Below are 72,089 nucleotides of genomic sequence, written 5' to 3' on the forward strand. Positions count from 1 at the left end.
CCCCACCACCCCCACCCCCCAGCACTGTGGGGCACCTGCCAGCAGGCCCCCACCCATGTCCAACTCATGTTCCCCACCACCCCCACCCCCCAGCAGTGCAGGGGCAGCCTCCACCAGGCCCCCACCCATGTCTCCCACCACCCCCACCCCCCCCAGCAGTGCAGGGGCAGCCTCCACCAGGCCCCCACCCATGTCCAACTCATGTTCCCCACCACCCCCACCCCCCAGCACGATGGGGCACCTGCCAGCAGGCCCCCACCCATGTCCAACTCATGACCCCCACCACCCCCACCCCCCAGCACTGTAGGGCACCTGCCAGTAGGCCCCCACCCATGTCCAACTCATGTTCCCCACCACCCCCACCCCCCAGCAGTGCAGGGGCAGCCTCCACCAGGCCCCCACCCATGTCTCCCACCACCCCCACCCCCCAGCAGTGCAGGGGCAGCCTCCACCAGGCCCCCACCCATGTCTCCTACCACCCCCACCCCCCAGCAGTGCAGGGGCAGCCTCCACCAGGCCCCCACCCATGCCTCCCACCACCCCCACCCCCCAGCAGTGCAGGGGCAGCCTCCACCAGGCCCCCACCCATGTCCAACTCATGTTCCCCACCACCCCCACCCCCCAGCAGTGCAGGGGCAGCCTCCACCAGGCCCCACCCATGTCCAACTCATTTTCCCCACCACCCCCACCCCCAGCACTGTGGGGCACCTGCCAGCAGGCCCCAACTCATGTTCCCCAGCCAACATGTCATCACAATCTAGATCCCTGGTCCCTATGGTCAGCCTCCAAATGCAAAACACCCACCCGAGTATTGCATCCACCCACTCAGAAATGGCAATTACATGACATAACACCAATTGCAAGTTTCGAAACAAACACATGTCCCTCACATACACCCAATGGGTGTCAGTGAATCTCAAAACCCATATCATGATATGCATGAAACCAATGAGATGATACTACACATTGAAGTTCGATCAAAAAATATGTATTAAAGGAAACATAAATAGATTCAAAAATAAAGAAACAGAAATGGGAATGTACAAAAATGAAAAGAAGCATGTCCGTGAAAAAAAGCAAAACCAAAAATCATAATCCAAAGGAATGGTGTCCAAAGTCACAGTCCACAAAAGAAAATCCAATGGGAAATAATAATTGAAAGCCATTGCTCCATGGGTAAATTGTGAAAGAAAAAGAAAATCCAACAGTGAACTATGTACAGACGAACAAGCCAGGGTCCATTATCCCAACAAAAGAAATGAAACCTATCTAACAAAACTAACTAATAAAATAAACTATATACAAAAATGTGGCCAATGTCCAAAAGGTCCAAAATAAATCAAAAAACAAAGGAAACCTAACACTAACTACATAACTATGTACAAGGGCAGCGGGCTTGTCTGACGGCTCACTTTTGGATGTCCCGGGCCAGGGCATCATCGAACTCCTGCTCAATGTCCCGGAGGCGGTCCTCCTCCATGGCCCCGAGGGTCCCCAGGGCTGTCGACGTGTCCACCTCCAACCCCCTGCAGATTGCCTCGAGGCACTCGGCCCGCCTCAGGGCCCTCCGCATGGAGTTCTCCGCCCTGACCATTGTGAGCCGTGCCTCTTCCGCCCGCTGCCGCTCCGCATCTACGGCGTGGCCCAACCACTGCCACACGGAAGACACTCTCTGTCCTGGGTCCTCCTGCCCTCCGGCCGATGCCTGCCCCTCCGATGTTGAAGGCCCCAAGCCTTCATGGCTCCAACCACGTTGCTGCTGCTGCTGTGCCTCTGCCTGTGCACTGCCTCCTGCTGCCTGCACATCCTCAGCCGGCTGGGGTGCAGTCGTTGATGTGGCCACCCCTGCTGGACGTCCGACTGCCGACTGTGGCAGGGATGCCTCCTCCACCAGCCTGGCCGCACCGTCAGAGGCAGCTCCACAGGGCACCCAGGTGACTGATGGGTGGGAAGATGGCACGGAGGACGACTGGCACGTAGGGGGTTCAGTTGAGGAGGGGGTCGTAGCAAGCCCCATCAAACGGAGGAATCCGGCCTGGGTGACCTGTCCCAGTAGGCTGACGTGGTGAACAAGCCATTCGAGATGACGTGCAGTCTCCTCATGAAAAGACTGCAGGTCACCTCGCATGGCCCATTGACGCAACGCCACACCAGTCAGGACAGGCTCAACCCGGACCCGGATAGCCACGTCCGCAGGCACAGGAAGGCCAGTTGTCGTTCGCTCATCCCCTGCCTGAAAACGGGTCTGGACGTAGGCATCCCTGCTGGTGCAAGATGATGCAGGGACAGGATCAGGGACAGGATTGCACACAGGCACCTCCGCGGCAGCCTGTGCTGCCTCCTGTCCCTGGTCCTGCACTGCACCACTAGCACCAGTGGGATCCCCACCTCCAGACCCTGTCTCTGTTGCTTGCACGGCCTCCTCCTCCACCAAACCCCCCACCAACCTGGATGACTCTGTGCCATCTTCCCCCGTTGGGCCCTGTGGGGTCCCAGCTGCCCCTTCTGTTGCCGAGGAGTCCAACTCCAACCTCCGCCTCTTGGACTTCCCCCCGGCAGCTGCGGCCTGGGATGCGGCACCGGACACCTCACTCCCAGACGAGATGACAACATGGGAGGGGAACCGGGCCTTGCGTCTCCGGCTAGGGGTGGGATCCCCGCCGCTGTGCTCCACAGCACCTTCTCCGCCCTCTTCATCAGTTGACGCTGCAGACAGGGAGAAATAAAACACAGGCATCAGGGCACTGTACAATGGACACATACACACATGACAGTTGTACATGAGTGGCATTGGCAAACCTCAGACATGCCATCACAATCCCCAACACACATGTCATTTCAACTCGCACACATGAGCCATACCACAGCCATATCGCAACTGCCAGCACCATCCATACACATACAACAGCATGAGCAGGCAAAGCTGAGCCAGACATCACATGCAACACAGGAAGTGCACCACACATGTACACACACCACCACACTTGCATGCATGTGTACACCTCTGCCAAATGTCGCAGTGTTCAGATGGGCATCCATGTCACATCTGCCAATCAGGCTTCCACATCCCGCTGTCACATGCATCCATGTTGCATCACTGTTGCACCCTTGTCAAATACACACAAATGCACATGTACACAGTGCTGATACATGCAGCTGAAAACAACATACATGCGTGACATCACGAACATGTCTACTTACATACACATTCATCCAAACATGTGTGCCCACACAACTGCATTTGGCATGCAAGCCTACACACACAAGCACCATCCATGTCTCACACATTACAGCCCTCGCATGTGTTAGCCTCACGGCCCTGTACACCCCCACCCATACTTGACCCCATACAAACAGATGTGCAACCTGCACACTACTGAAACATCACCACACGCACAGCTCACAATCAGGATGCATGTACACTTACCGCTCGACTCCAGACGGGTCTGCCTCACAAGGACCTGGACGTGGAACGCTGGGGATATGCGTTCCAGGACCCTCATCTGATCTTCCGACAAGTGGCTCCGGCGCCCCTTGGCATCCGCTGCCTTCAAGAGGCGCCGGGCCTTGTTCAGGGTCCTGGACCTGAAGTCCTCCCAGCGCTTCTTGACATGTTGGAAGTCGCGGACTGCCACCCCCTCCGCGTTGATGGCAGTCACAATGTCAGTCCAGATCTGAGTCCGTCCTTCCTTGTCGGCGCGGGAACTTCCAAAGAGGGCCCCAGGACTTGCTCCACCGGGACACCAACTTCCCTGGCACTGAAGCTGGTGCCCCTCTGCCTCTCCGGCCGGGGGTTGTCAGTGGTGCCAGATGTTGCAGTGCCCGACATGACAACCCCAGAGGCAGGAGTGGGTGGGCAACTGGGTCCTGGGGCTGGGCTGTGGAGTGATGGAATCCCAGTCGGGAGTTTTCGGTTCCAGCAGGGGTGGTCACAGCAACAGCACCCCTGGCTGATGTGCAGGCAGCAAATGGCAGGGCACGTGGGCAGCAGGCAGTCAGGCAGCAGCAGATGGCAGGTGGGAGCGTGCTCGGGGCTCTGGGGGGCAGTAGTTCGGCCTTCTGGGCAGGAGCGTGGTCTTCCTTGTGCTTATGCGTGGCCAGCTTGATACGGAGTGATTTGGCACGTGAAAATTCGGCACGTCAGCGTGTAATTCGTGGAAAGGCCCTTAGCGCGTAAGCGCGTCTGCACGCATACGCAATTTCATTGGACAGAAGGCCCCTCAAGCGCAAGCGCCCCTGTGACGTGACGCGCACAGGCGTGCATGGGCATTTCAGCGCGCGTGAAAAACTGCACGTCCGCGTGTAATACGAGGAAAGGGCCCATGCGCGTAAGTGATGTGACGCGCGCGTGCATTTCCCTCAGCACGGGTTAAAGGTGAGCAGGCCCAGCAGTTCGCTGTACGTGCCTTTCGTGGAGACCGACGTGTGTTGCTGATTCCTGTTGTTTCGCGTGCCATCACAACTTCACAGCTATCAAGGACGTATCTCTTCTTTTGGCGGGGGTATTGGCTACGCGTGTTTTTCTGCATCGCGCTAGTAAGACGGTGAGTCGCACACGCTCTTTTTCCCACTGCGGGTGCAACTGTGTATAGCACCCATTTGTGATGTCATAGTAGCCTGCGTGTCCCAAGCGTACGTGTTATTCGTGTTACTGGGTGCCACCGCGTACTGCGGGAGGTTGAATCCATGCACATAGGCTGCAGGGTTGCGTGCACGGTTTTACTGCAGTTTTGAGGTGCCTAAGCATTGCGGGACCCGTCACTACATCACCGGGGTCACATACAGCCTTGCAGGTGCAGGGGGGCTGTTGACATCTTGCTTCCCACCCCCTTCACCCCAATTGCCCAGGTCAATTGTGGTGTACACCTCCCATTGGCACCACTCCATCTGTGCCGGCACTACTACATCTGTGAGATGGTTGGGAGGCCACCAAAGGTGAGGGGCGCCTCAGCTGGGCGTACTCCTCGTGGCGGGCGTGGTCGGGGACGTGGCCGTGGTGACCAGGGAGTAGGGGGACTCCAGGGTGTCCAGGGCGGCCACAGAGGGGGAAGAGGCAGGGGTGCGCCACTTGAGCACAATGCTGTGCCATGTGTCGGTGCAGTCATGCCACCACCCCCTGTGGTTCCGGGGGATGCAGCTTCTGCATCTGGCACTGTCGCCCGTGTGACCCGGCAGTCCGTTCCATTGACTGCCACGGGCCCAAGCGTAGTGGTAGCTGCAGGTGCAGCTGTGGACACCGCCACCCAGGCTCGGGGTCTGCCAGCGCAGGCTGCGTTGGCACTTGAAGAGCCCTTGGTAGATCTTCAACAGGCCAGGGGGGAAACCATAGGGGCAGGCCGGGCTGCTCAGACCAAGACACGTGTCCCTGGGGCAGTCATGTCATCTGCTGCCCCAAACAGCCGGGTGTTGGCAAGTGCAGGGGCAGATGCACCCAACAGCACCCCGGTTGTGAATCTGCCAACCAGGACCGTTGCGGTCAATGACCCTGCCACAGCTGATGTTGCTGCGCAGGGTCCATTAGTGGGCACCCAGCTGCCACTGACACTAGTCAGGCCTTTGGTCATCCCTCCACCTGCCACTCCCTTGGCTCAATCCACTGAACCCACTGGCCATACTGGTCAGGGCGGCATTAGCCATCCAGGGTCTGCGCCACAGTCCAAGAGGAGGAAGGTTGCACCTGCAGCACAGGCTGGGACCCCACACACAGCCACGACCTCCTGCACGTCGAGGAAGAAGCCTTTCTGTAAGCAGGAACTGGACTTCCTCGTGGACTACGTGCGGGGCCACAGCCGTGACATGCGTGGGTGCCAATAGTCAGACTACGGCTGCCCAACGTGACACCCACTGGAAGCATGTTGCGGAACATGTCAGTTCATTCGGCCATGAGGTGCGCACGGCGCAAGAGTGCAAAAAGCATTGGAATGACATCAAACGCAGCACTAAGGCTAAGCGTGCCTCTAATTACAACTTGACTCTGGTGACTGGCGGTGGGCCAGCACCAGAGGAGGAAGAGCTCACTCTGCATGAGGCACTCGTTGCGGAGTTCATACCACCTGAATTGGTCGAAGGAGTGGGAGAGATGCTGGACTTTGATGCCCAGTCCAGTGAGTGTTGATGCGTGTTTGTTGAGGACATGTGTGTTTCACTTGTGGGATGTGTTGTGCATGATTGCCGCTACATGTGACGTGTACATGGTTCTGATGTGTAAGTAATGCAATGCTTCCGTCATGCATGTCTCCTCTGCTTGCATGCGGGGACTCCATGTAGGCATGCTCCCTTGCCCCTCCTCCGCCTCTCTGCACCCCAGTTCCACCTTTGCACTGGTGTTCTTCAATCTTGCCAATGTGTACTTTCTTGTTCATGCGTCCTGTGTAGATGCTAACTTCCAGCGTACAATCTGCCAAACATATGCCGTGTGGTACAGCCTTAGTACTTGATGCAGGGTATCTCACTTGTACTGTGCATAGGTCAGATGTCTCGCAGGGACATGAGTGCCCATTCATGCTCCATGTGCATTGCACGCGTGCCCCTTTGTGTCCTTGACTGGATGATCACTGTAATACAAGTCCTTGGTTACATACATTGCCTGCCATCTCATCAGCCTTCCCATGTCAACTGTGGCTCAGTTCTGCGTTGCACACATGTTTAGGGTCTGACAATCTGTGTGGCTCACAGGCCTCAGCCTGTTCAATGGCCAATGACTCTGTCCAACTGTTGTTGTGTCTTCTTCACACATGGGCGGAATCCAGAGTTTTCATCATGTGTCCTGCTTACTGTCCCAGCATCATTTGCAGTGTTGTCACTTGAATCACATTAAGCTGTTGATGCCAGTCAACACTGCCTGTCAATACACAGGTGTATGGTCAGCCTTTTGATACCATGCTAGGCATCTCTGCTTTGGTACTGGGGTGGAGGGGTGCTTGGCTTCTAGATATGGTACACATTGAATGCACAATGCACGTCATGTCTGAATTTGACATTGCACTGCCTTCACATTTCCTGGCACACACCATGGAGTCCTTGTACATGTAGGTAGTGAGTGGCGTACACATTTTCTGCACTGCATAGAGCCACTTCCATGGAAACTGCCACCTTTCAACAGGTCTGATCACAGAAGCAATTCAAAGTTGACCCAGCATGCATGCCAGGTTATATGTTGTGTGTCACATGTCTGCCTGATGCGTTTGCTGTCGGTGTGTGTGTGTGTGTTGTGTGCTTCTGACATGTGCAGTGACCTTTTTTCTCTCTATTTTTCAGATGATGACGCAATGGAGCCGGAGGATGGTGTTGTCATGCCAGACACAGGGTTTTTACCACTAGATCAACCCGGCACAAGTGGGGGTCGTGGGGTCGTAGGCCACGAAAACCCCCAAGTGCTACAGTCCATCTTGTCTCTGGCTGCCTATGAGTCCAGCCTTGATGACGACTCTGACGTCCATGTCGAGTTGGATGAGCATCAAGTTCATGTGTCAGGGGTGAGTGATTCTGGTGTGGACACTCCTCTGTCTGCGACACCTGCACTGAGGGACCAGACAGTCTTGGTTCCTCCGCTCGTGGTGGATCGGGACGCAGGGTCACCCTCCACACCAGTCACTGATGTGCCTGGGACATCACGTCGACGGGGGCATGTAGTCGTGCAGCCGCAGGCGGTGCCAACACAGCAAGGACCCCCGGTCCTTGGGTCCCGCAGGGGTCAAGCCCGGCAACGCGGTCGCCGCGCGCAACCGCTGTATACTGAGTGGGAGCAAGACATGACTGCCAATTCCGAATGGCAGGGTGCAGCAATGGAGAACATCGCTGAGAGCATGGAGCGTGTGGCCCGATCTGTGCTCCCCACTGCTAGGCAGGTGCTTCTCCAGCAGCAGGCGGCACGGTCCACGGCCCGCTCGCTCAGGGTGGGCATGGCGGCCTCAGACAGGGCACGCCAGGCTGAAATGTCGTCTCTGCGTCGAGCAATTGCTGCTCACGCAGAGGCGCACATGGATGCCCTGAGGGAGGAGTATGCTTCCCTCAGATCCACTCTGGGTGTCCTTATGATGTCCCAGAGGCAGCAGGCAGAAGAGAGGTTTGCACAGCTTGAGCGTACCATCTCGGCTGAGCTACAGGCTTGCCGGGAGCTGCAGCAGTTGTCCAGCCAGGCCTTGCAGGAGGAACTCTGTGTTACACGTGCTACCTTGCAAGAGGAAGCACGTGTATCACGTGAGGTTCTGCATGCAGCCCTACGTCACATCGCCACACAGAACCAGGCTCACCCGTCCGGCAGACTTGCTGCCGAAGAGGGGCAAGCTGCGGCTAGGCGTGGCCAGGCTACTGTGCCACGTCCTCCTTTACAGGATGAGCCAGACTCGGACGACCATCTATCTCCCACATAGGTCGGGCTGTGCAGGCGGTGAGCCCATGGAGGGTTTTTTTTTTGGCTCAGCATCATCGCATGTGGATGTTGAGCAGCACCCTGTACCTCCCCCCCTCCTGGGTGCCTCCCCTCCCCGCCGGGTCGTATGTGGCCATTTTTGATTTTTCTTTTAGTTTAGTTAGTTAAGTTTCTGTTTGATAGTTAGTTTAATTAGGTAATGTAGGTTTTCCATAGTTAGTGTAATTAGTTAATAGTTAATATAGTTTAAAATTGCTTGTCTATTGTGCTTTCATGTGACGGTGCGGTGCTTTGAGGCTTTTGAAGGCATCCACTGTCTGTTCCAGCTGGGCCCTTCAGGCTTGTCTTGTGTATGTGTTTGCTGCTTGGGGTCCTTGACTCACATATGCCACTCCTCCCTCCCTTATCCATGGGCTCGCAAGGATGGTTCGGTGTCACAAACTTTTACACAAGGGCTTTGGACTGTCATATCTGTGGCATGTCTGGTGCTGTGTGACTTGTGTTTACACCCCTAGTGGGGATGATTTTGGTGTTATTGTCCACTGTTCAGCTTTTGCTAGATGGGGTGTTTCATGATTCATGTGTACATTAATTGCTATGCATTGTGTAGTATGTTTCTTATCTTTACTGTACACGTGCTTGTTGCAATTCATGCTGTAGATAGTGTTGCACACTTTGGATGTGAAAGACGGACTGATGGTGTGATTTATGATGTGACTCTCTGACATGGTCAAGTAATGAGATGCCTGAAGAGACACACACAGATGACTTTGAAGCATTAATCATGTTTCATGCCCTTTCTGCAGGGGGATGAGCCTCCAGAGCACCTTTGCCAGCAGACATGGCCCATTGGACGACGGAATTCTGGAAACGTTTGTTGGTGCCCACATGCACATGTGTGCACAAGCAGAGGCACAGGGATTGCAGACCTACATCCTAAAACTGCTGACGTGTTCCCAGGAACTCCAGGCAAGGTGAGCAGCACAGGGGGGCCAAAACACAGCAAAGCTTGTACCAGGCGAGTTGCACATGCAGGCTTAGTCACAGCACTGAGGGTGTGCTTGGACGAATATTGTTGTTGAAGCACACAATGCAGCTCAGATGTGTTGGTGGACTGATGGCTGTTGATTGTAAGGTTGTCTGGGACACCTGCAGGGGCAGTGGCACATACCCTCCGGTACACCAAGGTCCATTGAGGCACTTGTATCAACCATGTAGCCTTCTGAGACATGGAAAGGGTCAGCTCACAGGGACATACAGCAAGGGACATCGGGTGCAGTGCATTTCATTTCCATGTACTTTATGATAAATGCACTGCCAACTTTGTTTCGGTCATTGTGGTACGCAACTTGCTCTGAAGTCATGGCTTGCTATATGGGTCTGTCTGCTTACCCAGGGAACATTGCATGTTGTGTGAATTGTGACACATTGGTGTTCCATTTGCCACGCACCCACCGGAGGCTGACTTACTGCATTGACTGTGTATGACCCGTCACAGGGGTAATGTTATATATGGGTACTAAGCATCTACACGAGATTGTCTGTTTGTAGAGTAGTTTGTTGCTATGGGGCATGTTTCGTGGTGTGTTTTTGTTTAATTGGCACGTACAGGTTGTTGACTGTGGCTCTCTTTGCAGCATTGCAGTGCTCCTGTAACCGGACCTGAGAGTGCACAGGCAGGAGGCCAGCACTCAAAACCAGAGCTAAGTGTCTTGTTGTTTTTCTTTCAAACTGCTCTGCATAGGCTTGCTGGGGGGTGCACTAATGCATGGATGTATGTGTGATTCAATTTGGTATGTTTTTTCCCCCTAATCACCCGGAATCCTATGCAATTTTGAACCCTGTACCCTCTACCCGGTGTTCCTGCTTCCCGTACCTATCCAAGCAACGTTCCCTAACCCTCTTTCCCCGCTGGGGTTGCGGATGCCTGTATAAGCCCCGAACTTGCAGGCGCCGAAACCCTAGAGGGGGTGGTTGGTTCGTACCACTCCTAAGCCTGGACTACAGAAGGCCATGACAATGATGTCCAAGTTTGTTTGGATTGTGTATGTGTTCATGCAGGTAGTACATTTTCGTGCATTCCCTACTTTCATGTGTCATTCCTCCTCCCCTCTCCTGCCACTCATTCCAGTTATCCAGTGTGCCAACACCTGTCCCGACTGTATATCCCTGAACCTCGTTCCCCACCAGGGTCTCAGGGGCCTGTGTGAGTTTGACCTTGCAGGCACCCGGGACACGGTGGGGGTGGTTGTTTCCTGACACTCCCGCGCCTGTACACGGGACCTGTGACAGTACACATCCGTTCATGGTGCATCATCCTATGTTATGTACCACACATGGTTCACATTCTGTTGTGACATTGTTTTACTGTGCTACCTTGGTTGTTGCATCATTGTGGTAGTACTTGGCCTTTGTGAGGTACTGCTACGTCAAGTCATCTACTGGAGGGTGTTCTGGTTCGTTTTTATGCCTTGGATTTGTGATTTTGGAAATGAGTGTGGATTCTGAGGGTGCAGGCACCTTTTTACACACAAGGTGAGAGATGGTGACGAAGGGTAAAGGTGATCCTGTGGCCAGGTGGAATTGAGGGTTGAAGGCTCCATGACCCAGGTGCAGTTGTTCAGTGGGTCATGGTCATTTGTGAGGGAGGGGGGGGGTTGTTGTTGATAGTTTCCTTGCCCTGCAGTGTGATGGGAACTCTGACATTGTAATGGTGGTATCCTATGTACATGTTGTGTTCTGCTGATCAATGCCTGTTTATGTGTTGTGTTTACCTTTCAGGTGCGAGGGGATAGTTGTGGTTTGACATGCTGGGGTGTACACATGGTGAATGTTCACATGTGATGTGTAGAGAACACTGATGGTCACTTGAGTGCACATGCATATGTGGAGTGCATGTCCTTGCAGACCCACACACTTGCACTTTGATGCACTACATGTACTCCCACCCTTGCATATCCACGTGTACACTGTTTGCCTTCTGGTGGCCACTTTGTCCCTGCAGCACATGTTCTGTGACCAATTATGGATCCTGTACATGCCTAATTTGCTTTTTGATGTGGTCTGTCACTTAGATGTGATGCTCAGGGTGTGCATCACACACAATGGCTGTTCACTGTGCTGTGCGCTGAGCAGTGTGTTGCAGGAGTAGGACACAGCACACAGAAGCTGCAGTGTTGATTTTGCAATGCACAATGTGCATGTAGACAGGCATTCATTGTTATGTTACGTCTACAACTCTTGTAATGCATTTGGAAATGACTTATTTTGGGTGGGAGGCTGTTGGTCTGTCATGTCATCTGATTCCAGGTCAGGCATCATTGTCTGATGCCACTGTACATTTTGGACATGGCAATGTGTACCTTATTGTTGCTGTGTTGGTGTATGGGTATTGCTTGCCATGTCATGTTGTGGTTTGGGAGGGTTTGAGTGCCATAACAGTGATGGCCATGGCCTGTTTTACAGGTGTGTGTGATGCACACCTTGCATGTCAGGGTCATCCGCTTCTCAGAGCAACTAGCTGGGGGTAGATCTCTCTCCACGGCAGGGCCCTCCCTCTGGAACAGCCTTCCTGCCTCACTTGAACTTGAGGGGAACCATCTCCGGTTTGGGAAGCACCTCAAGACCTTCCTCTTTGCTTCTGGTTTCTCTCTGCCTCTCCCTTGCGGAATTCTTTATTGGAACTGCACTGGATCTGCAACTGGGCCACTCTCACCGACCTCGGTCCCTGGCCCAGCCACTCTCCACTTGCACTGCCTCCATGGCAACCCCTGCACTGCGGTACTGTCTCTCTATCCCTACAGCCCCCCCTTCCCAGCACTTGTCTGCACTTACCTTTGCAGTTGCCACCAGCTGACCTATGTATTTGTTTTTTGGTCTACTTCCCCTGTACTGCACTCCCCGCCCCCTCCCCTTCCCCTTGCACTTTTCCCTTCCCCCTACCCCTGCACTTGCACAATCTAAATGACACCTGGCCTAGTAGTACCGTTGTCTGTCTTCCCTTGTTCCCCTCTCCCTGCCTCATCGCACCTTGAAATACTTGTGTATAGGCCATATCATGTCATATGTCATATGTGTGCCTTTTGGTCACACAGGATAGCTTGTGTTTAAGTAGCTAGGGATGCAGACGATGTGGCACTTCCATGGCAACTATCTCAGGATGGTAGGGTTGTGACAGTTGACTGTCTCTTTGTCATCATCGATTGTCACCTGGTATGTGCCAGGCCTGTGTGCACTCCGCAGGGGTGGGAGTTTAGGTGAAAAATGTGGCCACAAGCTGGGTCCGGGCTTCCTCGCCACATGCCCTGTCCCCTCCCATGGGCAGCACCTGTGCCTGTGGTTGGGGATGTGGGGGCACCACCATGTCCACCGGGACGCCCTGCCGTGTTGCAACAATGTGCAGGACACATGCTGCCACAATGATCCTGCACACTACTGGTGGTGCATAGAGTAGTTGCCCGCCAGAGCTGTCAAGGGAGCGGAAACGTGACTTGAGCACTCCGAATGTGTGCTCCACTATGGCCCTGGTTGCAATATGGGCGGCGTTGTATTTTACCTGGGGTGGTGTGGTGGGGTTCCGGATTGGCGTCATCATGTGGTTGCTCAGAGGGTAGGCACTGTCCCCTGGGGAGGTGATAATAGTTGAGATTATTAGGGTTTGGGTATTTGTCTGTGTGTGACTTGCATGCATGTGCAAGGGCATTTGTACTCACCTAGGAGCCATGTGTCGCCATGCTGCCCAGCTTCCAGGGCCCGGCTCAGGGCGGACATTCTGTATATGAAACTGTCATGGGTGGAGCCAGGGTAGTTTGCATAGACAGAGGTGATGACTCCCTTTCCATCGCATACCACATGTACATTGATGGAATGCCAGTGTTTGCGGTTTCGGTAGATGTGCTCAGTGGCCCTAGGTGGACGTAGGGCCACATGGGTGCAATCTATGGCACCGAGCACTTTGGGGAAGTGTGCCATCCTGAAAAAATCCCGGACAACGGCCTGCCTTTCTGCGGGTGTTCTGGGCATGTATATGTGCCTGCGGACTGAGGGGCACGCTGTCATGATTGCCAGTACCTGGTGTAGGCAGCGTGACTGCGTGGCCTGTGAGACCCCCCCCACTATGGCAGTAGTCCGCTGAAATGACCCAGTGGCCAAAAAATGCAGGACATTGAGCAGCTTCTCCAGGGGCTCAATGCTTGGGAGCAAAGGGTGGGGGATGTAAGGACATCTTCCCACTCCCTGACCAGGTCTAGGATGATGTGGGGTGGAATCCTATACCTGCCATAGACCTGGTCGTCAGGCATCCCAAAAAGGCTTGTCCGTGGTGCGAAAATGCGTGCCCTGGCTATTCTCCTACTCCTGCGGTGTCCCACGATCAGTGCTGCGACAAATGGGGCATTCATCGTAGCTGTATATACTTGTTTGTTGTTTGCGCGCCCTTTTGTACTGTGCGCGGGGACGCTTCCGTCTGCCTTCGTGTGGCGGACGCGTTGATGCCTGTGTGCGTCTTTTGCCGTGCGCGGGTTTCCCGTATTCGGATCCATGAATACGGGTTGTTCGCGTGCGTGTGGGCGTTCCGTGTAGTTCCCTGCAGTACTTCCCCAGTTACGCCTTCTTTTTCACGCGTTGTTCCCCATTCCGCGTGTTACGCCCACTGTTCCGCCCACTTTGGTTGTGTGCGCCGCGCTATGCGCGCTTTTGCTGTGCGGGTAGCGCACGCCGTGTATGCCTGCATGCGCCATGGCTGGATTGGGCGCACGGACAGCGGGAAACACGTGCAGCGTCTTCCTTGAATGGTACGCGTGCGTGTGCGCTGCGTTTCTCACGCTTGCGCTCCCTTGCGCCTGCTTGCGCATGGATTTTCGGCGCACGTTTGTTCCATGAATCGGCCCCTGTATGTTTCCTACTTCCTAAACTTATCTGAACGTTTCCATGGTTTTTGGTTGTGCAAACTGTACATTAGTCATGTTACGCACTTTTCTTAGACCACTTGATTTTGCTGAATGTTCCAAATTGTGTCAAAAAATAGATAATTTTCCCAGAAACTCTGCACATTATTTATGCTTAGGTAGTAGGAATAACTGGAAAGGTCCTTGGTTTTTGGTGGGCCAGCATGCTAATTATTCACAATAAGCCCTTTTCTTACTGCACTTACTGTCGCTTAATGTTCCAAATTGTTCCACACATAAATCATTAACCAAGAAGCTATGCACATTACATGTTGTCTACTTCCTAAACCTAACTCGATACTTCCATGATGTTTTGTTGTTGAAGCTCCAAATGCATTTTACATAGAACACTGAATGCTGCTTAAGGTGCCTTCCTAATTGTGCCAAAACATAAATCATTTACTAAGAAACTCTGCAAATTGCTTGTTTTCTTCTTCCTTTACATAATTGGAAAGTTCCACTGTTTTTGGTCTTCCAACCTGCACATTATTCATGCTACGCACTTTTATAAGAGCAGCTGCTGATGCTTAATGTGCCCCATTGAGCCAAAACATAAATCATTTTGTACTACCCAAACATACATGGATGTTTAAAGGTTTTTGTGGCCCAAACGGCAAATGATTCACTTTAAGCACTTTTCTTAGATCAAATAATGTTGCTGAATGTGACCAATTGTTCCAAAACATAAATCACTTACCAGGAAACACTGTACATTACATTTGTCTTGCTCTCTAAACTTAATTGGAAAGTTCCATGGCTTTTGGAGGCAAAACCTGCAAATGATTCACGTTAAGCACTTTTCTTAAAGCATTTTTTGTTGCTTAAAGGAGTAGTGCACTCAAAAATATGAATGTCCCAAGCGTTCGGTCATGTGTGTTTAAGCATACTTTGATCAATCGTAAAAACATTTCCTATGCACCTTACTATGGTTTTACTCACTTTTACACATGCAAAATCAGGCAGCAGGGCATGGCCATTTTGTGCTAATCTTATCCGTTGCTGCATTGCCCGAAGCTCAAGTGCCCTATTTGCACTAAATCATAGTCCCCGCCCCTGAAGCTGACATCACCATTCCTACCGATATTCTCTGCCTATCTCTGTGACGCTACTGTGCAGCGTAGCCAAACGTGCCCAATCATCACCTGCGTCCCGGCGTCAGTTGATGCAGAACCCGGAATATCAACACACATCCTCTCACAGCACCGCGCGTCTCAATTCTGAATACAAAACATTATCTTTAAAGAAAACTGCAATACTCTGCAATTTATAATGTGCTTTTATTTCACAATAAGCGCTCCGAGAACATCCGGCGATTTCCATATTTAACCAACGTTTTTGTTTATTTCTTTGTTCTTGATACACACATGTTTATCGTGAGTCACACAGTGTTCCTTTGGGTATAAGTGCATTGGATGGAGGCACCGTGATTCGTAAGGCTTCGGCATCAGCTTGTTGCTACACCACCATAAATGATGTCAAGGTACTCCTTATTGCCGGTACCGCGAAAAAAGTCATATGGGCCCGGGGCGATCGTCTCAAAACAGCACGATGGTCATCCAACCATTGAGGTGTATCATCAACTGCCGGCTGAAGAAGCCATCAATTGGTATCTGGAAACTATGACATTCGCAGTAAGGCAGGATGTCGCTTTGTATAAAACATAACAGAAAAATGTCTCAGTAGACATTCTTTATTCTATTCTAATCAATCCATTAATTATGCACCGTGTGATGTTGTATCCCGATACAATGATTAGCAGCTATTTATATGTTCAACAATTTTGATACATTGTACATGACCAATGGAAAACATATGTAACTTGAATTTCAAAGCTATCAAAAGTATACATTGTCCAAATAAAGCGTACAAATATGTCTTTCCAGATGTACCCTGTTTGTCAATTTGTTTTGCAAGAAGTGCCTGCTGAGCACTCCATATTAGGTATATGGGAGGTGAATTTGAGGTGGTACGGGGGTAGGGTCTGAAGGCGCAGAGTCCCCAAAATACAAAATATAATAATAATTATACACATCCATAAGGGAATGAGACCAGGAGAGTGGCATTGAGAAGAATAAAGTCTTTATAGAGATTCAGCACACTGCAAATTTTTCATGTTAAACATGTTTCACAACACTTAATAATGCCTATTGTTTCCAAATGTGCCCCAATATAATACATTTTTCCAGGTATGAAGCTATCCAGAAAGTGTCAGGGCTTTTGGAGAACAGTACATACAATTATTCAGTGAAAGCTTTTTGTTAAAATGTTCTTAGCATTTTAAATTGTTTAATGCAATTAAAGCGTAATGTTCAAAAGGCTTACTGTATCTACATTGAATGAAGTGTAAATTATTTGTCTTCAAATTTTAAAGAGTGCATATTTCTACATACCCTAATGTATTTGAAAATATCATCGCCTTTGCCGACTCTCAATGAAAATTATTTACATTATGCCATTTCTTAAAGTAACAAAACATTTAGGACGTGATTCATAGAAAAGTGTGCATTGATCCTACAAAGTCCAAGCGCCGAAAATGACTTTGTGCGCCCTTACGTGCAAAATTTCCTATGCGTGCTCTGTGTATTCATGGAATCCAAAGCGAAAAATAACCCGACCCACAAAGAAAACCAAGCTGCGCGAGGAATGCTACAACCTGCCCCCATGCAAACCAAAACCATTGCCAAAGACAAACCTTTGCATCCACCTCTGATACACCATCCAGCATCCCTGCGAAATTGCATGCGGTCCCCTGCAAGTCAAAGCCGCACCCCAGCAAAACTGCGTGATGTCCCCCACAATTAACCGCTGCACACCAGCAAAACTGTGCAAGATCACCCATAAGTAACGGCTGCACAGCAGCAAAACTGTGGAACATCCCCATACTCCCAAGGCATCCTAACTGCTGTCAGATCCCCCTAAGTCATAGCTGCCCCCTCTAGCACAAACACCACTCACCAGCCCCCCTCACCTCCGACACTACCCCTAACAAGCCTCCTCAAGTCTGACACCAGCCTCCAACCCCCTTCACCTCTGGCACTATCCCCAGGCAACCCCCTCAGGTCCTGAGACCACCGACCAGCCCCCCTCACCTCCAACACTACCCCCAAACAACCCCTGCAAGTCCTGACACCACCCTCTAGCCACCTTCAACTCCGACACTACCACCAGACAGCCCCTCAGGTCCTGACACCACCCGCCAGCCCCCCTCACATCCACCACTACTCTCGGGCAGCCCCCTCAAGTCCTGACACCACCCACCAGCCCAAGTCACTTCCGTCCACTACCCCAGCCTGCCCCTGCCACATTACATCCCTACCAGTCCAATGTTGACCAACAACTTATCTCAACTCCATTGCCCTGCCCCCAACATGAAGTACATCTGCCACATATCCTCCCCTAGCCTGAACAACTGGGGGCACTGCCACAGAATCCATGTCTGTAACTCAGCACGGGACTGCCTGGTACATCATACTCAGATGCACATCAACAGGACACACGCATTTAAAACAAGCTACACTGTGAATGCACCATGTACATGTGACATAGTAAAACAATGTAATGCAACGTGATGTTTCATTGTGCCCATGTGCCATTGCATTGAAGTCAAAGCACTGTGGGTGAATTACCTTGGAGGACACAAGTCCAAGACATCACTAATAGATCGGACAGAGTCACATGTAATGTAAAAATCAGTGAATGAAGGGAGTCAGGTAGGAAAGCATAGCTGTCAAAATCCCTGCAAGTAACACAAGTACAACAGACCTATGGTTGTCTTATGTGAAGGCTGTCCGAGAGTGTGTGAGCCAAGGAGATGAATGATGTGTACAGCCAGACTCAAAAAATCATTCATGTGAAAATGTAGCATTTGAGTGGTAGATGTACAGCATGACATGCAAGCATCTTCTGGGTGATAGCTGATGTGTGCAGGTGGGTGGCTATGCATTGTGAGGGATACTCCTACCGAATAATGACTGCGCAAGGGATGATTGTATCCCACATCCCCACATTGATCCCCAACCCATGTGACAGTCAAACACATTCCTAAATCATAGTAAACCAAATTCAACACATGAACATAGAGACAGCAACAAGTGTGTGATCAACAATCAGTAATCTGTTTTCGAAATATTTACTCTACAATAAACAGCTATGTGGAATGTGGATATGCCCAAGATGAAAAATAACCAAAAATCAAAAATGAAAATTCACACAAAGATCTATTTACACTGGCGTCTGTCTCATACGTCTCTCAATGCGTCCTCCGGGGCAGTCACATTCTTCTTCCTTGGCATGGAGGCGGGCCTCTCTTCTTGGCTGAATGGCTTGCAGGCCCCCTACCATCCTCCTCATCTTCATCCCTGCAAGCATCCTCCAGGATGGCAACCCACCTCAAAGTACGCCTCTCTACTGCCTCTGCACTGGCCCTTCCAATCCTCGCCTGCCTATCCCGCTGCCTCTCTGTCATCAGCTGTCTCAGAAATTCCATCCTGATGCACACCATATCCCAGATTCGGCTCTGTTCTTGCAGCTTGTCCCTGTCTCAGTGCCTGGGCAGGCACAGTGACCACCTCTTCTGTTGCACGTGGGACTTCCACCAGAGGCAGAGCCATGCTCACCACCAGACCGGGCATTGAGGGTGGGATTGGCGTAGGGGGGGCCTTGATGGTAAGTGGCAAGGAAGGCTCCCCAGAGGACAACTGGGGCACAGAGGAGGTAGTGAAGGAGGGGGCAAGTGAATGTGCCAAGGCACAGAGACCACTGAGAGTAGTGCACGTGCCTGCTGGCCCAAGTAGCGGCACATCGAATCGTGATGCTGTGCCAGCTCTTCACGAAGAGCTGTCACAGCATCACAAATCATGCCTATTCGCCTCACCAGACCAGCCCAGCCAGCAGGGCACGCACCAACTCAGGGCTGTTCTCCTCGGACAGAGGGGAGCTTTTTCTGGGTTGGGGCATCCAAGACGGTAGTCACTTTCACAGAAGATGGACCAGGGACAGGAGGTGATGCAGCTCCCTCCAAGGTGCACTACACATCCAACTGCTTGTTGTGCCATCCTTTAATCGTACCAGGAAAGGTGGCCGTTCGTTCTCTGTAGCTGCGGCCACTGCTTTGAACAAGCTACCATCTTCTATAAAGAAGTTGGCCAGCCATCTGGCTTTTAGGAAAGCTGTGAAAATTTTACTTTTTTAGATTGGTTCTCCTCTTGCTGGCCTCTCTTTATCCTTGGACATCTATCTCTCCTCTAGCGCCAAGATGCCTTTGGGCGACCGTTGCGCTTAACAAATTCCAAATAATAATAATAATAATAATAATGTCCCAGGCCCAGGGGTATGGCATGAACACCCTCCTGGATGCCCCCACCAAGCTTGGTGCGCTGGCCTTCACTTGCCTCCTCCTCTACCACTACCTCCATGGTGGTGGAGGACGAGGCACTTAGGCCAGAAGGTTAGCTCAGCTGAGAAACAGGGTTTTCTTGGAAGCAAGACAACACATAGCAAAACAGGTTTGAATCCGGGCTTGCGCTTAGAAACTGATCCCTGGTTTTAACCGTGTTATAATAGAATAATTATAGTTATAATCTTGTTGGATAACTCCCAAGAGTCTTCCTCTTTGGATGGCCTCTCTGTCCCTGCAGCCTGGCCCACAGCCACTGAAGAGTCCCCCACCACAAACACTCCTGGGACGTAACCCCAGCAGCTCTGCCTGATGTTACTTGTGCTACCCCAGCCAACTCTCCTTCAGATGAGGTGGTCTCAATGGTGGCTGGCCGGGGTGTGCGCTTGGGTCTGGTGGCCCAGCCCCTGCCCTTCTGCTCCACAGCGAGGCCTCTGCCCACTTTTCATAAACTGCAGCAACTGTGGAAAATGGGACAAAAGACATTGGGCCTCATTACGACCCTGGCGGAGGACCATGGTGCAATTTGCACCATGGTCCATGGCGCAAAGCTGCCAACTCCGCCATGGTGGTTGGCGGACTTACCGCCCCATTCCGACCTTGGCGGGGCGGTAAGTCCCCAATCCCCATTTACCCTTCCCCATTCCCATTTTTGCCCCATAGGGTATAATGGGAGTGGGGAAGGCGTTAATTACGCCACCGTAAATTACGGTGGCGTAATTAACAACAAGTCCCGTAGCGCCATGGATTTTTCCGCCTGCAAAAAGCAGGCGTAAAAATCACCATGGCGCTACGGGAACTCGTAGTCAGGCGGAAAGGGGCGCCATGGTTTACGCCGGCGTAAACCCCTTTCCGCCAGGGTCGTAATGAGGGCCATTGTCATCAGTTATCGTTGTTAGTGCATGTGTGCCATACACAACATTAACGTCAATCATTCAGCATGTTGCAACCAGAAACTGACACACACACAACACACACACATACACAGACATGCACATGCAAACTGCATGTCTACTGCCACATGAGTGTTTTGTGAACGATGAATCACAGTCATGACACATGCACATGTCAACACAGCACATTGTTGTGTGGCCACAAACACATCACCAAAAACATGCTACACCACCATACCAATGACAAGCCAAGACTAGTATGACATGCAGCTAGGGGCATGGGAACTGCACCAGGGCACCTTCCCACACAATCACAGTCACCAACATGCAATTGTGAACTGCTAGCAGGCAACATGTACCGGCACATCCCTGTCCCTGAGATGTCAATTCAACAACTTGACATTCACAGACATCCATGCACATGTGTCACCCCCAGCAAATGTGTCTGCATGGATGCACTTGCAGGTGGGCCACACATGGAGGTGTCCCTCATGCTTGTCCCTCACATGGCCACAACATAATTGCCCACATCTGAACTGTCCTTTCACTTGGTCCATGATCTCACAGAGTATGTGCCAGAGTCAATCAAGTCAGTGAGGAAAAATTCATCTCTATCTGGGGGAACCACTGGCAGCCCGCACAGTACACCTCCACTGTGGGCTCCTTGGCAAGGGCTGCCACCACCTTCAAATGGCTATTGGCCCTGAGGTTGTCCCATCATTTCCGGACTGTCTTCATCGGACAGTCTGCCACCCCATCCGCATTGATGGCAGTCCTTATGTCATCCCAGATCTGTTTGCGTGTGTTGTTACCCATCTGAGTTGCTGGGTTGAAGAGAGCATCATAGGCTCCCAGGACTCGATCCACCAGGAAACCAACTTCAGTAGTCATGGAATAAGCAGTCCTCTGCCTCGCTGATGTGGGGTGATGCACTTTTCCGAGGAGGTTGATGATGCAGGTATGGCACCCCCGAGGCAGGTATGGCTTCTCTGGGACCAGGATAGGTGCTGTGGAGCTGTGGTGGTGGTGGCAGGGCCGGAGGAGGCAAACAGTTGGCATGCAGGAGGAACTCTGGTGTGTTTCTCTCATCTGTAGCAGTCAAAAACAGAGTAAAGGCCTTTAACGCGTAAATTACGCCCTATGTGCTGTACGCAGCACACCTATGTGGCATGCCCACGTGGCTCATGGCAATGACAGTGTCATTTAAGGCATGTGATGCCCATCACTGGTGGTGCGCACGAAGGTACAAGACAGACGAGTTTCACATATACGTATTTGGGGGTGGTACGCAAGCCGTTTCCTTCAGGTAACGCGTACCGCATTTTGTGCACCTCTGCGTATCTTGTGCACATACATTTGCTTTTGGGTTACATTAGAGCCTTGCTAGAACACACATCTACTTCGAACATCACATAGAATGTTCCTTCCTCATATTACAAAGAACAATATATTGGTGTGCCTTACATCTGCAACATGAGTGGAAAGGTATGTAATGAGGACACATCTGCACCAGGCACATCTGCCCCAGCCCTAGGAGGATGTGGTTGACCCGGCACCTGGACGTCAACGTGGTCGCAGCCAGACAATTGATGCACTACGACCTAGGGCCATAGGGCCAAGAAGGGACGGCCCCAGAGCAGGAAGAGGCTCCACCCCAAGACAGATCACAGGAGAAGGGTCTCCAGAGGAAGAGGCGCATCACTGATGAGGAGCTCCAGATCCTCGTTGACTATGTAACCGATAACCATCTTGAGATGTTCCTGTACGTGGACAGCACATTAACATCTGCACAACAAATGGTGCATTGGCAGCATTTTACAGACCTCATCAACACCTTAGGTGTGGAGATGCGCAATGCTGAACAGGTCCAGAAGCGGTGGAATGATCTCACCCCAAGGACCAAGCATAAGCTCAGTGTCAACCTGGCCTCTGAGTAGGAGCTGACTCCAATCGAAGAGGCCACAAGTCAACTCATCAGCATTGAGCAGGTGCAAGGCATGGGAGGTATGGAGACCCATGGGGACACATCTGGTGAGTGGCACTTGTGGGCATTGTATGCATGGACAATCATGGTTAACCTACCCATATTTGTAGTAGTAGTACAGCTGGCTGCAGTTGACAGCCATCCCTGGGTAATGCATGTTTGCTACCGTGCACACTTCTGTCAAATGGCCTGTGTTCATTAATTTACCTGTGTGTTCCACATGTGTGGCACATGTCAGCATGACTGTCCACATCACTGTCTTCTGGCCTAAACAGTCGTGCCAGTATTTGTATACAGGGTTTCAATGTGCACATTGAAATACTCCATGATGTGCACCCCTGACAGGTACACATCACTGACATTGCACACCTCTGTGTGACGCCAAACAATGCCACATCCACATGTGTCGTTCATTTCCACATTTTTGGGGCCTGTCTAATTGCACTGTACATCAAGTACATGTGCAATACGTTGACCACACACATCATTTGCTGCAGAGTTTTATGTTTACATTGTCACCTGCTCTTACAGGATGCCTTGCCAGGATGCATGATCTGTGCAGCAGGCATTCTGAAGATGCAACTTGACTTGTGTAATGCAAGGGGAAACACTGGACAAAACATGGTGAATAACAGATGATGGTGGGTCATCATGCCAATGTGGGCAGTCTGGTATTCTCTAATTGAAATGTAGACAGCCCATGCAAAAGGTTGGGGGCATGAATAATGCCAATGAGTGTGCCTGTCTGCATTGAATATTTACTGCACTGTCCTGATGCCAGGTTAATCAGGGGTTGCCATTTTGTGGCAGTGGGAGTGCTTCCAAGGGGATCCTGTGTTTCCAACCTCTCAGTGATCTCTATTTGGGAACTCTCTCAGTGTCATTCTGACTCAAGGTGGATCATAATGTTCACAATGTCCCATCACCAGAACAAGGGGTAAGTGATTGCTGGCCATTCACTTCATAGCACGCTGGGGGGCAGGCAGTGGAGGTGTTGTGGGTTTTGAAGAGGTCACTGTTTGTGGTGTTTTAATTGCATATGTCTGATTTTTGCGGATCTGGCTGCATGGGTGCAGGAATACATGGTGATGTGTGTCTGTGGAATTCTTGTTTGCATTTGTTGCATGCCACTCAGTGGGGCAAAAGTTGCAGTGTAATTGGGTGCATGGATCTGGTGCCTGCCCTGATCATGTGATGTTTTTCTTTACTGAAGTATTCTGCAGGGGAAGTTGGTTCTAGCAATTGAAGGGGACATTGCTGCTGGATGCGTGCACGCGACACAAAAGCAGAGTTGGGTAGTTTGCAGGCCTATGGAGGGGAGCATCAATGCATTCAATGGTACAGCTGGTGCAGGCTCAGAAGGGGAAAGATACGAGGTGAGATGTGTATCATTACTGCAGTGCACTTTCATTTCTCAAAGTCTGCATGACTACTTTTATGTGAACGTGTATTGTGAGCATATTTGTTGTTTGGAATGTGGTCACCACTCCACCTATATATTGTTGTGTGACACGCATAAGGTGGCCAAGGCAGTCCTGACATGTGTTATTTGCTGTTTTATATTTAGTGCTGTGCCTTCCTACTTGTGTTCTACTGTGTGTTGTTGGGGTCTACATGCACAATAGTTGTTGGTTTCCATGTAACAGTGGTTGGGGGACCTTGTTGCTTGTGTTTTGTGCTTTGTTGTTGACAATGTAGGGTAAACTCACAACAACCAGACTTTCCATTACCAACCCACTAGTGAAAAAGGCTAGGTGCATCCTTTTTCGAGAAGAACAAGAGCTTTATTTTGTATACAAATATGAAAATGGTGACAGGGTATTGTAAGTCCCATGCCACTAGGCTCTCTGTCTTCATCAAACAAAGCAGCACGTTATGAGCATGATAATCATCATGTGTGACGCATTTCATATACAGTGTTCATCCACCACCCTCATTGACTACCACCTATTTACATGCTAATATTCACATATGGACCCCTCTACCATTGGCCGTTTCATCTTCTCCTCCAACTTCTTCACACATGGGTGACAGTCTCTTCACCTTGGGTCACTGTGAAATGATTGGTTAGGCTTTTGAATACTCCACGTTGTCTTGAGGTCTAACCAGTTGATGTAAACATGGCCGTCCGCATGATCTCGGTAGATAACTTTGAGGTCAGCCTGGTCTTTGAAAATGAGGTAGCTGTGTTTTCATCGCAGACACGCAGGCACCCCCATCAGTGCTTCCAGCTGCAATGTTCGCCCTGGTTCAAATCATGGACCTTGTTGTTCTCTGCTCCCCTCTTTGTCAGGCACTCCTCCCAATGGGTAGGCCTGGTGTTCCTGCATGTCCCACTGATCCATCTGATACATGAAGGATTTAGGAGCTTCAAAAAATGGATGACCATTATCCTAAGGGCGCAGGTGTCCTAAATCCCAGCTCGTGTTTTGGCAGTTCAGTAGCTCTGCTCTGGCTCCCATGGGTGTGACCTTCACAATCGGCTGCAGTCCTACTCCCATTTGACTGTTTGCATTCCTGTCTAATTGTAAAAAGTTCCAAATTCATACATTTGTATGTGTATATACGCGTGTGTTCCCTGACTTGCCTGAAGGTTGGGATGTCATAGTCAAGCAAGAGAAGAGGCCTCATTGTTCTGTGTTTCCAATATAGCATGTGAGGTTTGAGGCCTACTGTTGAATACAGTGTTAGTTCATATTCTGTATATCATGCGCATGAAATGTATTTTACGTGACACTTCTGCAAAGCAAGTGGTTATTTTCCCTTGAATATGTATGTGCTTCTACAATACACGTGTCTCCCACCAGTCACCTCTACTCACAAGATTCCCACTGCCCTCTATGCCCACCCCTATGCATTCTCCACATGTTAGTATATATTCCGCAATCTGAATCGTTTGGGAGGGGCTGGAATCTGAACGTGCATCCCAACAACAAAATAGATACTGTTGTTTCCATTTGATATGACTGTGTTGGTGATTGGTGCATTTTACATTATGTCTAGTGTACACACACAGTTTGCCTCTTGCAGACACAAATTCTCTGGGTCTTGTTATGAGCATGGAGGGTAGGCCCAAAATCATCAATGAATGGCACAGAGATCCCTCAGTACAGAAAATGGTTAATTTGTAAATCTTTAATATAGCTTTTGCTGTATAATTATACATCAATTGCCACCAACATTTTCAAAGAGTAAGCCTACTATGGCATACAACAATCCTATGCATTTGATGGCTTCCATTGACCTGACATTCATAATAGCGTAAAAGCTAAATATCAAAGGCGCGCTGATATTTATGTTGTATGAAAAGTCGCAAAACATAATAAAATGAGTGCAAAAGTGATGGGTGGAAGGTTCTGAATGAATCTGAACCACTGGCATTGCTCTGGGCAACCTTCCACACCACCGTTTTTTAGCCTGCCTGCGCCATTGCAAAAGGGGTCCAGCCATATGCAAATCAGTCAGGTACTGCCACCAATGGTAGCAGCCCAGCCCAAACTGCTAGGCCAGGTCCCCTCTGCACGGAAACACAAGCAACCCCAGACATGTTTCGGCCTTGTTTGGCCTCCTCAGTGAGGTGCAGCTTGGTTCCCTATGGCGCAGCGAACAAGGGACTCACGTCTGGGCATACCCTTCCCACTCGGGGTGACAATAGCAAAACAAAAGAGTTGATGGCTGGAATGTTTAGAATAAATCTTGACCTCTGCCATTGCTCTGGGCAACCCTCCAGACCATCGGTCTTCGCCTGCCAAACCATTACAAAAGGGGAAAGACCATATGCAAATCAGGCTGGGTCCCACCCCCAAAGGGGTAGTCCAGCCCGAACTGCTAGGTCCCATCCCTTTTGCACGAGACCACAAGCATCCCCAGACATGTTTCAGCCTTAGGGAACAGAGCTGCACCTCACTGAGGAGGCCCAACAAGGGACATTCTTCAAATTGCGCACTTTTTTGGCAGTGCTTAGTCTTGGAGAATATGCCCAAAAGAGCCAACACTAAAAAATGTTTACGACTCTTCAGACGTATGCTGAAAATTCCATGTCCTTTGACGGACCAATCTACATATTATTCACATCAAGCCCTTTCATGTGAATGCTTAATTTTGCTTATTGTGCCCACATTACCCAAACCATATACAAGATGCCCAGAATCTTTGCACACACTGGATCTCATTTGCAAAGCGTTTTTTTGGATCCGTGCCAAACACTTCTGTAAATCAGGAGTCCATTGTCTTCAACTCCCGAACACTGCCCAAAAATTGTTGCAGCGTTTGGTAACCCAACGTGCAAATTATTCACATTAAGCACTTTGTTGGGTGTGTTTGCTAAATGGTGTTTGCCTATAAGCGCCAAAATATAAAATACACACCTCATTAGTTTGCATGCTTCACATTTCTGAATACTGTGATGAATCCTTGGTTGTTGTCACTTCTCCCTGAAGCGGAGACCATTGCCATGAGGCCAAGGAGGTGAAGCCGCTACCAAATAGTCCTGTTAGCGGTGGTACTTTGCTGAGGCTCTCATGGGGAGGAACACCCCTTGTGGGAGCAGGGACAACTATGCCAGGAGAACGCATATACACCACTCCAATCCCCCTGACTTATCCCATCCTTGCCTTGTCACCCCATTTACATTTGTCATGTAACCAAAATCATAAGTACTGGTATAAGGAAGAATCTAGTCAAAACCCAAGGGAGAAGTATAGTACAAATACTGAGACGCGGAAGAGTCTCGTCTTCCCAACGGAGGAATAAAGGACACATACTAATACGAGGAGGAAATGTGGATGCATGAAGAGCACTCCTGGAACCACTAGTAAACATTCTAGTGGTTCCCAAATACCTATTGGTCAAGTCCTATTCAAAATAGAAAAGGGAAAACAGGAAAAGAAGAGCAGCCCTCCTGAGAGGAACCACGAGCATGGGGATCGCTTGAGCCACAGCCGAATCGAAGGACTTTCAAACAAGTTTACTGAGCGGGCAGAGGTGTGCTTGAATGGTCCAGCATGGAAGGACCGTCCTGCCAAGCAGAACGGTAGAGGTCCAGACGGGAGAAACTCAGAAACCGTGCAGGCAGGTGAAGACATGCATGTTGTTGCCCGCCAAATACACTGGAGCCGCCATAGCAGCTGAAAAGGCAAGGGAATCTGTGATAAGTTCACTAGGGAACAAAGACTAGCTCAAGACCAACCAGAGAGAGTCAGCAAGCCCCAGACAGGTACCAGAATTGCCAGGACATTTAGGGGGGATATAAAAAGGGGTGAACGTAATGAAGCCCTGGTCTGAGACCCACACCCATAAGAAGGAAAGTGTGTGAGTCCTCTTCATAGTCGCAGTGGCTGGCAGGTTAGACAAATACACTACTAAATTAGCTACACTACCAGCAGCAAATCCCATGGGAGTTTAGACCCAAGTCAAGTCTATATTGCGAATACGTGTATACAATCATAGAAAGAAGCCAGAGGAAGTAAGTCATCCCCCATGGCATTGTGAACTGTGCCAAAACTGTAAAGATGACAGGGGAAGTCAGGCTTTCCCCCTGGTGCTGTGAACTACAAAGTCAACTTGAGAAAAGTCCAGGGGTATGCCAACATTCACTCTGGTGTTGTGAACTGTGAAGACAGCCTGAGAAAAGGCCAGGGGAATGGAGACATTCCCCCTGGTGTCGTGACCTTTGAGGTAAACCTGAGAAAAGGTCAGGGGAACCTAGACATCCCCCCTGGTGTTGTGAACTGTGAATGCAAAAGCCCAGAGAGTGTCAGAACAAAGCCAAGGAAGGTCAGAGGATAGGAATCATTTTGCTGACATTGTGAAAACACTGAGCGCAAGAGACCTGGAGAAGGGAGGCATTGTCCAGGCAACCCAATAGTGAAGAAACAACTATGGGCAATAAGGAATACTGATGTTTGAACTGGAACTTTACCTTTTGAGTTTTGAACTGAGGACCTTACTGTTTTACAATATGGAACTTTGTTTTGTGCCTTGGAAAGGCATTGAGACCTGGGGAAGGGAGTCAGCCTGCCAGTTAAAGATCCCACCTAAGAATTGGAACTGTGATCCACTGCCCAGAAGAAGGGAGCTATTCTTCTAGACCAAGAATACCAACTACCTCTTTAGTTCAGTTATAAGTGTAAGGGACAGAAGTAGGTTTTTTACACAGGATGGTGAACTCTTGATATACACTGGCATCCTGACTGAATCCTTAGTATTTTAGTTGAGATAGGGAAAGCCCTCTCAGGGTTAGGAAGAGGTATGTGTTCTACTTATTTCTGGCATAATAAAGGTTTATGCCAACAACCATGACAACTGTGTTGTCAGTCTCATCCTTCTGCACCCTTACAATACCCTGAAATGCTAAAAATGCTCTGTTGCGATAGACCTAATTTTCTTTTACTAGGACTGGTAGACACAATTTTTTAATATTCAGCGATGTTTCCCAGCACTGATTCAACTTAACTGAGTTTAAATTCAGCCATTCCGTCTTGCAAAATAGGCACTTTACTGAAAAGAAGCACAATTATCAAGATATAAAACTAATTATATAAATGCAACCCTTTATAAATATGAACTCTACAGTAAATGTGTCCTGCTTCTCCTTTGTATTATTTTGCCCCCGGTCTGACTTCCTTTCCCTGGTGAGGCCCAGAAAAAATAGAATTGAAAGGGCCACAGAAGCAATGCATATGAAATATGATAAGCTTGTATCTTCTACCCCTACCCATGTTCCATGGCCTAGTAGGAGCATTTGCCTACAAGGGCCTCAGGTACTGTAAGATATATTTTGGGATTATATCTATTACTTCATGGTATTTTATTGTGGTATCTTTGCTATGGTGGTATTTGGTGGTATTTGTGGTAAAGTTGTTCACATATTTTTTAAGGTAGTGAGACTGATTTCAGAATACTGCCTAATAATTATCTTTGCCCGGGTCGCTAACAACAACAAATACTGGACTTAATACACCATGAATAGATGGCTCATGCCCTCCTGTGTTATCTTATGTACAATACCACATTACGCCCTTTTGGCAGAGTTTCAACAAATGTAAAGCATGCAGTTGAAATCTTGCATATTCATTCAATCTCTCTAGATAAACAGCTCACTATGGCTACTTTGCATTGAGATATTTCTTAATGCACGTCTGCATCTCTCTATTCATGTCAAATGAAAGGGACTGAATGTAGAATAAATATAATGGGACTAAATTACTACAGAGTGACACTTATGCCCACATTGTACTTCTAAGTGCAAGTACATTGCTTCTTGCAATAGCTTTCAGCGCTTTATCTGTGTAAAGCCCTGCTAATTGATGTTGGCTTCATGAAACTTGGCAAGAAACATACTCATTTAAAAAACAGCAAGACATTGAGAAATACTAACACGGTAGTACATGCAAGTTGAAATTAGAATCTCTAATACAGTACCTAAAATGAAGTGAACTACTTAATCTGGGCTACCTGGTATCTTTCACATCACCAGCACCTCAATTAACTTCATATATACCTAAATCTGTTGGCGGTATTCCCAACTCAACTTGCAGTGAAATCTTCCTCAGCCTTTCGGTCTGCAATTGCACAGGGACACCCAGATAAGGATTCCCCCTGACTGCAGCTTTTCAAAAGATCGTCAACCCAGGAGACAGCTTCAGCTTTAGCCTTAGCACAGCAGAGAGTGAGCTTGCAGGCACTGGACTCAGTCTGCCCAGCCATCCCAGCTCCTTCGTCAGTCAGTGCCAGAAGAGCAATGCCCCTCTACTCTGCCTCTCTAACCCTTTTCTATGACACCCCCTTTCAATCACAAGCACCTCCTCTTGTTCAGACTACCCACATCACACCATTTTTCTCTGTACCTTCCTTATTGTACTCACTGCATTACTGAAGAGAAACATGTTTCATTTTTCTCTTGCACTTCCTGCTCCAAAGCAAAGCTATGTTTAGCAGAAAAGAACTTCAAATTTTTCAGCTACCACACAGCACAGATTCAGCCTGCACGCTTCCCATTTTCAGAGCATTATGCATTTTCATCAGTCTGCATCCAGCTTATTTCATGAGCTAATTTGCACTAATTGTTATTATGGGAATCTGTTACATATTAAATGGGGTTGGGTTAATTAGTATGTTATATTTAGGTTAGTATTATATATAGTGCAGTTCAGTTCATTGAAATAACATCCTGAAGCAAAGTGCAATTTCAAGCATGTGCTCTGTGCATTGGCATCTATTTAATTCTGCTTGAGACTCGCACTCTTGAGTCCAGCAATGAGTTTCACACCCTGGGCCCCAGTTGAAGTTCAACCCTTACTAAAATCTGCATGCTGAAATGATAGTAATAATAATAATAATAATAATAATAATAATAATAATAATAATAATAATAATCATCTAACTGTCGAAATGTAGAGCCACAATGTTGAAATTAGAATCATGCTCCCTGGTAAGCCCTGGTGGTGTCGAGGGCGTTCTTAGAGGACTGTTTGTGGCTGAGAAGAGAGCGCATCATTACATTTTCCTGCACAGACCTGCCTGCCGCTTTAAGGATACGGCCCTGCCTTGGCCCCGCCCAAACCAGGAAGCAGAAGGATTTAAGCCTTCCCGCATCGCCCTTGCGGCATTAAGCCCTGGTGGTGTCAAGGGCGTTCTGAGAGGACTGTTTGTGGTTGAGAAGAGAGCGCTTCATTGCATTTCCCTGCACAGACCTGCCTGCCACTTTAAGGATACGGCCCTGCCTTGGCCCCACCCACACCAGGAAGCAGAAGGATTTAAGCCTTCCCGCGTCGCCCTTGCAGCATTAAGCCAAGGTGGTATCAAGGGCGTTCTGAGAGGACTGTGTGTGGCTGAGAAGAGAGCGCTTCATTACATTTCCCTGCACAGACCTGCCTGCCACTTTAAGGATACGGCCCTCCCTTGGCCCCGCCCACACCAGGAAGTAGAAGGATTTAAGCCTTCCCGTGTCGCCCTTGCGGCGTTAAGCCCTGGTGGTGTCAAGGGCGTTCTGAGAGGACTGTTTGTGGCTGTTTGGAGGCTGGATACTGGAAACTCCAACGAAACAATCTTCAATTGAATGTAGACTGCAGCCCTGATTAGACCATCCTGAAACTCGAATGGTAAGTGCACACATCAACTGCCATTAAATTTGTAACCGGGAGACTGCGGAGGGTGTTTTATCCTCTTTGATCCCGAACAGTAATCTGATCGAGCACATTTAATAATGACCAAATCTAAAATTACAAAGTCACGCTACAACCTGAGGAGGGATAACATTAATAAGGAAGATTGTACATTAAAGACTAAAAACATTATGGCCACTCCTACGGGTGATAAGACTGATAAAGGCACAATTCCTGCACTCTTTCAGAAAGCCATCCCGAAAACTAAAAAATCGATTACTGAGCCATTGGGAGAGACTCAAGCACCTAATCCTAATGGGAGTCATATAATGGACATTTCCAACTACGAGGACATTGACAACAACTCTTTACTGAATCTGTGCCTTTCTATACAAAAATCTATGTCCTCCACAACCAGAGATTGCATTTCACCAAATAATGCGGGACAGACAATCGAAGCCCAAGTATTAAACGCACACAATAGAGTGGCAGCCACATTGGCAGAGACTGAGGAGCCGAACCCAGTAGTAACAGAAAACACTAGTCTTACTACACTTGAGGAACCGGCAATAAATCTTCTATTTATTCACCAGTTGAGCCCGGAAAGGGATCATCTCTCTGCCTCACCTAATCTACATATTGATCTCGAAGGATCGGCAGCTGCGGATGAAACTAGATCCAGTGAGGTATCTCATGGCAATGCGACATCAATTGCCGAATTACAATCTTCAATGGGAACTATGCAATTTGCACTAAAAATCGTACTTAAATTGTGTGGAAGAATCCCCGTCAACACGGTCCTTCATTTGGGATTGCCAGACCCAAGACTCTTGCAAGACATTCGTTTACCTGAAGATAAAGCACACAGAACTGATCCGTTAATTGAGGGTGTTGTCACTAATGAAGATAAGGAACCCGATATACCTGATGACGCGGAGGTGCCATTATCCAGGAAACAACAGCGTTTGACTAGGCAGCTGGCAATCCAGAAGGTCCCTGTAATCATTGCTTCTCCTCTTCCCGCAACAGCCCCTTTGCCAACAAAATCGAAGAAACCAAGGAAAAGAGCACGACGATCAAAAAAACGCCTAAGCAATCAAGCTGGCAAATTGACCAGCTGGATACTACCTGACAAACCTTTTGAGATCTCATACGTCAGTAGCAATGATCAAGACACAGACTCCTCGAATTGCACAGAGGAGGAAGTCAATATATATTCCACGCCCCGTGGGAAAGATAAACAGCAAACTCAAAAACGCTCCCCCGACAGAGAATGTAATGAGAATTCCGAGAGCCTTGACAATAAAATATGTATCATTACAAACTTGAAGCAAAAACACAAAGACAAATGGCTGACACAATCCCAGGTGATGGCTAAACTCCATTTTATACCACAATTACGAATAATATGCACTGAAGATTTCTCTTTTGTGGAACCCCTCAGGGTAGGTAACCCTAATGTCTCAGCCCTACATTGTGTGGTCCAGGACACGATCCAGTTGATTCGCGCACACAAACTCAGCCTAAATAAAGTGGGACTGGGGGTGGATGTTGATAAGGAAGAGGAAGATCAATTAATCACTAACAAGGACAAGGCCATGAATAACAAACAGCCTATAAAATCCACTCTCCCTACTGGAAAGAATGTCCAGTTAAGTGACATCCAGAACACTTTGAAATGGTTGGTTGACTCACTTCCTATGGTCCTCCAGAAACATTGAATTTGCTCCCTACTAACCTGGAATACTCGTGATTTTAGCCATCTCCTAACCACTCAAGGATCTCTATCACTAATCGTCACCCAAACATTTTTCCTACTCCAGGAGACTTGGCTTATGACACCGCTATATATGGATGGATATTTTCTGTTCCAGTCCCGGGCCAAGAAATGGCTTTGGGGGCGCCCTTATGGCGGACTAATAATTCGAGTGAAAAACCCTATTCCAAGCAGAAGGATTAATTCCAATTACGAGGATTATATTTGCGCAATCGAAGTTACTATACCATTTGGACAGACTTGGGAGAAAATGCTCCTAATTAATACTTATAACCCCCCTGGTGCTAATCACAGAGAACTAATACAAGAGGCACTACATGATCTCCTGGGCCAATGGAAAATAGACATGGGATCCAATTTGATCATCTTGGCTGGCAATCTGAATTGTCATATTGCTGGCGGAGGAGGCACTACTAACAATGATCGCGTATATCAATACAGTGTAATGGAGAATTACACTGAGGATATTGAGGGCAAATGCTGGCGCACATTTTTTAAATGTTGGGACCTGGAAACAATGAATGGTCGAACCCAGAGTGATAGACCAGGGAAGAGTACTTGGCACAACGGATTACATCAGAGTACGATAGATTATATCCACACGAATGCTGAGGTGGCATTTATGGTCTGTGATATGACAATCTCCCAGAACACATGGAGTGACCATTATCCGCTTACATTAGAAATAGATGTGACACCATTTACTCCTGAGTCTACCACCGGTGGGGAGATCACTGTAAACCATGCAGCTAACCGTATTTCCTGATCTGAAAACAACATTCTCAAGGCCAATCGGGCAATTGGCTATTGGCACGTGGGCCATCAAGCAAAGCTAGGTCTTATGACCCCAGAAGAAATTGAACAATGTATTGTTTAATTCTCTGGTGATCGCGCCACATGCAGATGCCCATTAACCCACAAAGAATCAGCGTCTACCACTTCATTTGACAAGGTGATCCGTGATGACAAGCATAAACTCAGAGGAGATATAAGGAAACTTAGAATCACTAAACACCCTCTGATTAAAATTCATAATAACATTAGAAAGTTAAAAAATAAATATAATTCTTGGCTAAAAATGTAAACAAAAAAAAAACGTAAGTTAGACAACTGGTGCAAAACAGTAAAGGTGTTATGTTCTAAGAACACCCAGAATATTTGGGCTGTATTGGGGGGGCAAAGGGAAATGAGAAACTATTAATGCTTAATCCGATTGGTTCCCAAGATTGGGAGACCCATCTCGAGAAACGTAATGGTACCAACTATAGGTTGGAAGCAACAAACACAAATAATACCCCATCTACTCCTATCTTTGAATTCACAACTGAGGAGTTAATAGACAAAATCAAGAAACTTAAATCCTCCCATGCACCGGGTCCAAATGGACTCTCAAATGTGGTCATAAAGAACAATCCACAGTTTTGGGCGAATCTTATGAAGGTACTGTTTGGAAAAGTTCTGATGGAGGGTAGGTTACTGACAACATGGCAAAGGGCCATCCTGGTTCCAGTGTTTAAAAAGGGTAATAAACTGGTCCCAGCAAACTATTGTCTCCTCTCCATGCTGGACAATACCAGTAAATTATTTTCTTTCCTTTTGCTAAAAGCCCTACGAATATGGGTAGACAAAACAGGGATCCTGGATCACTTTCAGAGTGGTTTTAGAACCAACTACTCTACAGCACACAATTTACTGGTTATGGATTCACTCAGGAATAAGGCATTTCAACCCAACAATCCCCCTCTCTATGCTCTCTACGTAGATTTTAGAGCAGCATTTGATACTGTTAATAGAGCGTTGCTGTGGCGTAAGCTTAAAAACTGGTCATGTCCTCCCACTCTGATTCACTATCTGGAGCTCCTCTATACAAACACTATGGTCCAGCAACGCTTGGACAATGTTGGTAATCTAACATGCCCAATAATGCAGCTAAGAGGTGTAAAGCAGGGCTGCGTTATGGCTCCCCTGCTCTATAACCTTTTTTATGATATACCCGAATATCTCCGGGGACTATGGAACTGTTCCCCTAAAATAGACACGGCCAAGTGTGTGATTTTGACATATGCAGATGACATTATCTTCGTCCATACTTTCAGTGGACTTCAGAGGACGGCCGAAAGGCTATGGCAGTATGCAGAAGAAAACAAATTGGTAATTAACAGTAATAAAACTGAAGTACGCTGAAGCTGCTTGCAACATAAATAAACGGGGCGTTCCCGGCCGCTGTCAGAGCGACCGGGAAGCCCGAACCGAGAGGACGTCTCTGCCTGAGTCCTTCGGGGTTTGGGGGCTTACGCAAGGCGCTGGGGGTCCTGACCAACCCCCTACCTGGGCCCAGCAGTGACTTGACCGGCAATTATTTTGTTATTGCAGCGAGGTCGCCTTGAGACTTTGCTCCGGCCCGCAGGCCGTGCTTTACCCGCACGGCTGGTGGCCATTTTGTGAATCAGGCCGTGAAACTTCTCAGAGCTCCGGTTTGAGCTGAGAAGTGCATCCAGGCCTAATTTTTGGCAAGCCTGTCAGCAGGCAGTGGTACCTGCATATAACTATGCCCAGTTGGTGATTTTGTATTTTCCTGGGTCTCCTACGTCGAGTGCAAGCAAGAATGAAGGCTACAATGGCTGGGCCTACATAGCCCATATTTCTTTCTTGTCCTAATTTTTGGAGCAGCTGGAAGCTGAGGCTTCTCTTCATCTTCTTCATCATCAGACTGGTGACCTCACTGATCTTCATCCTCTTCATCATCACAGAGGTGTGGTGCAGCAGCTGTCTCTCCAATGGTGCTGGCTGGAGGTATTTGGACTTGGTGTTTGAGTTGCGGCCCCCGTCTTCCACGCTGGGGGTGCCTGTGCGCTCGAACTGGACCAGGACGGAGCGGCGTTGCAGCAGCCTCCACGTGCGCCAGCAGCACCTCAAGGTTTGCTGCCTCCAGTGCAGCCGGCACAGCAGCCTCCAGGTGGTCAGGCAGGCCTTCAGGGTCCTCTACTTCCAGCGCAGCCAGTGGCAGAACCTGTTGTTCAGCAGATTCCCCCCGTTATGGCTCAGGCACGTGCACAGGCGGCTCTGCAGCCCATCCCGGAGTTTGATGTATCGGGCCCACCTTCCAGTTTGGGGCCCAGATGGAGGAGGTGGGTGGACCGCCTGGACATGTACTTTCGGGCTGCCCAGGTGGTAGATGATGATACCCGGCTGGCAACTATGCTGTACTCGGCAGGTCCATCTGTCCAAGAGACTTTTGAATCGCTTCCGCCAGGGGATGGATCCTATGATCAGGCGAAGGCCGCTCTGCAGGCCTACTTTCTGCCTCTCGCCAATGCGGATTATAAACGTTTTGTCATGCTCTCTGCCAAACAGAAAGACGATGAGACTCTGGACACTTTCTATGGGAGCCTAAGGCGTCTCTCACTGGCCTGCGCTTGGGGTGATGCGGAGGACATGATCAGGACGATGCTGATCCAGGCTTGTTCATCAGGCAAATTAAGGCGCCAGGTGCTAAGAGAGCCTGGAATTACACTTCAGCGTATCCTTGAACTGGGGAGGTGCCATGAGGTGTCAGAGGCGAGGGCAGCTAGAATGGAGGCTGGGTCGCGCCCCATCAAGACCGAAGAGGTATGTGCGATGTGGCGAGGTGGCAGGGGCACCCGAAGACCTGGCAGAAGTCCCCGGGATCGAGCCAGGAGGGCAGGAGAAATCTGCCAAAAATGTGGGTATGACCTGCCCCACCCTGCTAACGGTGTGGGCTATCGGATTATTTCTCGAGGGTATGCAAAGCAGCAATGCCGGTATTGGTACCGAGGAGCCCGGGGCGATCCAGTCTCAATCGCCAGGGTCGACCATCCAACGTCGCTCAGGTGGATCAGACTGAGGAGGATGCCCAGGCAGAGGAAGCGGAAGAAGAGGAGGAAGAGAACATCTTCTTTGTCTCGAGTGTGGGGATCCTGAAAAGTAAGAACAGGAGACAGCCAAGGTGCGTGGTTGAGGTGAACCGATCTCCAATCCCGTCCTTGTGGACACTGGGGCGTCGGTGAATGTAATGGCCCGTGGACACTATGATTCCATGGACTAGCCCCCCAAGCTGGCTGCTCCCAAGGCCCGCATCTTTGTCTTCAGTGGTGTTGACCCCATCCCTCTGGACGGTGTGTTCGTGGCAAAAGTAGATCATGAGGGCTCCCAAATCACAGCACGATTCTACGTGACACAGGTGAGCACCAACACGTTATTAAGTTGTGCTGCAGCAGAGGCCCTCGGCATCGTCAGCTTTGCATACTCTGTCTATTTAGAGGACATTAATGACTTGCTCGAGAAGTATGCCGCACTGTTCAATGGGATCGGGCAGATGGCCGCTGACCCAGTGAGGTTACACATTGATGAGTTGGTGCAGCCCATTGCCCTGAAACATCGAAGGGTGCCGTTCCACCTCCGTGAACTTAAGGAGCTGGACAATTTGGTCAATCTTGACATTATAGAAAAGGTGGACGGCCCGACGCCCTGGGTGTCCCCGATAGTGGTGGCATGGAAGCATAAACAACCCGATGCTGTTAGAATCTGCGTCGACATGAGGCTCCCGAACAAGGCCATTAAGAGAGAGAGAGACACCTCACCCCGACGATCGATGACATCATTGCGGAGGTACAGGGCGCTCGTTTCTTTTCGAAACTGGACCTTCGAGCGGGCTAGCACCAGGTTGTCCTCCACCCCGAGGGTTATACCGCTATAAGAGGCTGAGTTTTGGTGTGTCCTCGGCGGCGGAGGTGTTCCAGAACATTATTCGGGGCACCCTGGCTGATCTACAGGGCGTTTTGAACATAAGCAATGACATCCTGGTGCTTGCAAGAACGGAGGTAGACCATCTGAGGCGGTTGGCGAAGACGTTCGGAAGACTACAATCCTTGGGACTCACCCTCCACAAAGAGAAGTGTGAATTTCTCCGACCATTGATACAATTCTTTGGTTTTGTATTCAAAGAAGGGGGGGTGTCTCCTGATCCCCGGAAGGTGCAGGACATTAAGAAGGCGCAGCCTCCGGAGTCCGTGTCTGAGGTGCGAAGTTTCCTAGGCATGGTTACATACTGTTGACGGTTCATTAAAAATCTGGCCTCCAGATCAGAACCGCTTAGGGCACTGACCAGGAAGGATGTCACCTGGAACTGGGGCACGCTAGAACAGGCGGCTTTTGATGACATAAAGGGTGCCCTGGCGGCTGAAGACACTGTGTCGTTTTTTGATCCAGCGTTACCATCAGAGATCATCATCGACGCCAGCCCATTCAGCCTGGGCGCTGTGCTAATACAAATTGACAGTGGTGGGGGCGTCCGCCCGGTGGCATATGCCAGCAAGGCCCTGTCCAATGCGGAGCAGCGATACTTGCAGATCGAGCGTGAAGCGCTGGCAGAACTGTGGGGATGCCGGCACTTCCGGCTCTACGTCCTTGGACGCCCGGTGACGGTGGTGACAGACCACAAGCCGCTGCTTCCCATCCTAGCACGGTCGTCATCCAAGCCACCGGCACGCATTGAGAGGTGAATGCTCGCCCTTTTGGAGTATGGAGTCACCTTGGTATACTGGCCAGGGGTGAACAACGCTGCAGACTATCTCTCCAGACACCCTGGGGCGTCCGCAGGTGAAGTCCAGGACGCCTGTGCAGGAGAAGCCGAAGAGCACGTCCGAGTGGTGGTGGAGGCAGCCACGCCGAATCCCATGCCTCTCCAGGAGCTGGAGGCAGCTGCAGCGCAAGATAAGTGCTTCCAGATCGTAAGGCACTCGATGCAACAGGGCTCCTGGAAGTCGGTGCTGGAGGCTTTGGCGGGGCGCACCCAGGAGGCCAGAACCGGACTTGAGCTACTATGGAAAGTCTGGGAGGAATTATCGTTCTCAACATCTGGCCTTCTGCTCTGCGGAGATCGGATTGTGGTGCCCCAATCGAAGGTGGACGAAGTGATCGCCTTGGCTCACCGTGGTCATCAGGGTGCTGCCAAGAGCAAGGCATGCCTACGGATGAAGGTGTGGTTCCCTGAGCTAGAACGCAAGGTGGATGACTTTGTGGCGGCCTGTGTTTGGTGCCAGGCGGCATCTCCCCTGCAGCGGGAACCTGCAATAGAGACAATGCGTAGGGGGACGCGCCCTTGGGAAATTGTTCATGCGGACTTTGGATCCACCACCATGGGCACCCACTTCCTAGTTCTGGTCGACGAGTACTCTAGATACCCCGAGGTGGAGTTTGTGGACTCTGTGGCGTTTGAGCACGTGGTGGTGGCCGTGGAAAAGGTGTTTGCGGCCCATGGATTCCCACGCACGCTGTGCTCGGACAATGGGACGCCCTTCCAGAGCGAAAGCTTCTCGGAGCTGATGGAGAGCTATGGGGTGGTGCACAGGAAGATCATGCCCCTTTGGCCCCGGGCCAATGGCGAAGCAGAACGGCTCATGAGGACTCTAAATAAGACCTTTAGAATTGCTCAGGGGCAGGGGCAGTCACTCCAGAGAGCCCTGTACCATTTCTGAGGGTGTACCACACCACGCCACATGCATCCACTGGAGTGGCCCCGGCTGAGGCATTTTTCAAGCGGTGTCCTCAGGGTTTGCTACCGGAGGTAGGAGAGAAAGAACCTGGGGTGATCAATGACCAACAGGTCGAGATGGACCGGCGGCTGAGGATCGAGCAAGAGAACGCTCGGAGAGGGCTTCGCCCGCAGCGGCTGGAGCCTGGCGATGAGGTCCTCATTCGGAATAGGCATCCCCATGGAAAGCTCTCCCTACCGTATGAGCCGGAACCGCTGGATGTCGTCGCAGTCCGGGGATCCATGGTGACTGCATTGGACGGACGGTCTGCGGTAACTCGCAATGTGAGTTTCTTCAAGAAACTGCGGGATCCAAGAACTGATCCACCTCCTGATCCAGACCCAGGAGAGATTCCTGAGGACGAAGGGGAAACACCCTGTCTGCCTGATTCCCCGGCCCGGGGCATGCCCGTGGACAGATCACCCATGCCGGAGGTGAGCAGGAGGTACCCCCAGATGGCTGGGCGAGGGAAACCTGCTCACCTCAGCGATTACGTGTTGGGTCACCTGGATGCTTGTCCTGATGATGAGAACTGTTAAGTAAGGGGACCCGGGTGGATGTCAATAAAGGGGTGTTTTGAATATGGGGTTTCGTGAAATGTTAAGTATTCATTTTGGTTTGGCTTGCAGTGTCAAGTATTAGTATTGTTATTGTTCTCCCGGAAAAAGGAGGAATGTGGCGCTGCCCGATGACTGGGCGCCCACGCGGCGGCGTGACGTTGCATGCCGCCGCGTGCAACATAAATAAACGGGGCGTTCCCGGCCGCGTCAGAGCGACCAGGAAGACCGAACCGAGAGGACGTCTCTGCCTGAGTCCTTCAGGGTTTGGGGGCTTACGGAAGGCGCTGGGGGTCCCGACCAACCCCCAACACAGTTGATGCATTTCTTATTTTCTTACTCTCCATCGCCTTGAGGCTGTATGATAGAGATGAGTTTTAAATATTTAAAACGTGTTTGAAATTGCATGCTGATATCAAATTTACTGATGATGTCAATGATAATCAATATAAAAAAGAACTCGAAGTTAAATACCAGCATGCATGGAATGCATATGGGTAGAATGCGTATGAGTAGAACATACTAGGCCTATTATTTTATGAATTAATCCAGTATCGCGCGTGTACATAATGTGCTTGAAACATAGGGATTTTTGACATGTTCACGTTTTTAATGCCACGAGCCCTCCCAGTATTTCATTTTGGCAGGCTAAAAAAAAGTGGCTTACCCCATCTGATGTACGTTTAAGACTGTACTACACTACCAGACAACAAGGTGCTATATTTCCCCAACGGGCCTTCAGGGCCCCCCGTTTTGTTGTTTTACAAATGTTACTCCAAATAAAGTTTAAGCAAGTCAAAATTGGAGGATTCAAGTTAATCTTCAAGACAATCTTAAAATGTTTGATACACGTAGAAAGGAAAAGCCACCCACCCGATCATCCATTCACTCTTCAGCCAGGAAACGAAAAATTGAAACTCTCAAAATTATTTATCCATGACATGGACTCAACTCTGCAGTCTCCTGGACGCGAATGCCAGCATAGTACAGCACACCTCCCTAATTTATAATACAGCAACAAAACACAATCTAAGACAAAACATCACATATTTAAACTACACTCATGCCTCAATAAACATCCTCCAATACACAAACTGGTGCAGGCATGCACCTATTTCATATCCAGGCTCTCATACATCATAGACAAACAACCCACTCACGTATTTAGATTTTGGACTGCTCTTATGGCTGTGACCAGACTGATGTGCAAATAGTTATTTTTCCTCTGTGAAAGGTACAAGGAGCTCAAACAAGGTCGAAGACACTCCTAAAAGACTAGTTATTTACCAATGGTCTTTCTCAGTATAGGATCCACCACATTGGTGCAAATTACCTGGCATAGGGCTTGCCACAATTTTCTCTGCTCACCCTAATACTTCAGTGAAATCACAGCTGCATACCAGAGTGTGGAAGGCAACATGGGAGCCCACAATAATGCAAATTATAATCCTATCAAAGCCCCATCTCTAGCATTAGATGGAGACAAGGACAGCAGGTTGCTGCATCTTATTTAGCAAGGTCCAGTTTTGCTCCCTGACCCGCTCGAAGGTTGGAGGAATCTGAATTTGATGTGCACTTTCAAGGGCCATACTCATGGTAATAAAAACGTATATAAGCAAGCTCTCGTCAGAGGACTGTCTGAGATTCTGGGTGTAAATGATATAACCTGTAAAAATGTTCAAAACTCTAGAGCCTGTCTGATTGCATGTTGTTTGTGGGATGTGACGTGCAAGTTGGTTTCATGCATCCTTATATAAGAGTCTGCATAGCAAACTGCTTGGAAGCCCTTGCAGCAAGGGGATCGATGTGTTTGCAGACCATCAGTTCAAAGTATGATAGTAATAATGCCACGCGCCTATCAATGGAACCTTGCATTTACCTTCCAGGCAAACAGGAGCATATAAAGTACACATGCCAATACATTCTAAGGCCTCGCTATTAGATTGCACGGGCCCAGAACTCGAACAATTGTTACAGAAGAACCACGCATCAGAGTGTGTATATTGTTGCATTGATCATGTTCTACCACTTCAATCCTGAGAGAGAGGGTTTAGGGTGGGGCGGTGACAAATTGTCAGCTATTGTAGATAATATCAAGATGACCTTGAGAGGTAGGACAGAGGGGGAGCCAAGCCAGATATATTTGACCCTCTAAAATTGCTACTCTGAGGATAAGTAGCTGGAATGTCGCTGGTCTGAAGAATAAAGGGTATAATGTAGGGTGCATACTAGGGCTATTAACTCATGATATATAACCTGTATTATATGCTGAAACATTAACAATCCTTATTACAAAGCTAGACTCTAGGAATAAAAACTATTTGGTATTAATACATTTATGTATTCCACCTAAATCAAACGGAACAACCGTTTTTAAAGTGGGAAGCCCACTGTCTACAGTTTTACATGAAGTACTGTAGGTGAGCATATTAATGTTAGGGGATTGTAATGCCAGACTAAGGAATGGTTGTATACAATTTGAAAAAAATCAATAGAGGAATTGGATGGTGTACCAAAAAGCAACATTCTTCATTTAGATCATAACCCAAGGGGCCGGACTATTGACCGTTTTCTGAAGCGTTATCTTTTAGTTGAATTAAACAGCAGGGGCAAAGGGGACCTGCCACCCAAATATATGTTCCAATCGGGTAGAAGGACATCAATTATTGATTATGGTATCGTAGATTGTTTCTTCTTTCATAAGGTAAAACATTTTATGATTCTTGAGAGGTCAGAGAGCAATCGTATTCCGCTAGTAGGAGAGTGGAATGTGCAGGCGTTCAGTGAGCTAAGACTCTATAACCAGAATGGGCTTGAGCAACTTCAGCCCATGAATGAAAGACAAGCTGTTTAGCATTCTTCAGGTTGCAGAAAAAACACAGGGGTTATGGGCACACCTTTTGAATGATAGTGATCCTGGTGAAACTATACTCTCTTTTGCGTCTCTTTTGAGTGACATCTGGGCTTTAAGCATGACAAATTGTCCCCCTTAGTGGCACCATACAGAGGTAAAGTGAAAGTGGCAGGAGGAATGCCCTGGTTTGAGCAGACTGCAGGCAAGCCAAATAGATACTGAAATTAGAGTCAAGGAAGGGCACCTTAAAAGCTACTCTATTACATGCAACAAAGGTTGCTTATAAGAAATTATTAAAGGACACGAAGCATGCATTTGTTGAAAAACAATGGGAGCAGTTATGTCATGATGCCTACCCCTGGAGCACCAGGCCAGGCCCAGCACCCCCGGGAGCAGGCATCATGCCCCCGGGTAAAAGCCCAGCGGCCCCTTATAGGGGCTCTTTGGACTCTGTCCTGGTGCCTTTGGCGCCAGGCTCATGTTGGACATCAGTCCTGGCGCCATAGGCGCCAGGCTCATAAAGGAAGGTGTTTTGGTGCATTTACCTGATGCAGACCATGCTGCAAAATTCAGGCCTCCCTGAGACCTGAAAGGGACTATTTTTTCATTGGGACTATTTTGCCACTCGGCCGTGGCCAGGGAAGGATACTTACCTGGAACTACTTTGGGGGCTACTTAAGCCACGCCCAGACAGTAGCTCACGCTTCGCGTTGTTCTGCATCCAAGCAGCTGAACGCTCACCGTGTCTGCTCCTGCATCTGGTCTCCAGCCACGCCCGCCTCGATCCTGGAAAACCTGTAAGGAAAGAAGAGAAGAGAAAGGTGAAAACCAAGGATTTTATCAAACTTCTTACCTGCATCCGGAACCTTCACGCCAGCGTTCCTGAGAAAAGACTTTTTTTATTTAAAAGCACCGCGTTGCTCGCTGCAGCGCCGCGCTTCACTCACCTGTCCTCGGGAGTTCTTCTGGCTCCACCGTGACTGTCTGCACCGGTCGCCACATCTCTGCGCCTAGGGGAGAGAAGAAGAGACAAAAGGTGAGCAGGAAGAACATATGAGGAAAGCCTAATTTTCCGCCATAACACTTACCGGTCTTCTGTTGGTGGATCATTCCTCATTTCGGGTCGGCGCCGCTTCGTTGGCAGGTACCGCACCCCGGCTCCTATGGGGAAAGGACAAAAGACATTATTGGCGGGATATAAAGACATCAAGAGGGATCGCCCCCATCGCTAACTCACCTGAGTTTACCATCGGCAAGTCAATCCCTCAACGCATCGCCTTCATTCTGCACCTGAAATAAAGGACAGATCACAGGTTAGAAAGGCAACAGAAAAGGAGGCTCAACACTTGAACTTTTGTAATCTTCATACTTACGGCGTTCCGCTCGGAAAAGTCAAGTGGATTTTGCCAGCGCCATTCTGAAAACTAGTGAAGTACCTGGACAAACACCCTGCACCAGAAGCAGGATGGAGAGTTCATCCTTTCAAACCATAAGGTGAGCTTCAACCGGGGATTTCGGAGGAAGTTAGAGAAGAACGAAGGGGGGAAGGTGGGATCAAGCACACTATTCTGCAGACTGTTAATCCCCTTTCTCATCTGCAGAAGGATATTCCTACGGGCCAGACAAGCAAGATTAGAGGGTCCTGTTCAGTCGGTGTTCCGAGTTCTGCACATCACGCATCACGCAGAGGCCACAGCAACCCAGACCAGCGCCTCCGCGGGAGTCAGGTAAGCGTTACAGGTTAGACAAGGCAAAACAGGAGAGTAATATCAAAGCCTTCTGGAGGAAGATATCAAAAAGATAGGAGGAAAAAGGGGAAGGTGACCCAGGATCCAAACCTCCTCCAGTGTGGATAGCACATTTCCAAGAGGTCCTGTTTAAGGAGGAACCTGCGTTCTCCAGGTATAAACCCAAAGATTTAATTACTCTTAAAAACGTAGACTTTTCACAGGAAGACATTGTTATTTACATCCAAGCAATGACAACTGGCAAAACTGGCGGCCTTGATGGGGTAAGTCCTGAAGAATGTATATGGTTGTATGGTTGACTGGGCCCAAGTGCTGTTTGGTTCTTATTTAATGCAATTTCACAAGGACATAAAATGCCATTATCATGGCAGAGGAGCCTATCAATCGCCTTGTTAAAAAAGGACACATTAGCAGATCCACACTGCTATCACCCAATACCATTATTTGACATTTCCAGCAAGATGTTTTCAGGCAGCCTGGCAACAGGGTTGCAGAACTGGGCCTTAGATAATAATGTTTTACCAGACAGAGAAGCTGGCTTCAGAAAGAGATTTTCCATGCTGGATCAATGCTTCCTGCCACACACATTGTGGAGAGGTATACTAAGATCAGAGGCAGCAAGGTATATGTAGGCTTTTTTGATCCATCTAAGACTTTTTTCTCAAATGAAAGGAACCTGTTATGGAAGAAGTTCGTTCAAATGGGCGATCCTTCAGAGCTATTGCAGCTAATTTAAGTGGACACATCAGTAGCAATCTGTTAGTGCGATCCATTGTTCCGTGCAAATTAATACTCTAAGGATATCCGTAATAATAGAGGGGTTAAACTGTGTTAATTGATCTTCCTGAAGGGAGGCTTCAGCAGAGTCTCCTATATGCAAATGAATTTCTGGGAGACCACAGTGCGACATTAAATTGATCAAACACCAAGATAGTGGTCTTTCGAAAAGGAAGGGCACGGGTAAATGGTGCATCAACAAAGAGGAAATAGAGATGGTCAGTTCGTATAGATTCCTGTGGTTTGTAGTCTCAAATGACGGGAGCTGTAACACCTATATAAAGTTAATGGTAAAGCAGACTGAAGTATATTTTTATGGGGTGGGGGGAGACTGGACAAATGCCTCTCTGTATTACAGCTTAATACTCACATAGCAATGTTATATGGAAGTGAGCTGTGGCGGCTTTCCTCCTGTGCAAGACTGGAGATCATCCAGAATAGGTTTTTAAGTCAGCAGGGTTATTGCCAGCAACACCTAGAGGCGCACTACGATGAGAGTTAGGTGTCTCTAGTATAGGACGTCTGGCCCAAAATCATTTCCTACAGTTCTCACTTGAGTCAGTGTCTGCGAATGCCTTTGAACTAATCAGAGAGCTGCATAACATTCCCAGAGATTGTATGCAGCAGCTGATTAGTCAGTTGAACAATGTGAGAAGTGTAAAAGGTTTTGAAACAAACACCATGTTGGATTCACAAACTGAGCCCACAGTCGCGTACATGACAGTATAAAAAAGCTCTGCACAATACATTTCTGGTTAGTTTGAAGATAAAAGAGTGTCTGGGGAGGGTGGGGGAGCAAAGAAAGGGAACATGTATGTGTTATTTTGGGTAAAAATGGTTGAAGGGTTGATGCCCTGTTTGTGCACATTTTTCCTGCACATGGCTAACACGGACAACATTAGGTGTCCGAGGACATCCATTGAGAATGATGGTATCATGTTATATGCTACAACAATGCTTAATTTGGGTGTAATACTTATCTAACTGGTAAGTGTCTCTCTGGCTATAGGCACATTTTTTAGGGAATGGTTACAAGAGTATGTTTTCTTTGGGTTTAATTACCCCAACAATCTAGACTTTCCTTGGGTCTAATAGTTGCAATAATTGCAAGTAGGTTTGACATTGTTTTCTTGTGTGTGTGGTTTGTCAACATTGCATATATTGTTGGTTCAATGGGTGTGGTGATTGTTAGCACATCCTACAGTGTTTAGTCCATGGCTGGAGCTCATGGAGTGAACATTCTTGAAGTGTGTCAACTGGGTGCAATGCTCAACACGGTCCGCGGTAGCGGGCGTGTAGTTATAGTTAAGTTGCTCATCTCATAGGAAGACCTCTTTTTGGGTGGCTTATAACTTCGCTCCCCCTGGATGAATCCTCATCAAACTGTGCAAACAAAGTATATGGGCCACTCGAGTTTGGGTGAATTTGGTGAGTTTTCTTCAAGGGGGGGGCAAAGTTATAAGGGGGATCCCAAACATTTTTTTCTCCATAGACTGAATGGGTAAAAACTTTGCACACGCCTGCAGCCCAAACGGCTGGACGGATTTTAACCAAATTTGCGGCAGGAGCGGGGGCTTTGTCCCGAAAGCTTGCTTTTGTATGTGTTGTGGAAATGCGACCAGTACTTTTGTTGCAAAGAACTGAAATGTACATCTCAAAAAATGAGTTTTATCTGGCTCTGCTCCACTGACCGATTTCCCCTTTTCGCTCCGCAGTCAAAAGTTTCATTGGCTTGGAGTATGGCGTGATGTCGGCGAACATTGGACGTGGCCAGTGGTTGGCTGAAGGGAAGTGTGATGTGCGTCACAATTTTGCGTTACGCCGCTATGTTCTATCTGTGGACAGTGTGGCACCGAAAGGGCCTGGTGAACATACTTCACGCCATGTGGTGGTGGGAAGAAGGGATGGAAAGGGTAGGGGAGTGAGAAGTGGTTCATCTGGTATATCCCATTAGGTGGAATAAGACAGTGGTGTGCCTGCAGTATCCGTGTGTACTGCACCAATTCATGGGTACCTCCAGAGGCGAGTACCTTGTGCAGAGAATGCAGGCAGCCTTCATTACGACACAATAGCTTGTGAGGCGACCTCTTTCTGTGGTGACTGGTGGCACGTCAATTGCAGAAGGGGAGTGCATTGCACATAACATTAATATTTTAACATAGCGTGTACTGTGGTGTGTTGCGTGTGGTAAGCCCGCAGCCCCTTACAGGCATGGCTGGAGGCCTTACATCGACAACTTTGTGCCCTGGTTGTAAGTAGGTTTGACATTGTTGTCTTGTGTGTGTGGTTTGTCAACATTGCATTCATTGTTGATTCCATGGGTGTGGTGATTGTTAGCACATCCTACAGTGTTTACTGAATGGCTGGATCTCATGAAGTGAACACTCCTGCAGTGTGGGTGCAATGTTCAAATGCCGTGTGCATAGAAATGGATAGGGTTCAACTGCATATTTTATCGGCTTTGGTTAATGCCCATTGTGTGGAGTGCTGACTACTGTACTGCACTATGAAGTATTGGTTTTGTGCACTTAATAGAGTGCTGGGAGCAGGGCCAATGTTGTGAAGATTTTGTGGTTCGGTTTGCAGTAACACCATAGTATGGGAATGAAAGTGGGTAGGAGTGCCGGAGGCTGTGCTATTTTTGTAGATTCTGCTAACTGTTGCATGTTTCCATGCATAGCTGTATTATGGTGCAGAGATTGGGTAGGAGTGCTGGTGGCTGTGGCACATTTGTGGATTGTGGTACTTGGTCACATGTTCGCATGCATGGATGCATTGCGTGTTGCGGTGGGTGTGGCCAAAGGCCATAGGCCGTAGGCCATGCACCCAAGAGCCTATGCCTGGACCACACCCATCACAACCATGCAGTTTTCACTCTGCATCTCTCAGACGGTGGTGACCTTTAAAGAATGGTTGTGGAGCACATTTTAGACTTGGTAGCGCACCAGAAGTGAGCTGACATGCATACATTGTTGGTTCCATGGGTGAGGTGATTGTTAGAACATCCTACAGTTTTCGGTGTATGGCTGGAGATGCTGCAGTGACAAGCCCTGCAGTGTGCCCACTGGGTGCAGTATTGGAATACTGTCAGTATAGAAGAGGGTAGGGTTGAACTGGATCTTGTATGTGCTTGGGTACTCGTCTTTGTGCAGATTGCTGGGAGAAGACCCAATGTTGTGAAGATTTTGTGGTTTGGTTGGCAGTGACACAATACTTTGTGAATGGAAGTGGGTAGGAGTGCCGGAGGCTGTGGTATGTTTGTGGATTCTGCTAACTGTTACATTTTTCCATACATCGCTGTGTTAGGGTGCAGGGGTTGGGTGGAAGTGCCGCTGGTGACGTCACGTTTGTGAATTGTGGTACCTGGCTAATATTTGCATGCATGGCTCCATTATGTTTTGCTGGGTGTGGGCAAGGCCTAGACTCTTGGGTGCATAGCCAAAGTCATGATGGGTACCGCTCTGGATGATTTTGGATGCTGAATTCATGGATCCTTTTGCAGAACTTTCTACTGGAGGTGTTTTGGATGCAAACGTGATGTGTACTCGGAGTGTTTAATGGTACATATGGAGTGCTGTACATAAATCATAGTGTTTGATGCAGAGGTCTTGGATGTGATTGATGAGTGCGTATGTGAATATTTCATAGCACCCAATGAGGCAGTGCTGCAAAAAGAACAGTGGAAAGGGAAGAAGGACTGTCCCTGCTTTACTGGGGCGCGGCCCTCGCTGTAGCTGGCAAAGCGCACATGCCACATCATGCCCTTCTGAGCATGGTGGGCATGGAAATGGAACTGTGAGGATTATCCAATCAGGTGTTCAGGGTGTGGTTCACAGGAGGAGGCGGTACTATTTTTTCCCACTACTCTCTCTAGTGAGGTTGGCAGAGATGGAGAGACACACAGTGCTGATCGTGGCTGATACCTTTGTGCAAGATCTGCTCAGGGATGCCATGCAAAGTGGTATTGCTGCTAATTTCAGGTTGGAAGTAGTGAAGGCTTTGTGGGGTAGTCTCTATGAGTGCAGTTTTGGCGGTATGGTTCACCTTTGCAGATATGTGGCCTCTGTCGATACTGTTGATGTTGTTGTGGTGCATTACGGAGGTCTACATTTGGGTTAGTAGAAGTTTGCTTCGTCACCTGAAGAAGTTGATGAATGCAGTGATGCAGATTTTTCCCACTGCCAAGGTGATTTTCTCATGTATACCACCAAGAGGAGTATGGGACCATGCTGGTGTCATTTGTCCCCAGCCAGAGCTCGGAAGGGGTCTTATAAACAGAAGCATGTGTGAATGTATATGCTCCTCCCACTATGAGATCATGAATTCGGAAAATATGCACTGTTTCCATGCAAATGGCATTTCTTTGACTGCCATTGGCAATGCTATTTTCTTTTACACTGTGCAAGAAGCGTTGACCAGAATTCGGTAAAAATGTAAGGCGGAGAAGAAAACAGCAACTCATATAAAGAGACAAAACAAAAAAGATTCTTTACAAGCGTGTAAAAAAATAAACAAGAAAAAATAACTCTTTTCAGAGCCACCACTGAAACCAAATCCCCAACCTTGTTTCAACTTTCTTCCCTTCACCCATTCCTAGCACGATAACTCTGCGGACTCGATGGTAGTTTCAGGATTACACTTGTCACATCCAGGCCTTCTCAGGATGGCCGCCATGGCAATGGGACTGTGGAGGCTAAGGCATTGCTCAATAAACAAACCCCTTATAGGGACTTTTCATCAAAATTAATTTCACATCAGTGATGTCATGGGTGTTAGTGTTAGCAGTGCACGGTGGTGGCGTGAGTTATGGTTGCCTAGCTTACCATAACTGGCGAATTCCTGAGGTTTTTACGTTTTACTTGTAACCATAATATCCCTGTACCAATGTTTTTCCATTGAATTTCATAGGTTTTTACTAGTGCAACTTAACCATAATGTCCCTTTAACAATGTTTTTTTTCACTGACTATATATATTCTCTTAGATATAATAATTCTTTTCACCTTATGTTAGTTAGCATATTAATTTGGTTTTAATGGTCCGTATTGGGAAAGGTGCGATCGAAGGCATTATGGACTTGAAAATTAACGGACATGTTTTCCTTATTGTTAATTTGTTAATTTGAAGACATGATAGAGATCGGCGAGATATGCAATAATGCTGCTATGCACAATGCACTTTGAATCATGTGAGTAACATGAACGGTACTAAGCACCTTGCACTTTATAGCATAGATAAATACAATAATAAAGCTATCAGCTATGTATTGGAGATTATGAGCCAAACATCGATACTGTTAGGCACTATGCACTCTATCTACGCTACATATTTACTGAAAAAATATGCTGCTAGCACTATGCACTTTATTCTCCGGCACTCTGCACTTTATATCATGCCGATATGCATGGTGAGTAAATATTGCTAGCCACTATGTATTTTGTACTGTAAGCACTATGCCCTTTATACATCTCGCAGACATTGCAAGCTATAATGCGTAATGGCATTCCATTCTTCGTGCGGATCAATACACACCATGTTGTTTGATTACTGTATTGTATGTAACATTGCATGAGTACAATTGCAACGTAGATATGAGGAACCAAGAGGATGCACCATAATGTGTAGTTCTCCAAATATTTGAGTTTAGCTGATTTAGCTGCTCCATGAAAAGTTTGACTAAATTGGAAATGTAAAGCAGTGTATGCAACCTTTTTAAATCTGATAAATGCATTACGCAAAAACATTAACCGATTGCGGTAAGGCATGCAAATAGGAAAACCCAGCCTAAGATAACCGATGAGGACAATAGGACAAACCAGTCCTCTTTCTGTTTTTAATTGTATGACATAGCAGGTATTTTAATCTGCAAGGGGTGTTAGGGTTAATTGTTGTGATCAAGCGGCGAGGTTGCCACAAAACGCGCAAACGCTGCTTTTTACGGGTGAAACACTATGGTACATGAATTGTTTGTAAATTGTTTGCATATATTAAATGCAGTCTGTTGTATTCTTGTATAGATGGAATATGAAGAGTGATTTTTCCTACAATCATGTTGATTAAAAATAAGTGTCTGTCTAATGTGTTTCACACTCACGGTCAAGGCTACAGTGCTCATTCCATTTGTAAAAGGTTTTGATCCTATATCTACCATTGCTGTATCTAAACTTAAGTCGTGAGATGTATGTATTGTTACTGCATACACTGGACTTATTTTACATGGTTTCCATGTTACATTAATGCCTTTAAGTTGAAACTGGGTGCTTTCTCTTCATTACCATTTATTATTAAAATAATTCTTGCATTTATACAAACATTTAAACAACTGCCAATGGCAGCTGTTCAGGAAACACCATGCTGGAATTCTTAAGACGTTTAGTGCCATTGTCTTGCAACTTTATAGTCAATACATACTGTACTACTTTGAGCCTTGCTTGTAGTGCTTGTAGTGAAATAACCTTTTGATTGTCTTTACAAATCATTTCACAATTAAATTGATCACAATGTGTTAATGTTGACATAAGATATACAGGTGTTTCCCCTTCTTTGACTAATACTATGTATAATTCTTCTGTAGTTAATGTATTTTCAAACAAATGTGCAATTAGCTATTCTTGTAATTCTTGTAATTCTTGTATTTTTGTAGTTTTATTGCAGAATTTTCTGTTACCTTTCCTATTCATATTAAGGAAATGCATGTATTCTATATCTTCACTTTGTCTCATATTGTCTGTCCATACATTTAAATTAGATTTACTTACAATTTCATTTACACAATTTTTTGTTTACATTGTTTTAAAAACAGTTTTTTATTGACTGATGTTAACTGTAAAATATCACCAAACAAAATATGTTTCACACCAAATATATAAATATCATGAAACCTTCAAATGTGTTGAATTGGACAAAATATAAATGCAATCATATTGTTAGAAACCATGCTAACTTCATCAATTATAAATACTGATGTTCTTTCACATTTTTGCCACTTCTTGAGCAGATTCTAAATTTAGTTTTTCAGATTTCATTTTTTTAACTTTTCCACTGCCTATCTCTTCCCAATCTGTCATATCGCCCCACTTCTGGCACACACTACACCCCCTTCCCCTCCTTTTTCCCCTTATATTGTGACTGTTTCGATTTGTTTTTTAAAATGCTGATTTTTGGCCAGATTCTCAAAGAATGACTCATCTGAAAATAGTGCAGAGGATGCTCGGTTTTTAGACGTCCTTGTTTAGAAATTAGCAGGTCAGCTTATTCTGAAAGGTGACTGAGATGTAGCCCAAATGATGCGCTGGCCACCCCCGTTGAACATATTGGTGTCAGAAACGTTCTCATGAAACTAATATTTTACAGGATACCATATAAGTGCTGAGAATGTATTTCATCATGACAAGCCCTTAAAAGATAACCTTTGCGAATTGGGCTGCTACTATTTTGTCGCAAATGATGAACTGCTCATCACTTGTCTCAATTAAAGTTATAAAAAAATGGCCCTTTCTGTTTTTTTAAAAACCTTTATTGGTAAAATAGCAGTTTTCATAGGGGTTGCAAAAATGTCTGTTTTGTGTTTGTTGAAAAAACATCCAGTTTTTCTGTATTTTTAGTGATCACAAAATTGATGTAAACTGGGAGCTTGATTAATAGCATCATTAAAGAATAAAGGAGTATTAGTGAGGAACTTAAAACAGATATGAAAATAAGCAATTTTATATATGTTACTTGCAAAAGTACCGTTATGGAATGTGTTCTGTAGCGATCCATGTTAACACCCATTGATTGTTGAAAATTACTGATACTGTAGGTAAAGGTTCTGCCTTATTCTGGCATGGTGCAAATGGTTGTGGTGCATTGCGGTGCAAATGTGTCAGAAATTGTGCATCCTAGGGACATGAAACGTGGTTATGTCGGGTCCAGTTGAGAAACATTTTTGTTTTCCCTTCCCTATGAACATGGTTTACGCCATTGTAAAGCTTGTATAGAAACATCATTTTTTCCTTACCTTCGCGGTGAACATGGTTTAAGTCTTTGTCAGTAGGCACCAATCTTCTAAAAATCCTTTGGAAAAGCAATTTCACCTGATGTAGCAAACATTTGGAAACTTCTGGAATGCTACCTGCCTTCACCTTTGCCTCTCAGGTCTTTTCGCTTCTCATACATATTTTCTTTCCCTACCCAGTGAACACGGCTTCATCAGCAAGCCACAAACACATTTTTACTTTTGCTGATATCTGGGGAAAGGAGTGTGGTGTTTAAGGGCCTGACTCACAGAAGCATTTTTCCCATAGGAAAATGCTCTGTGAATCAGGTCATAAATGTCATGTAGCCGGTGTTGGTCAGAGGGTCCTAACAGGAACCTATGAAAAATGTGGTGCAGAATGGTGAAACAGTGTGGAATTGTATAAGGAAAAACGCTTTGTGCCATAAACCCACACACCCACGGACAACTTGACTTTTATATATATGTAGATTAGGAATACTTCACTGTTGTTGATAATGAAATCATAAAATTAACAACACAATGTTGTACTGCAGCAGTGTACTAAAGAAGATCCAAGGATAAACAGGAGTTGCAAAAAACACTAATCAGCATAATTATTAGGAAGATGTGTTTAAATGAAAAAAGGTGAAACGATACACATTAGAATGTTTTGTGCTGTATGAAGATCAGGGGAGAAGAAAATATAAAACAAATATCTAGTGCAGTGTTGAGGTATTTTGAAAACATTTAAAAAATATAATACCAAATAAACACTGGTATCAAAATCAATTCAAAAGGTAGAATCTGTGTCCATTATTAAAGTAAATTCTTAAAGCAATGAAAAAGGAAAGAGTTTGAGTTTGATCAATAGAATATAAATATAACTTTTTCAGTCAATGAGAAAGAGCTAAATATTGGCATAATTAATATACCCATATGTGTTTTATTTATATATGACAGATTCAATTGATTGGCGGAGTACATCTCTTATCAAACAAAACAAAAAAGAGAACCATGAGAGTGATTACACAGGAACACTCACCATAAATGTGGTGTCCCCTATATACCTGCAGATTGAGCTTATACTCGAAATATATGAATCACTAGTTATACATATGAAAATGCAAATATATTCTTTTTTCATTTTCATTGAAACATTAAAACAGACCAACCTATGATTGGTCACGTCAAAACGTATTGTTCTTTTGAACGCCTGGATAAACGATTAATATTGTTCATCTAAATAACAGCAACCAACGCATTCTTAAATAATCATCTCCTATTTCATATTGCATGTGTAATTTATGACATAAAGGACACCACCTTTTGTATTCTATTACAGTGTACGCCCCTCCTCAACACATTGTGTACATGGTGGAGTATGGAATTGGTAAGATGTTATTGCTTTAATAGTATAACATATGTTGAAGTTTTATTGGGTAAGGAATAAGAGAATGCACAAATCATGATATATATATATATATATATATATATATATATATATATATATATATATATATATATATATATATATATATATATATGTATATTCACTGAAACAACTTTGTGAAACAACTTTGTTAATGGGACGTTATGGTTAAGTTACACCAAGAAAAACCTATAAAATTGACAGGAAAAACTTTGTTAAATGGACGTTATGGTTACAAGTTAAGCCAAAAAACCACTGAAATTCACCAGTTATGGTAAGGAAAGCAACCATAACTTGTGCCACCACCGTACACTGCTAAGACTAACACCCAGGACATCAAAGATGACCTCACAAATGCCAGTGAACTCCTCTTTTCAACAATGACTTTGTCTATAGAATTTCGTTTTGGCATTTAACATTCTAAATAGTTGGATGTTTGTTTAGTGGTAGTTTAACCTGACTTATTAGTTGTTTCTTCTTATTTAGTTTGTTTGCTCTCAACTATTTCAATTTCCTTAAATATTTGTACTTTGATAGTCAACTATCTATTCTCCTTGCTCTGTTCCCCTTCTGCTACGTTTCTGTTGATCACACCACATTCCATGCCCTTCCTCCATGTTTCTCATAACTTGTGCAATCCAATACAATGAACATATACCATCTCAGCAACAGTCACCTAACCTGCTAGGTTGTCTTTGCAGCATTCTGCTATAGGATACCCTGCTACTCGCACATGCAAAACCGATTTGGCCTGCCTATATCCCTCCAATTAAGGGTCAGGTAGTCTATGAATGAGGCTCTTTTTCGATTTTGTAGTGAACAATCACTGCTAACTTTGCAAGATTCATGCTAACACGTCACCAAGCCTGAACCCAGCAGGAGAGGATACAGAAACAATGCCAAAACCAGTGATTCAAATCAGCACGGCAAGTAGGGCGGGTGCAACTACATCCACTGCCCCATGTACTCTGCACCTATATATATATAACTGAGCCTCCCCTCAATAGTTTTTTTTAGCACTAAAGGCCTGTTCATGTTTGTTTACATTTGAAGACCTGAAACATTGCTTACTTCCCTGTCTCAGGACCTGCTGGGTAAAAGGGCTTTATCACACTGTAAGGCAACCCTGCAGTAGCTGCAACGTGCCCTGCCTGCCGCACGGCCAATCCCTGTCCTGACATGACATTCTTAGAACTTACTTGGAGTTTATTATTTTTGACAGCCAAAATAACCTCATCTTCTTCTGCTCATCTTCTTCTGCTGTTATTGCTTGTTTGGACAATATGGGCAAATATATACACAATAAAAATAAAAATAGATTGGGAAATACATGCAAAAACAACAGCAAACTACACTCTCCATATTTGTGCAACACCTTCCACAATCAAACAAAAGTTTCAAAAAGACCTTTTTCAAACCATATTTCTAACAATTATATCTGGGAAGAAATGTGTTAACGCTCCTGAATTGCGGACTGGTCTGAAGTCCCTGCTTCACAACTTAAACTTCCACTTAAAGTGTGTGCTCCCGGCCAAATCCTTTTATCTCACTATTCTGTAATCTACCGAAATTAAGTCTATTTAAGGTATTCAACTGCTACTTGACACAAATACTCCTGATATTTCCACATAAATGCATAATACTAGAACACGTCACAGTTTATATCTCTCCTGCCTTACTAATGGCAGCATCCCATGACACCGTTGCATATTGAAGAGTCATTCTACAATGTCATTTCTGTAATATAACTGTTTATGCAAATAAAGGGGGGCCTTACGCACCTTTTGCCACCCAGGACCCCACAAATCCTGACCACTGCAATCCAATATCGCCCAAACCATGTCCGAGACATAGCACACTACGACCCTGCCCACGTGCCGCATTTCCCAGTCTGTGGACAGCAAAGAGGAGGATGGGGGTAGGACAGATGAAAGGATAGCCAGCTAGCAGACCGATACATTTGTATGTGGGACGGAGGGGTATTCAACACATCTGCGTTGGCAGGGATACGTGCCTCTCCACTGCGATTGGCCATCAGCAAACACGAGAATATCTCAGGCATGTAAATCTTTGACAAAATCGCCTGCTTTGCTATGGTGACAACATCCAAAACAAAAGAGACACAAAAACAGATGCTGCCACAGTGTGGGTGGGCAATGGATCTGATTTTGCTCGAGGGAGCACAACAGCTTGTAAGAAACAGTCCTGCCATCCAGGAAGAGTACTGCTCTCACCAAGCCAACCGACAGATGTGGCAGCCCCAAGAGCTGGAGGTGTAACCATTAATCCGTGGTTAAAAACAGGATGCAAGATCAAAGGGGGCGGAAGAGGGTAAACCACCAACACGATCCCAAGATGCAAGTAAGGTATAATTCATCAAATAGTCGGGGCTGCAAAATTCCTGTCTGCATCACTCACTCCTCCCAAAGCATTGGTCAATCCAGTCAGTGTTCCATGCGCTTCTTACTTCAAGTCAGCAGACCGAATGATCAAGGGCCGTAAATGCTGTTTGTTGACATGTTAATAGACATGACCCATTACACATAATTCCAGTGATAGTTGAAACAATTGATGAATATCAAGGGCTCTCCCTCCACCAGACTCCTCCATGCCCTGTAGCCCCTGCACGGCCTCTCGGCCTATCATGCTCTTGGAGCTGTCTGTGCCTCCTTGCACTTACCCCCCCCCCACACCTGCTCAATCTGAATAACACAAGACCTTGCAAGATTGGTTGTTTTGTCCTTCCTCTGTCTTCCCTGCCTTGTCTTGCTGTGCCTAGAAACAATTGTGTACAGGTCCGGTATAAATGACTCATCATATCATATCATGTATTTGGTTTTGCTTAGTCATATCCTTAGGCTTGAGTTAAGTTGGTGATGTTTATTCTTCCACTTATTAATTCATTTCTTTTCCCTCTGATCTCATTTCTTTCTTTGAGAATGGACAAATCATTGAGGATTTAAGATCTCTATCACCACATATCTATGCCTTTTCACCTCATATATAAGGTCTCCTACACCATGTATATGATGTCCTGACATGTTGCTCTAAAACTCAGGCATGGTTTCTTTGGCCCTATAACTCATTTCTCCGGGATCATAGAGCAGCAAGGTTTTTACCTATGATTTTATTGGCAACATATACCTTTAAACCAAAAGCCAAGAATGTCTCCCAACCTTGGTTCTCAACTAACTTGCAAGATTTACGCCACCTGGTGAGTAGGACCAATCAGACCTGGCTTAAGAAGCCTACCTTAGACAATAAAACCCAAGTCAAAAATGCTGTGTTGGAATATAAGTTGCTGTCATGATTCCTGCCCCTCATGCCCCCAGCCCTCCAAGATGTCAGGCTGGAACCAGGCCACGATCACCTACATGGCCCTCAAGGGCCTCTCCATCCCTCCAAAGACCCACTTGGAGTCAGACTTGGCGCTTGTGGCACCAGACTCACTCACTCCCATAGGATAACATTGGGGTTTGGACTTGTAGTGCATTGATGGGGACAAGATGGATGCCCCCACATATTTTGGTTCCCAGAACTGCATGTGCAGTCTAGTCTTTTGGGTGTGGTTCAGCCCAGAGACACCTAGGATACCCAGAGACTATTTAAGCCACGCTCAGGCTGAGAAACATGCTTTGTGTTTTCTGCACCTGCATCATGACACTCACTGTGTTCGGATTGGTCTCCAGTAGGCCTGCATCTTTCTTCTGCGCTCAGCTCCTGCAAGAACAAGAACACTGTTAGGAATAGCCTTACCTTGCGGTGCTTCTGCCCATCATTCATCGCTTCTTCTGTTCTGCGGGCATCTTCGGCGGTGTCATTCCCATCCCGGCATGCCACTTCCTAAGGAAAAGGGAAAAGAACAGAAAAAAGGCATTAGTAAGCATTCAGCAAATCTTTGCTTATTTTTAAAGACTGTACGGGCTTCAAACGCTTAACTGAATCCCAGCCGCTCTGGGGGAACTCTGTCTCCGGAACTTCTCATCCATCTGCAAGAGGGAAAAGACACTCCAGGTTAGCGTGGAAACATCTAGAGGCGCCGCATACCGTGCTTACTCACCGCATTTCTTCTTCATAACCGGCATCCACGCTGAAAACGTTGCGGCACCTAAAAGACACAGAAAAAGAACTCAGTTCAATACAAATACGAAAGGGTCGCATCGCGCATCGCGCTCTCACTCACCTTCAGTGCTACTCATCTCAGCAGCACGTCGCCATCCCCGGACGCCGGCCATCATCTAAGGAAGGAAAGGAACAAAGTTAGAAAACTGTTCAAAAGACTTATTATACTTACCTGTCGGACTCTTGCCAGTGAAGTAACTAGGCAGCAAAGAGGCCGCATCAATCAACGCGCCCCAGCGCTGAAAGCAGGACGGAGAGCACACTTTCCAAGAAAATAAGGCCCTGTCTCCCGTCGAGTAGACTCCAGGGAAGGGTTTGAGGTCGTAAGAGGTCAGAACAGGCTGAGTGACGTCTCCGTGGATACCAGGTGAGCGTTACAGTTGGCTATCTTTTCGGCTAAGAAAGATTTCCTGGGGAACAAATTAGAATCTGCCAGTTATCAACCTAGAGAACTGTTCTCTATTATATCCAGGTTTTGTAATCCAAACTGCAAAAATGCAGTGTCTGACTTTTCTGAGGCACGAGCCAACCTGTTCCATTCTTTCTTTATAGATAAGATTGAACAAATAAGGGCAGACATTGAACACGTAGCTTCCATAAACCCACCGGTATATGTAAGAAATCCTTTAGTAACTGAGTTAGACAGTCTACAAAATCAGACCTCACTATCTGTTTTTGATTTTCACCCAGTTACCGAAGAAGATACTTATCAACTCATTAGGACTCTTAAACCCACAAATGACTCTTTCTCTCCCCTACCAGCCTATGCAGCCAGAAAATTGGCTCACTCCATTCATTACTACCTTTGTTAACAAGTCACTATTGAGTGGGACTGTTCCGGAGAGATGGAGCTTTCTATTGCATCACCTTTATTGAAAAAGCAATCATTGGAAGTGGAGGTTCTCCAAAACTACTGTACCATTGCAGGACTGCCAAGGCCAGCAAAAATCCTCGAAAAGGTTGTTACCAACCAGCTCCAGGACTTTGTTGAACATGAACTATTACTCGACAAATTCCAATCTGGCTTTCGACCAAAATATGGAACCAAGACTGCCCTCGTAGTAGTACAGGATGAACTATTAAAGGCCGCAGACCAAGGGGAGCTTACACACCTGATAATGTTGGATTTGTCCGCGGCCATTTGAAACAGTAAATCATGAAATCCTTTTGGAACGACTACAGGAGCTAGGAAGAGCCTCTGACTTAGCACTGGACTGGTTTAGGTCTTTTTTGAACAGTGATTTCCACTCATATGCTGACGACACCAAGATATGTGTACGAATCGTTAATTTCAGGAAGTATTTAGTAAACTAGGGCAATGCCTGGAAGAAGTAAGCAGATGGATGTCGAAGAACTACCTACAGCGTAACGCTGCTAAAACCAAACTTATATTATTCCGACCTAAACACCTGCTGACAGCTGCCAAGAAGTTGCCTATCCCAACATTGTTCGGCAAAAGTTTAAAATTTGTATCGAAAATCAAAAATCTGGGTTGTATGTGACAAGAAGATCTTGAAAGTGAAGCACAGGTGGGAGCTAAGACTAAAGTAGTTCACTTTGTTTTAAGAATGCTACGACAAGCACTCCCTTATATACCTAAAGAGGATCATGCATCCGTGTTGGGAGCACTAACTAGTGCCCAGCTTGACTATTGCAATAGTCAATTCATTGGCATTCCCTCTAGACAGTTTCAGCGGCTCTAGAGAGCTCAAAATGCGGCTGTTAAATGGATATTCAAGTTAAACAAATCAGTCCCTATTTCGTTGGGAGTTGCATTGGCTGTCAATCGCCAACCGCATTACATTTAAGACAGCTTGTGTTATCTTTAAATGCATAAATGGCATTGCTCCTCTGTATTTAAGAGAGCTAATTTAGCCATATCACCCGATGAGACAATTACGCTCTTGTGACAGCCATCTTCTGATCATTCCACACTCAGTCTACTCATCTCGTGGTGACAGAACATTTTCTGATTTTGGTCGGAACTCTCTACTACTACAACTTAGGACAATGAGCTCTCTCTTGCAATTTCGCCAAGCACTGAAAACATTTCTGTTTAGGTAGATGACCCTTTGTATTCTGGGGCACTGTTCTGATTTATATCATCTGCCTTTGTTGATGTCATCTGCGCCAATATATGATTAAGTTTGTTTGGTGCGTGTTATAAATACAAAGAAATCAAATCAAAAAGTGCCTTCAGTGTATGAAAGGCTTTCACTTCCCGTAAAAAGAAAGTATGTAAGACAATCGCAATGTCCGTGCCTCGCCCTCTTACTGTTGATAATGGGTTCAATATAGTATAGTATTTTTGTGTTTATATAAAGGAAAAAAAACACACATGAAGTGAAGCTTTAGAGATAATATTTCTAACCCTGTAATGGGTACTTTTTGCTAGTAGCATATATATATTAACCTAGATTCCTATACAGGTACTAAAGGAACGATTTATTGCTTTAAAAATAATATGCCATACTTTTCTGGAATAAAGAGCAGCTACAGATTAGCATTGTGCAGAGGAACAAAAAGAGCAGATAGCAGATGGAAATATTTTGAAGAACATTTAAGAATCAATCAATTAATGGATGTACTAATAAAAATGGCATTGTGTGAATTTCAACATTATACGATTGAAGCAAAAACTGCATGAATAAAGAAAAGGAAGACATTGGGCCTCATTCCGAGTTTGGAGGTAATCATGGTGCTATTAGTGCCATGACTACCTCCAGTACCGGTACCAAGTCCGCCCTCATTCAATGGGGACTTATCCGACCTTTGCAGGACTGGTAAGTCCCCATTGAAAAAGCCATTTCCCCATTCCCATTTGATCCCCCATAGGGCGCAATGAGAAGGGGGAAGGCGCTAATAACGGTACCGCAAATTGCGGTACCGTTATTAGCTCTAAAGTCCCTTGACGGGTCCCGTCCTTAACGCCTGGTAAAACCAGGCATTAAGGAAGGGACCCGCTAAGGGAACTTGGAATAGGGTGCAAAGGGATTACCGGCACCGGTGTCCTTACCGGTGCCCGGTATCCCTTTGCGCCAAACTCGAAATGAGGCCCACTGTATTCCCTGTACTTACAAACGATGAACAATGATATCTGCTTAGTTCCAACAATCATGACAATATCAATCATTCCTAACATTCCTACTTTCTTGAAAGTGAGGCAGATCCCCTTTATTCCAGCCATAATTATAAATGCATGTGATTCTTTTGTTGTTTTAGTGCATATGTTTGTTGATTTGAAGGTCTATACATTTTTGTACTAAATGTGTTAAAGTATGTAAGTACAGTGGTATTTGTTGGCTTTACAATTAAGTGAAGTGATCTTCTTTGTTTCATACATTTGCCGATTAGTTCTAATGTACAAATCACATTTACATAATATATTTTAACACCCACAACTAAAAAAAATGAGTTATACAGACAATACAAGAATGTCGGGTGAGGTATTTCAGATGGAGCAGCTCAGAACAGAATCTACCTGAGTTAATACCTTTCTGAATCACGCATTCAAGAAGGCCTTATTCTGAGTATTACACACGTTTAAATAAATGTGGATGATTGAGTTTTTGATGGGCACAGAAATAGCCCAAAGCTAAAGGAATGTTGCCCATTTATTATGCTGCTTATTAGGCAATATAGCAGGTGGGCAGGCATACGTCCAGTAACCCAGCATGCATATGTACCTGATTATACCTTTACTGATAATGAATTTTCTTTACTCAAATTTAGTGGTGCAGGAGGAATGTGCCTGTATCTTTCAACACATAAAACAGGAGTTAAAGATAACACACATGCATACATGGGTAGTGTATTCAGATTCTTCTATTTATGACCAATAAACACAGCTTTGAAAATAGCCTTTTTTAAGAATGTATTCAATTTTTTATGGCAAGAGGAACGGGGAGAACTGAACAAAGGAAATCTGGAATTTAGGAGGAAGGTAACCAAACCTGCAAGCAGAGATGGACCACACACATAGCTGCTTAATGTAGGGGTGAAAATAGTGTTTAAAAAAATCTAAATAAAATAAACTTGTGTGAGAGGAAAGTGGGTGTGGAGGGCTCTTGCTGCTGCACTGAAAGTCAATGTATACCATTCCAATCGAAAACATGGGAACATTGTAGTAAACACGTAGGTATATTGTTAACATCAGCACTGGGGCCACTGCTTCCAGAATGACTGTCATGGTGGCCTGCAGTAGTTCCTCCCCAACTGTTGTGATTGACTGTAGGGACGAGGTGGGATGCCTGGCAACACAGTGGGTTTTTGTATGCCCATAGGCTGGTGCATGCTTGTGGTACCAAAACTGATTTGCGAGAGTTTCCTCAGCTAATAGTGTTCCCACATTTCAAACATTTTACATGGGTAGACTTGACCTTCAGTACACCCAAACAATTCAATTAACCGTGGGGGAATCTAATGAATGGTTCTAGTAGGTCCTACTCTTACTCTAACATCTCCACTTCTTCTGCAACCTCAAGTCGATCCTGTTCAGTTGGGATTAGATTTTGGGAAGCAGCCATTATCCAACATTGTCTTCTCCACTTCTGAAAACAGATAAAGCAGTAATAATAATAATAATTGGAAGGGGACTTCACAATTAACTTGGTTCACAATCTCAAGACATGGCTGCAAAGACTCCAACCAAAAAAAACAGGTTAAGATGAAAATTGCGTATGGTGAGTTACATGTGAAGTGGTTGTGGAGAACAATTGAGATCTTTATAATAGTGAGTTAAAACACTAAAAATATGTATGTGGTCATAAAGTGACATTTATGGACAAGACCTCTCACAGGATGGTGATTTATGCGCTAAGTGATGTTAATGGCTCCGACACAACTATTCACCAATATCGAACTACACCTCCTAAATGACTATCAATTGAGGTTCTGCCCCGTGTGTACCATCCAGACAGCCACATGCAGATAGTGGATGATGCCCTCCAAATGAGAGATCAGGGTGACTCCTTGTTCTATATTGAATTTTGGCTGTATTCAACACCGTTGATCACCCCATCATTCTCTCCCTCTGAATTCACGGGTATTGTCCTGAATAGTTTTACCTCCTACCGCTTGAGAATACACCAGGCTGTCTAGAGAAACAGGTCTCATTCTAACCGACTCCCAGTTTACTGTAGAGTCCTTCAAGGCTCCATCCTCTCACTGATCATTGTTAACCTTTACATGGAGCGTCTGGGCACACTCCTCAAAGATCCCGATAGAGCATCCACCAATACGCTGAAAATATTTAGTTGTTCATGAGAGTAAAGCACCCACAAAACTCCCCGCTTACCTAGCCATCACCCAGTCCTGTATGTCCAGTGTCTACCTCAAACTTAACCCATCGAAGAAAGAATGCATCCTCATCTGCCCCCCACTGAATAACAACTTTCGCTCAACATTGGCTCAATGATATGTGCCTAAAAGTATTTGATCTGTAGCTCTTGGATGCAGTTAAATCATTAGGCTTCACCATTGGCTGCACCCTATCGTTTCAGAAACACATATCCAAGAGGGCCCATCTGCCTGGCTTTACATTTCCACCCTTTGTAAAATCAAATACTTCATTCCACTGAAGGACTTCTGAACTGAAGTGCAGGTGGTTGTGGTCTCATCCATCGATAGGGAAAATCCTCCTCTTAGGGCTCCCACTGGCTCACTTGGCTCACTTGAAAGCAGGCCACTATGCTGCAGTATGTCACATTAAGGGAGCACACAAATTTGACTGAATCACCCCAATTCTAAAAAATGACATTGGCTTTCTCTCCTCTTACTGTTCATGATGGCATGCATCATCTACAAAGCAGTCACGAGTGGCACGCCAGCGTATTTGACAACTTGGCTGAATATATCTGGTGCCAAACGCTACTCATGCAGCAAATTGACCAACCGGCTCGATCACAACTTGTCCGCAAAGAGAGGACTCACAAACAATATTTCACTTGTCACGCACAATCCCACTGGAACTCAATCCTGGAGCGGCTTAGAATGCCCGCACAAATCTCCAGTTTTGCGAATCTCTCACATCTCTCAAAATGTGTTTTTTTTTTTAACAAGACTTGACCAAAGACTAATCCCAATATATGGACAGACTGCCCACAGATTGACAGACCACAGCTCACTACTGTTCAAAATTCCAATCCAAACACTGGCTATCCACTCCCTGTACAGTGTAGCTGTTGAGCTAGGTGTACTCTTTAAACAATTAAATAATTGAGCCTTGTGAAAAAACATCCTGCCAATTTATCTGTGGCTCCTGTGACCCCCTCGACCTTGCCAAGAGTCAGGAGAGGGAACACGAGGCTGAAATATTCTGCTTTGAAAAATATTTCCAGTCCAGCGTAAACAGGACCCTGAAAACATTCTGAAGAACAATGGCAGCTGAATTATGCAATATTCCATGCCCGGAAACAATCACTTTACATGTTTTCAACAAGCCAATCAGATTGTCCCATATTAACATTTGTGGAACAAACAAACTATAATGCGGATTTGGCTATTAAATTGTAATTTAAAAGAAACCTCAGGACAGATTTGCACCAAACTACAGAAACCATGCTTTTCGACCAGATGTGAGCTTCTCGCATACGTCTACTGTGAATCTATTTACCATAGGGTTCACACTTTTTAATGCCATCCCACCCTCAGTAAGTATCTTGTATGTTGGGTTTGCCCTTGTTGACATAAAAATGATAATAACTTGCATTATCTAGTGCTTGCTGCCACTGTTTTGCCTGCATGTTGCATGGTTACAAACAGTTGTTACTATTACCCAAATTAATAGTAAACAGTTAACTAACTCTGGGAAAAAAGGTTGGGTCTGCCATGTGAAAGGGCACAAACCGTGTTATTTCCCTGATCTAAGCGTTAATGAAGGTGGTAGATGTCTGCATTGGTCCTAGAGACTCCCTGAGCACACACTAATGCTAATTTTCTGTTTTCCAACCCTTTAGTTCTGAATTCTTGTCCTTTGCATCCATTTTTTTTCTCTCTGGCAGTGTTACCCTTCTATTTATTTATTTATTGTAGTTTAGTCAAATTACTTTTTACAATCACTAATAACACAAAAACGCAAATGTTTCACAAATGACATTGTAAATGACATATTATATCAACCAAATGGTGATGCCTCACGGAACATAAATCATTAAATCTTCTTTTTAAAGGACTTTGGTCAACTCGAGAGAAGCAAAGGATCAGTGTAAGTTAATCATATCATAAAAAATGTATATTCTTTATTTTAATTTGTACATACTTTCTTTAAAAATCACATATATAACAATTTCTAAACAGTACTTAATGGATCTGGGATCATCATTGTACATATTCCAAATTTTACAAGTTGCATAATACATAGATCAAAATATTAATTCGATGTAAGATACAATAGGTAATCTCCTAATGAAGTGCAAAACTCACATGTGCAAAAATGTTTGCATTTAGTCAAAAATGCTGAGTAAATCTAATGCATTCACCATATAGTTGAATATGAAGACAAACCTATTTCTGAAAAAAGTATAAAAAACCTTTACAAAGCTAAAAATTCAATAGACATTCAAGTAAACACATGAATGACATTACGTACTTTATAGTGTAACACAAGTAAGTAACTGACCTATGCTTGTAAAGAACAATATTTTACACAGCCAATCAGATTGATCTTTATAAAGACATACTCATAATATATACATATACATTAATGCCCTAAAGAGAAGAATAAATAACATAAGATTCATGTGCACAATTTCACTAACAGTACCAATTTAAATAGCATCAATTGTAACGACAAACAAACAAGGATGACATTTGGTATAGTCTCTGCAATAGAGAACCTAAACATCAAAATGAGTTAACCGCAATGGCGAGGTGCCTGGCAAACACATTCCAGACCAATATGTCCAAAACTCCTTTGATTTTACAGAGTCGTAATCGTGCATCATTTTCTCATAGGTGCACACATACACCCTGCTCAGAGCAGAGCACTCAGTAAATAAGTTTAGATGTTTTCATAAATTCACTGCACCTGTATAAACGGCACACTCGTTGGTCCACAGTAAGCTGCATTTGAGCGTCCAATACTGATAGAATGGGAGACTGATCAATACGAAAACATACCATCAATCTGCACACTTCTGACCTAGGACTCAGTGTGATGTACAGTTGTTTTTTTTTAATGAAATCCCAGCTGTGCCGTTTAGACTTTTTAATTTGGAGATGTGTTCGTGATTTCTGTTCCAGTCAGCAAGCTCACATTTAGTTTTGAATGCAGCTGTCCGAACCAAACCTCTCCTCCCCCTGATATCCCAATTTGGGTACTAGTTGGTGGCTGCAAGTGTATTCATTACCAGATTGTCCTATGAGTCACTCTTGGCCCGCTTACTCCTACCACAGTTTGCACCTAAGATTTGCAAAATAGGGCAGCATGGCAACAGCTTTGCCTTAAGATATAACTCAACTGTCTTCCTTTCGACCTGGGTTACTAATGATATTAAACCCAACTCCAGTCGCAAGATTTCCACCGGGACAGAGGGTCTACGTTTCAAATGCTTCCTCCAAAATGCACCCTCCATCTCAATTAGCCAGTTTAGGTCTTTCATTCTTAGTGCCTGGAGGCCATAGAGAATTGCCAGGCTGAGACATTGTTTATAGAGAGGTAAAACCCCTTCCAGGGAATATCCCGCCATTTGATATGCGAAATGGCTGAACAGATGAGTCAATAACGCAGCCTTTCTCTTTTTGGTGGAGACAATATGGGGATCATTATTGTCTGCACTCATCTCTAGCCCGAGATAAGAATAATGATCAACATATTCTATATCACCCAGATTAGTAGCAAGTTTCACTCTGTTAAAGTTCTTTTCCACTAACAGCAATATCTTTTACTTGCCAATATTTACCACAAAATCATTCTCTCTGGCGTACATCGCCAGGTCCTCCTGCATGACTCGACACCCGGAGAGGGTGTGATCGAAAATTACAAGATCATCGGCATATAACTTATCAGCGATCTTAGTCCCTCCTATCCCAGGCGGGCAATAAGAGCTCTGCAACATTCTTTTCAACAGATCAGACACGTATAGGTTAAACAGCAGGGTAGCGAGGGCGCACCCTTGCCTGACTCCCCTGCTGAGTACCACTGGTGCAGTCACTCACCCATTGTTATCAAGGTGCACTCTACCACTCGTATCACCGTGCAACTTCCTAATCATCATCAGCAGCCCCATAGCCTCAACTTTTCCCAGAGTTTATCTCTGTTTACTGAGTCGAAGGCAGATCGAAAATCAATAAATGCCACATAAAGCACTGGGTCATCCTTCCAAGAGGTCTCTCGAATGAGTTGATCTCGCATGCAGATATTATGTACAGTGGGTGAGCCATGTCTGAAGTCTGCCTGTCAGTCCTGCAGGATGTTTTCGGATTGAACCCATTTATGGTGTTCATTTAGTGCCAGGCCCGAAAACAGCTTGCCTGTCACGTCCAACATGGACAACAGCCTGTAATTTTCTGACTTGCTCCTGTCTCTCTTCTTGTAGACTGCCTCCATGTGGACGGGACTGTTTGTTCATAATACACTCCATCAGACAACGCTTTCATGTAGGCAGCCCACACAGCAGGGTCTCTTTTAGGGACCTCATTTGCTAACCCATTATGCTATGGCACCCTAGATGACTTAATAGCTTGAATGGCTGCCAACAAAGAATTAACAGACGTATCAATCGCCCACCGCCCACTTGGCACAAAGATGCCAGGAGTCGAGGTAGTTGGTTCAGGTTCTTGACCTCCACCAATGTGTTTCAAACAAGTTGGCTTCGCCAGTTGGATTCAAGATACACAGCTCTTTAGGACCTCTGGCCGCAGATAATATTTGCCAGATATTTCTTGGGCTTCGGCTATTCAGGGCACCTCTTAATTGCTGCCAATGAGTGTGTCAGACAGAGCTTTTCCAGTCATGTACTCACACATGATAGCTGTTTTTAATCATACTCATTTGAAGCTGAAATTCAAGATCTGTGTAAACCCTATTTCTCAGCTCTCGCAATTCTCTGCGCATAATGCGCTTAGCATTTCTAATTTGTACATCGGATGGTTTACTATGCACCTTACATATAACTCTAGGGTGAGTTGTATTAAAGGCTGCAATTTCCCTCATGAACATGCTTATCCAACTTTCCATCTCTTCCACACTTAATGAGGAATATGTCTGTCAACTCGCCTTACCAAAGGTGTTCACCCAGCGTGAGGCCCTCTCAATGTTCACACAGGACTGACAAATACAATTCCCTGAGGGACTTGACACAATGTCCTTGAAAGCACATCGCTCAATGGCCCTCATTACGACCCTGGCGGAAAGGGGTTTACGCCGGCGTAAACCATGGCGCCCCTTTCCGCCTGACTACGAGTTCCCGTAGCGCCATGGTGATTTTTACGCCTGCTTTTTGCAGGCGGAAAAATCCATGGCGCTAAGGGACCTTGTTGTTAATTACGCCACCGTAATTTACGGTGGCGTAATTAACGCCTTCCCCACTCCCATTATACCCTATGGGGCAAAAATGGGAATGGGGAAGGGTAAATGGGGATTGGGGACTTACCGCCCCGCCAAGGTCGGAATGGGGCGGTAAGTCCGCCAACCACCATGGCGGAGTTGGCAGCTTAGCGCCATGGACCATGGTGCAAATAGCACCATGGATCTCCGCCAAGGTCGTAATGAGGGCCAATGTCTTTAATGGGGTAAGAGAGGGTTACACTCAATGGAGAGTGATCAATGTTGTCATTAGTAATAATGACAAGGGCTTGCACATGCTCCAGTATATCATTTCTCCCAAAGGGGTAGTCCAATGTGGCTCATTTATGCCCACTTCTCCATGTCCCCCTTCCTGGGACATCTCCTCTCACTCTTCCGTTCAACACTACCAATTCCCACTCTGAGTGATTCCAGCCACTTACTCCGCTGCGCATTTCCCCTCTATTGCAACAGACACGACTTTTGATAAACATTAGCTCTTTATCATGGCAGCAAGCATTAACATCTCCACTAATAAGTATCGACTTGTTTCCACCATTACATCCCCAGCCCATACATATGTCATCGATGAAGTCCCTGATTTCATCCATGCAGTCCCCTCCAGGCGGGTCATAAACATTCATCAAAAGCATACACGTACTTTCATGCTGTGGATTTAATTTAACCTCAACCGCCATAGCTTGATCTTCAGTGTAATTTGTACTACGCATACACAAGTCCAAGGAGTGCCGCACCCCAATTATAAGGCCCCCCCAATGATCTCCCCAAGGCACCATTCTTAGCCATTACTTGATACAACATGTAGCCTTCCAAAAGGTTTTTAACTGTCAGTCACGTCACTTGGAAATATCAAGATCCATTTAAATGGGTAATGACCCCTTCACACTAAATTTTCAGTTGAGGGCCCGTGAACATCCTGGCCACCAATCGGAGGAAATCTGTTGCCACAGTAGGAGGGAGGGTGGCACCCCTGAACCTGATGCCCTGGTAGGAGTCGTGCTGGAACCCAAGGTGATGGTGGTAAGAAACACTATCTAATTCACAGAACGTTTAGCGCAGTGCAAAGTGACTTTGCACTACAAAAATACACTTTAACACCGTGCTAAATGGGCCTAATTCACCAGAAAAGCACTTGCGCAGACTTATTGCTTACAAATACATGTATCTGCAGGCAGAGAAAGGAAAAAGTGCAACACATGTCAGTCACACCTAATGGGACAAACACACACACATGCCAGGGGTTGTGGGCAGATGTAGCCATGCACAAGCATCGTAGCCAAAATGCACTGCCCAACACATGGACACATGATGAGCACCCTTGTGTGCCAAAGGTGAACAGGACAGGGATCATAGGCCCACCACACACACAAAAACGAGCCACCTTGGCAGACCAACAGACAATGTGCACTCCCACCACCCACAACACATAGGAGCAAACAGACCAAAGAAACAGCATGACAAGAGCACAACACACACAATGTAGCATCATAAGTGTAATGCAAGCCCACAGATATGACTCCCAGAACACTAACAGTATGCTCATTTTACCCTAACAGGCATATCCTCTGATGACGAAGACACAGCTGGACCGTCATCAGGCTCTGCATGTGTGGGCAGACCTGGCAAAGCTGTCCCACCACCACCTCTTGCACCAGCACTGCCACCTCGTGCATCAGCTCCAACTCCTCCTGCACCAGCTCCACCTCATCCTGTGCCACCACCACAGCCAGCTGTGCCACCACCACCAGCTGTGCCCTCCAAACCACCATGGGCCCACCAGCCACCAGGCCAATGTGGCTGGTACTGCACAACATCAGAGGAGGCGGACTACACCCAATACCCGAACCTGTGTTCAGCCTGGAGACGTTGCACAGCCTCCCATCCACCCATGCCCAACATCTGGGACACGGATTGCAGCTCTGTGCAAAGTAGGACCAGCATGGGGCAATGACTGAACGGCACAGCAGCAGCTCAATGAACTGTGGCTTCTGCGGGAGTGTATACAGGCCAGCAGCTGCCAGAGAGCTTGTTGACAGGGACATAACACAGCTGCCCTTGTCATGCTGGCCCAAAGGGT

The sequence above is a fragment of the Ambystoma mexicanum genome, chromosome 6q, assembly GCF_040938575.1.
Source record: "Ambystoma mexicanum isolate Mex_15411 chromosome 6q, UKY_AmexF1_1, whole genome shotgun sequence".
NCBI lineage: Eukaryota > Metazoa > Chordata > Amphibia > Caudata > Ambystomatidae > Ambystoma > Ambystoma mexicanum.